General features: G+C 43.5%; 2 protein-coding genes across 4 annotated transcripts; one reads left to right on the top strand and one right to left on the bottom strand.

Moving 5' to 3' along the window:
- Positions 1-12984: 12984 nt before the first annotated feature.
- SRD5A1 (steroid 5 alpha-reductase 1) lies at positions 12985-35098 on the bottom strand. 2 transcript variants are annotated; one of them, XM_037062980.1, is made up of 6 exons: positions 34639-35098; positions 24802-24968; positions 21680-21781; positions 19079-19229; positions 15022-15125; positions 12985-14809 (listed from the first exon to the last, which is right to left on the bottom strand). In XM_037062980.1, the coding sequence occupies exons 1-5, from the start codon at positions 34917-34919 to the stop codon at positions 15059-15061; spliced, it is 768 nt and encodes a 255-aa protein (XP_036918875.1). In that variant the 5' UTR covers positions 34920-35098; the 3' UTR covers positions 12985-14809; positions 15022-15058. The 2 variants fall into 2 exon arrangements, with proteins under 2 accessions (XP_036918875.1, XP_036918874.1); XM_037062979.1 differs by having other exon boundaries at positions 12985-14822; positions 15035-15125; positions 34639-35005.
- Positions 35099-35105: 7 nt separating this feature from the next.
- NSUN2 (NOP2/Sun RNA methyltransferase 2) lies at positions 35106-65663 on the top strand. Of its 2 annotated transcripts, none has more exons than XM_037062977.1 (20): positions 35106-35329; positions 35413-35629; positions 35748-35905; positions 36479-36583; positions 40230-40335; positions 43096-43167; positions 43988-44072; positions 45075-45267; positions 46990-47064; positions 48117-48247; positions 51027-51100; positions 51652-51782; positions 52159-52255; positions 54845-55029; positions 55378-55470; positions 56260-56395; positions 57112-57192; positions 57525-57663; positions 61931-61970; positions 64832-65663. In XM_037062977.1, exons 2-20 carry the CDS (start codon positions 35528-35530, stop codon positions 65190-65192), a joined length of 2364 nt encoding a protein of 787 aa, XP_036918872.1. In that variant the 5' UTR covers positions 35106-35329; positions 35413-35527; the 3' UTR covers positions 65193-65663. The 2 variants fall into 2 exon arrangements, with proteins under 2 accessions (XP_036918872.1, XP_036918871.1); XM_037062976.1 differs by having other exon boundaries at positions 35220-35329; positions 35403-35629.
- The last annotated feature ends 5553 nt before the right edge of the window (positions 65664-71216 follow it).

Below are 71216 nucleotides of genomic sequence, written 5' to 3'. Positions count from 1 at the left end.
AAATGTTTTACATTAATGTAAGACGTTATTTATGCAGGGGACTGTAAGGAGAAAGAGGTATATAGGAACTCTGTACTTTCCACTTAATTTTTACATAAACCTACAGCTTCTCTAAAAAGTGAAGCCTATTAATAAAATAAAAATAGCTGAGTGGAAAGTAAAGGCTTTATACCCATCTGACAGACTGTTCCTTCCTGTGATTAAATCAGTCTGGTGATATAACCTATGGAAGGTGGGAGAGGCCTGGCCCCCACTTCTTAGGTTTTCAAGCCACCAGGTTCTGATGCTCTGAGGTCCACAGGGCTGTGCTCCAACGCCTTCTCCTAAAGGCAGCCATGGGGACAGAGTGAGGGAGGGGGCAACAAACATTTAGCTCAGTGAGCTGCTTCGCAGAGCTGTTGTGCTAAACAGATTCCTCAAAGGCAGGTCACCTGCCCAAAGATTCGACTTCTTAGGGTACTTGTGCTGCCCACTGGCAGAGCTAAATCCCTTCTCCAAACTGGGCCCTGGGGAGAAAGGCGGCAGCACAACCTAGTGCCACCCCAATACCGAATGGCAGATTACTCTCCCAGTACTGAATGGCAACTTCATGCCCAAATTTTATGGGTTTTTCTTCTATTATAAGTGAGAATTTACTTCAGGACGAGGTATGTTATTCAAAGAAATGTAAATAGTAACCTCTATTGAGAAATTTGTTGCATTGAGAATAATCAATTGGAAAATGCAAAGTGACCAAGTCAGTGCCAAGGATGAGGGAACACAATTTTCCCATTTGAATAAATGAAAAAGAGCATATTGTTACTTTCATTTTTGAGAAACATATCTAAAAATAATCTTTAATTTTTCTCTCTGTGTTAGGGAAGCCCCATCGTATTACGCAGAGAGGAAGGATGCTCGGTGTCCACTCTGCACTTGGCCTCTCTCCCACCACAGCATCCTCTCGACAAGCACTCAATCGGCACCTGCCCTGTGCCAGGCAGAGTGCTGGGCTCAGGTGCGGCAGACGTGGACGCAGGGCAGTTCTTAACCCTGAGGCACGCGTTACCTAAGTCAGTACAATAATTTTGAATGCAATGGGGGGGTACTGTGATGAGAACTATGTACAAGACACATATAAGTGGAGGGGGGAAACACCTGATTCTGCGAAGACATCAAGTGACATTTCAAATTGGTCTTCTGGCAGAAACAATTATAATTATTGTCAACCATTTAATTATCTTTCTGGGCACGAAGGATAATGATTTAAGCAACGCCCTGGTACTTGGGTGGGGTCATAAAACTAACCCTGATGAAATGTGGCCAGATGTGATGCATCGACATAATACTTTCAAGCCCATTAAATCATCCTGCGCACCTCATTCTTTGTCTCCATTGTGGCAAATTTGGAGGCCCAGGTTGAAGGGCAAAGCCTTCCAGAATGGAAGGAGTCTCCGAGGTCTTGGACTCACTGCCTGAAAAGCTGTGCTAACCAGAAAATCCTCATCAAACCTTGGGTGGATGAGAAATAAACATATATTTTGTTGAGCCACTGAAACATGGGGGTCATTTGCAACAACTAGAATGATTTGTTTAATACCATGGAAATTGGTACCTTACAGTTACTTGGTGCTGTGGTAAAAAAAAAAAAGTGGCCATTTCCTCAGCAGCTTGGCAAGAGGTGGGTAAAAAACATAACATGATTCTGGATGGCTGGACATCTGTGTTATTCTGTGACAAAAACAGTCACCTACAGAGAAGACTTGGAAGGCAGACCCCATGACTATGTGCTCCTAGCAGGGATCGTTGGAAAACAGAGTGTTAGAAATTTGTCTTAATTGGAATTGGCTCTGTTTGGGAAGGCAACACAAGGAACAGATGAACTCAAGAAATAATTGGCTGTTTCATAAGCAGAAAATGAAAGGTAATAGAGAGTCCAACAAGTCAGGGCCTTGTGGGGTTGTAATAGGTTACTGTTTCTGGTTGTAATAGGTTATGGAGGGAGGCGGAGGAGGAAAAAGTGAGACAACTATAATGGCATAAACAATAAAATAAAAAATTACATTTGTGAAAACTTGATTCCAATGGGTGTTTTAAAGCTGAAAATCCTTTCTCTGACTCCCAACAGTAACTGCAAATCTCAGAACACAGGTGGCAAGCATGCCTGAGAGGTGGGCTTGACCCACAGGAGCCCTGTCCCCTCCGGCCTGGCCAGGGGCGGGAGGCTGCCCCTGGAGATGGCTTCCCCACACGAGCTCGCCCGTCGGGTATCCAGCCTCTCTGGCATTTCTCTTCTTGGAGCTGTAATATCGAGGGGTCCTTCCAACATGACAGGGGGTTCTAGAGATGGAATCAGTGGGGGAGAGTTGTCCGAACTGCAGTGCTTTAGAACCCAAAGCAGAAACCCCTTGGATGCCACAGAGATGGAAGTCGCTGGAGAAGTTTGAGGAAGTCTGTGTATGCTGCCAGTGGGCAAGGGGACAGGGAAGTGGAGGTGGCTTCTGCATTGCCAAGAGGGCCTGGAGTACACTGGTCAGTGTCTGAAGAGGTGTGGGCTGTGTTTGGTCACCACAGTGTCCTGGGACACAGGTTCAGACACCACTGGGGTTCCTTATCTTCTAACTGGGCTTTTGTGTTGATTTTTGTCACGTTTCCCTACCAGCCATCATGTTAGTGATCGTGTCTTGCCTGTCACTGCACCAAGGAAAGGAGTGTTTCGTCTGCCCTCTGCCCCAGCACCTCTGGCTGTGCTCGGCACACACAAAACGCTCAGTAAATAGTGTCGATTGCACTTCTAGCCCTGGAGAAGCGCCCACTGAGGAGCACAGAGGTACAGTACGTTTTCTTTCTTGCTGATTTCAGCTTTGGCCAAGACAGGGGTGGGTATGATTTTCCCTCAGGTATAGGCAAAATGAGCAGATAGCACACAGTAGATGACTGATGTCCTGGTCAGGCCCAGTGTCATCTCTGAAGAGGAGCCTGTAACGCAGGTGCTTTGGATGAGAGGCAGGTAAAAAGTAAGGGAAGTTCCTGCCAGGGAGAGGGCCAAATGCTGTTAGGTCAAGCAGGGAGAAGGCTGGTGTTCTGGGTCAGTAATGGAAAGGGACTGGCGGACTCATGGAATATCACTTGGGGTTAAAAAAAACAAGGCAGCTGGCGACTGTAAGAAGATGACAACTCATGGAACACCAGCTGACTTTGCCCCCTTGGTGCTAAGCCATGTCCTCTGTCTGTCCTGTGCCTTGTGCAACATTAAAGTGTAACCACAGGTTGAGGTTAGAAAGAAGGCCCAGCAGGCAACAGAGGACCTGCACAGAAGCCTGGGGACGATGGAAGGAGGAAGGAGATGATCTCTGGACCTTGACAAAGGGGGCAGGGTGAGGGTCAGATGAACCAGGAGAACATAATGGGAAAGGGCTTTTGGCCACAGCAGAGTAACTCTGGCAAAGGAGGCCAGGTGTGGGGAAGAAGCGGGTTCATAGCAGCCTGCAGACTCTGAGGGTGGCCCGAAAGAAAGCAGGGCTATGAGCAGGGTGGCCAGAGTCTTCGCTGTTGGGTAAAGGGCTGTGGGCTGGGCACATGGATGTACCTGGTGTCCCCAGAATTCTGCACTGCGGAGGGCTATGGATGAGTACAGCAAACCAGAGGCCACTGGTCCCGACCAGATAGAGAGGCTGGACCCAGCGTCCCTCAGAAAGGCTGCAGCCCTGAGCTGCTGCTTTTCCCTGAGGGATATTTCCCTGAGGGGTAGCCTCTTGCCTGGGACTGAGGGGTCACTGCCAGGGTCCCACATTGTATCCTAGCTGAGATCTGATCACAGTACAAATGAGTGTGACACATGTTCAGATGGGAAAAACAGACAGTGGGCCCTCCCCAAGNTCCCCAGAATTCTGCACTGCGGAGGGCTATGGATGAGTACAGCAAACCAGAGGCCACTGGTCCCGACCAGGTAGAGAGGCTGGACCCAGCGTCCCTCAGAAAGGCTGCAGCCCTGAGCTGCTGCTTTTCCCTGAGGGATATTTCCCTGAGGGGTAGCCTCTTGCCTGGGACTGAGGGGTCACTTCCAGGGTCCCACATTATCCTAGCTGAGATCTGATCACAGTACAAATGAGTGACACATGTTCAGAAGGGAAAAACAGACAGTGGGCCCTCCCCAAGGGCATAGAAGAGGCCAGAGGGATCAGGAACCACTGAATCAGCTTAAGAGACAGGTTCTAAAGTCATGATTTATTTGGCAATCTTAGATTTCATCGTAGCCCAAGGATCCCCCCATCTCTTCCTTGGTGAAGCTGGTCAGAACTGAGTCAGCTCTCTGAGAATGAGGTCAAGTAACAGAGTGCAGAGACAAATGTGGGTGGGGGATGCTGGTGGTGGTGGGATGGCAAACTGGCCCAGGCAGGGGCTTTGACTTCTGGCTGCTGCTTTTGCCCAAGCAGGCCCCCGAGGAGACAGTCCTGCAGGTCACTTTGTACACACACTAATTTGCTTCCAAGTAGTCGGGGTTCCAAGACTATTATGGATCTGAAAATACAGAGGCCAGTCATGTTTCGCATTATTGACCTGAATGACCTTTAGCCAAAGGTAGTCGCAGGCACAACACTTGTCCAGACTGCCTTCTCAAAAGCCACCGACTCTTCCCAGGATCCAGTTCAGGATCCAGGCCCTCCAGCTAATTCGCCCCTCCCAGGCTTTCAACAGGCATGGAGCTTCTCTGCTGTGGCTTTGAGTTAGAAGCAGGAATCTTTTTTATTTTCTTAATTGAACAAGTGTGTTTTGAGCCCTAAGTCCCAGGTTCTCTACCAGGTTTCTGGGTGGACTGAGGAGGGCAGCCCAGAGGTGCCTGATGTTCTCCAGCAACCCAGAACCCCAGGGAGCACTGTCCCGTGGGGTGCAACGTGAGCCCTGAAGGCCATGCCGTGCTCACCACTAATCCTTGGCACCCCGCCTCCTGGGCACTGATCAGTCTGGCTGATGGGAAGCTCTGAGGCTAAAGTCTACTGTTGATTACATAGGCTAGCACGCTGTTCAGGCAGTAACTTAGGAAAATGCCTGAGTTTAGTGGCCGTGAGATTTCTGTCTGTAGGAGAACTTGACTGCAGAAAGTGGAAAGAACAGTTAACTCTGCACATTGAATGATGTAGTCTCCTGGCAGCTCTTACTTATTTTTTATGTTAGTGAATCAATGTTCTATGTAAATAAGTAGCATATAACTATTTACTGTCTGAACAATGTAATGTGTTAACAGTAGGCCTCCTGGTTTTGTTGAATAAATGCCTGACAGCCTCATATACTTCCATCTCCACATTCTGGACATGCTGTTCTGATGCATCAGAGTGATTTTGTGAGGAATTCTAAGGCATACAGTAGAAAATAGAAGAGAAAATTACTAACATCTTTTCCTCTGTGGTTTGGAAAAGATACATCTTTATAGGATAAGGCCATTTTTGGACTAGCTTTTTTTTAATGAAAAATTAGGGTTAAAGTTTTGTTAATAAAGATTATGTTATTAGGTTGTTTTTTCTTGTCAAACCAGTTTTCCCTGTGTCCACAGAAACTCCACTGTGTGTAAATCTGTAGTTTTTTAACTATTCAAAATAAATGTAACAATATCTAATGCAAGGAAGTAAATAGCTTATGACTTATGAGTGTAAATGGGACAGTGTTCATATTTGGGGGACTGCCAATTGGAGAATGAATGTCTATAGATTTCAATATTTAATGTGGAAGAGCTGTGAGAAAAGTGGACTGGGGTACGGAGCCTGGGAACTGCTGTGTTATATAAATCGTTAAATGTATTATCATTTCTTGATCAGCCGCAGGTCTCTAGAAAAGCAGGACAACTGTGCAGTAATAATTCTTGTGTGTGCATTCCATTCTTTGTGGTGGCAAGCCTTTGAAAAATGAAAGATTTTTATTTATCCCAATTGAAATTTTGTTTTCTTTTTTAAATACAGCACTTCAAGTCTAAGCTATGTGTGGCCTGCCAACTTGAACTGGAATCTCTTATGGCATCATGGTCTCTATTTAGTGTTGGGATAAACTGTTCCCAAGTCCCCAGTAACACATTGGTAACTCAGTGCGCCATGCGAGACACACCTCTGAGCTTCGACAGTGAGGGAACGCCTTCACTGACCGTAAGTGCAGAAAAGATGAATGTTAGGAACATAATTTCTAAAATTTGCAATGGCACACTTACTTGTTAAATTCACACTGTGAATGGTCTTCAAAGAACAAGCCAGAAGTTGAATTCAGCCATTGTTTATGGTTAAAATTTCCCAAGTTCCAGCAGAAATTCAGATAAATTCACAAACTCAGAGTTAAGAGATTAAGAAAATGTTATGATGTTCTTGTATATAAGTTGTAGACCAACAGTGTTTGCTGTTTATGATCAAAAGGTGGTGAAAATGCAAAAGCATGATTTGGACTTTAATTAGCATTAAATATTTCACAATTCAATAAAAAGAAGGTGAGAGTAAAAATAAGAAAAAATAAAGAAAAATAAGGGAAGGAGAGAGAGAAAATAAGGGAGAGAGAGAAAAATAAGGGAGGAGAGAGAAAGGGAAAGAGAAAGAAAAGAAGGGAAGGAAATTGCCATTTTTCCAAGGTGGCCTTGCATTTTACACTCCTGCCAGTGACGTACGTGTGAGTATTTCAGTTGCTTCACATCCTCACCAACACTTGGGTTTTGTCATTGGAACCATTCCGTCACATGTGTGATGACATACTTATGGTTTTACTTTGCATTTTCCTAATAACTAAAGATGGCAAACACCTTTTCATGTGCTTATTTGCCACTGGTATGTCTTTAATGGAGTGTCTTCAAATCTTTGCTCATTTGAAAGTATAGCCTTCAACTTCCACTCCTAAATAGTTCTCACATCCACCCCTTTTCCCCTCTCTCCCACACTCTTCTAGTTCAGATCCGCCCTTTCTCTGATCTAGAATCTCTGTCTCCCAGCACCTTACCCTGCCACCGCCCCTGCACCGTCCACAGCACTGCCAGAGACATCCTTCCATGTCTAGATAGGCTGGCGTGGTCCTTCTCCTGCACAGGAGAGCGGCCTGAATGGGAGGTTCTTTCCATCCTCTACCAGCGCCACAGGGGGTCTTCTCCATGCACCCCTCAGCTGCCTGGTTCACCCTAGGCTCTCCCACCGCCTCTTTTGTTTCCTTTGTTCTTCAGCAACACGGGACTAAATGCAGAACCAGGGAGCTTCCCTGTTCTTTCACCCCTGTGGCCTTTACAGGCATGAGTGGCCTCTACCCAGGTTGTTATTTCCCAAGTGGACTTGTGGGCCCTCTGTCCTTTTAATTTTCTATAATGTAAACAACATATTGTATTGTCCTTGTTTGTACAGCTGTCCCCACATCAGATCACAGCTCTACCGAGGACAAGACTGTATTTTGCCTTTTATTCTCCTTGTGTCTGGCCACAGGGAACACTCCGGAGACGTGCTGAATGCTCCCTAGCCCAGCTTTCTCCCTCGAGATAAGGCTATTCAGGATTTAGGACTCGTGTATTCTGTTAAACTTCCCCATTCAGTGTGCAAAAACTGTCATCAGACCTCAGCGGGGGTTTGGGAACTCCGTGTGCAGCTCCCCACCCCCCACCAGCCACAAAGCTTCACAGACGTGTGGAAGGCCCTCAGCACTGAGAGCACGGAGGCTGCCTTAGGGGGCCTGCGTGGAGCTCTCCATGGTCCTGCGAGAGGCCCGTGTACAGCGCCGGGATTCCAGAGACAGGCCTTCCTCACTGTCCATTTCCTCTGGTTTGATTTACAACGTCCCGGCTTCACTTGCCTCACAAATCAACCCTCCCTGGCCCATCTCTGTATCCTTTTTTGAAATTAAAAATGAAAAAATACATAAAATCACAGAGTATAACATAATTAGGCAGCAACAGTATTAATATTTGAAAAAAAGATTTGATACATTTGCGTCAAATCTTTCTATATGTATTTTTTGCTTTAGATCATTAAAACAAGCACACGACAGAAAAAAAATACCCATCACTGAACGCTGAAGTTGCCTACATTCACCTCCTCTGTTCCAATCTCCTCTCATCTTCAAAGACAACCACATTCAGGAATGTATGCATATCCCGTTCATCTTTTTATGCTTTTACTTCACATCTCCATAGATAGCATTGTTTTGTTTCCCTCCCAAAATGAAACACTATTATTGTCCAATGACTTGTTCTGCTACTTGCTTCCTTTCTTCATTACACAGAAAAGGCCCTGGCTGGTTGGACTGAGTGCTGGCCTGTGAACCAAAGGGTCGTTGATTCAAATCCCAAGTAGGGCTTATGCCTGAGTTGTGGGCCAGGTCCCCAGTACAGGGTGTGCTAGAGGCAACTACACATTGATGTTTCTCTCCCTTCCTCTCTCTCTAAAAACAAATAAATAAAATAAAATAAAATAAAGACAACAAGGTCTTCCTGTTCTAGCTGGAACCTTGTTTCAAGGATTTCCTTGAAGCGAACTTTTGATCAGCTTTTGTGTAGAATTATTGGAAATCATGCGGGTGAGAGGGGTTGGAGAGAGGGCTTTTCTGTAACTCCCATGAGTCCAACATTGGACCTCCTGGGTGACCCTGTGTTTCTTGATTCTTGGTCTGTTGTTATATTTTCTAGGGTAGCCTTGATTTCACCTTCTACCTCTTATACCAAACCTAGATTCATTGTTCATAGATAAGTTTGTATTGACGGCATCCTGTAGTTCTGTGAATGTAATAACATGCTTTTTAAAATTTAGCTTTATTGCTGTATAATGGACAATGAGCTACATATGTTTGGAGCATATCATTGGATTCATACAACCATTAAAACTTCACGCACAGCCAAGATAATGATCATTAACCCCAAATGTTTTCTCATGTCTTTTTGAAACCTCCCCTTCGTTCCCGCTTCAAGCAAGCACTCATCTGTACACAACATAGCGTGTACTTTGCATGGCTTCTTTCAGTCGGCATGATGGCTTTTGACATAGTCACATTGTTGTTGGTGTTTATAGTACATAGTATTCCACTGTATGAATATACCAGAATGTATATCCATACAGTCATTTACTTGTTGATGGGTAATTGGTTTCTAGTTTTCATTAAAAATAAATCTGCTGTAAACATTTCATGTAGAAGTCTTTGTACAAACATATGCTTTCCTTCCTCTTGGGTAATTACCTAGGTGTGAAATGTTTGGATCATATGGTAAGTGTGTGTTCAAGTTTTTAGGAAAATATCAGTGCTTTCCAAAGTGGTCGGACCATTTCACATTCCCACTAGCAATATGTGAGTTCCAGAACCTCCACATTCTTGCCATGCCTTTGTAATTTAAAAAAAAAATTTTTTAAGAAACCACTGTAATTTGCCAGTCTTGTATTTTTTACTTTTTAAAAATATTTTACTTATTTATCTTTAGAGGGGAAGGGAAGGAGAGAAATATCAATGTATGGTTGCCTCTTGTGAGTCCCCTACTGGAAACTGGCCTGCAACCCAGGCATGTGCCCTGACTGGGAATTGAACTGCGATTGTGTGATTTGTAGGCCCACGCTCAACCCACTGAGCTACACCAGCCAGGGCAGTCTTTTACTTTTTCCCCTGGAGTTTTTCCAGAAAAGATTCCACCAATTTCCTGTCTGTGTGCATGTGTTGTGCTGGCTACTTGAATTTGGGGGTAGTGGATTGGGTGAAGAAGGCTACGTACATTCAGTGTGCAGATTGTCAATGACCCTGACTTTACACCTGTGGCTATCCTCCAGCTCAGGGTCATGTGAAGTTCTGTGTCAATTCATGCCTGGCACCTGGGCACCCATTTCCCAGTGAGTGCTGTGTAGTTTGAGGGGAGAGTGTCTCCATAACTTCTGGCTGGTAGGCCCTCTGCACACTTGCGCTTACTGCTTTTTCTCCAATCCCCCATGCACTTTGTACCGAAATGACCACGTGTTGTGGGCAGCCCCACACAAGGAATTAATCATGAACGTAAAAGCACAATCCAGTGTTGGTCATTCTCTTTAGTCATTCTAAGAGATGGGTAATGGTATCTCATTGTAATTTGATTGGCAGTTCCGATGACAAAGATGTGAGCATCTTTGCATGTGCTTATTTGCCATTTGTATGTATTCTTTGGTGACACGTCTTAAATCTTTTGCTTATTAAAATTGTCTTAAAATATTTTATCACTGAAATGTGAGTTCCTTACATATTTGGACATAAAACCTTAATCAGATATAATGTTTATAAATCTACATCACTAGTCCAAGCCTTCACTGCTGTTATATTCCAATGCACAATGTCCCATAATTTGTCCACTCATCTGGGACAAAAAAATCTCAAGGAGAGACAATTTTTTAAAATATTTCCCTTTGCTCCTGGAATGTTTTTTTTTAAATAGTCAATTTTTAAACATGTAGACTTTTCTAAGTGTCCAGTTATTCTTGGTTGTCATTTCACATTAAAACAAAACACAAGAACACCAGCAATGATTAAGTAGGAGGAGCCTGTAACTGCAGGGTCCATTCCTCAGGCAGGTGACAAACCACCACGCTGGACAACCTTTAAAGACCAAAATAGGTAGAACTGTTCTTTTCTGGCACGCCAATTATCTAGGTGCTCTGGTCTTCCCAACACACCTCATCTCTTAATTTTATGAGGCCCCTGCTGCCCCTTCCCCCACCCACCTTGCTTTTCCCTGGGAATGGGTATATAGCTCATTTCTGGGCTTCATGTGCCGTTTGCAGCAGCAGGAATGGAGGGGACCATGCCGTCTGCCCCACGCACAGACTCCAGTTGGATGTCACCATGTCACTTCCCCCTGCCAGAAGCCCTAGCATTTAGGATTTACCATGGAACAGGGCACACTATGGGCACACTTACCATCGGAGCAGCACCTCTTGTCCCCACTCCCACCTGTGCTGTGGTTTGATGCCATAACTCGCTCCCACTCTCTCAATGGGGCCATTCCCTCCCACACCAGAGCTATGGCAAGAGGGGTCACGAGGAGAAGTAAAAACATATGTTTAACTGTGAACTTTTTAAGTGTACTCCTTAAAAAACACAAAAACTACTCCTAATGTTTTAAAAAAAAGTAAATGTCCTTTCCAAATCACTACAGTCAATAAACAAAGGAAGCTGCAAATGAACAAAAACAGAAAACATAATACAGAACATTTCAGTATAGCAATTAGTAAGATAATTTGAGCTAACTTATTAAATGGCAAAGTCCATTTATTATGTTGCTCAAGACAATTAAAACAAGTAACGTTTAGCCCTGACTGGTGTGGCTTGGTTAGTGCTGACCTACAAAGCGAAGGGTTGCCAGTTTGGCTTGGGGCACATGCCTGGGTTGTGGGTTCGGTTCCTGGTTGGGGAGCATTCGGGAGGCAGCTGATTGATGTTTTTCTCTCACATCAATGTTTCTTTCCCTCTCTTTCTCCCTCCCTTCCCCTCTTTAAAAAGAAATAAAATCTTTTTAAAAAAAACAAAACAAGTAACACTTAAAAACTTGGAATGAGAGGATAAGTAAAGAAATACCAGATGAATTTATCAACAAAAAATGCAGTGGCAATATTCTTATCAAAGGAGAATTCAAAGCCAGAAGTAGCGAGATTATCTCAATATTGGTAACACGTACAGAATGTAAGGTGGAAAGTTCTGCAAAAACATTAAAACATAAAGTAAACAGAAGCAGAAATACAAGGAAAATTTGAAAGAATAAGCTTGCAGAGAATTTCAACAATGTAATTAGTATGTCTGAATAACAAACAGCATAAACTATAAAAATGTTAATATTATTATAAAAAGCTTGAGGCTACATAGGAAAACTCTATATCCACAAAGGAAAATTCTGCATAAATAATCTCTCTCCACACATGCAAAAATGAACCAAAAAATCCTGTAAATAAAATCTCCAAGTGTTTGAAAAGTAAAAAGCATTACTTTAAATACATATTAGTTTCCTAAAAATATTTAGGTCAAAACAAACCTATACCGCTGGAGACCACCTGAGTTACAATGATAGAAACATTAAACTGAAGGAAATGTGGTCAGTATTACTTAGCAGAAAAAAAGTCTTACAAGCTAAAGAAATACTTGCTGAGAAAATCAATGCATGAAGCATTCCTTCTAGGCAGTAATGAACATGTTCCCCCTGAATTACGCAGTGAGAATGAGAGAAAGCAGATAATAATAAATTAGGAAATACAGAGGAAATTACCATAATAAAAGTTGAGAGTAAAACAACAGAAAAGCCTGAGCATCTAATGAATAACCCATGAGATGAGAATGTCAGTGAGGACATGCCTCCAGTTTGCCATCTCCACTCCGCCTGTTGGCAAACACGCTCATATTCTGATCTGTATTAAGTACGTTTGAAAATCTCAAGAGAAAAACAGAATTAAAAAAAAAGTGAAGAAATAAACCCAGTGTCTAAAGTAAAAAACAGACCAATAGCCATGTAACAAAAATAAAAGGATGCTCAACAATCATCTCAAAAAAAAGGCATTCCTGTTAAAGTCACACAAGAATCCTGATGACTACTTTGATTACTCAAAGTGTACTTCAATTTCTTCCTCATATAAGGAGCAAATGAAAGGATCAGCTTCAAATGTTGCGAAACAAGAACTTGAGATATTTGCATATGACATGACTGTGAAGTTACAGAACCTAGGAATAACAAGAAAAGTTGGAATTTATCGAGTAATTTCAGGACCATGGCTAGATATGACAAACATACCAACCTCATTAGCTTTAATTTATCCTAGTTAGAAAAAACATTTGGAGACACATTGTCATTCACAGCAAATAAAATGTCAAATATCTAAAAATAATCTTAACAGAAGTGCGTAAGATGTATAGAAAGAATGTTACACAGTTCCACTGAGACAGGTGAGAATATCTGATATTACGACGTTAACTTAATGTAGGTGGGAAGTTTTCAGGGCAAAAATGTGACTATCTGAACCAGAGTGAAGAATTGTCAGTGCAGGAGAGTGACAATGAAGACTACAGTAAAAATGAGTGGACTTGTGACAGTTTTTATTAATCTCCTTAGTACAATTAACACAACTGAAGACAATTTACTAAGCTATAAGGAAACAAAGGGTAGAGACCAGACAGAAGAGGATTCCTTCCCACATTAGTAATCCACCCACTGTGCGGGGAAAGCTGAGACCCTGCACCAAATCTCGGGTTAACTTCTGTACACGTGGGCCATTCCAAACAGCAGCCGCTTCTAGAAGGAACATTCAACAGCGAGCTTCTGGCTTCAGACACATCCTTCTGGCCAGGTGCACCACCCAGAACTCAGGGAGGAGCCCTAACCCATCAAGGCTGTCTCAGTCATTGGAGTTTTCCTGAGATCCCATTTATTGCTTTAAGGTTTCAAGTAACTGTTTGGTCAGAAAAAGGCAAAGTTCATTTAATAACAAAGTTTCTCCACAAAAGCATTTTCAGTTAAAATGAAGCACAGCGGCATCCCGTGTGACTCTCCCCCCTAAGGATCCCACGAAGAGCAGAATTTCTGTGACAGCTCCCGAGGGAGGCAGGCTCGAGAAGGGTGGGGGGCAGCTGATGGGATGGGCGCTGGGGGTCTGGAGAGCTGGGGGGCCCAGGGCCTGCTGCCAGCCCAAAGGTGGCTGTGAGTACACCGACGGGACACCACCTCAGGTGTGTGGTGGAGGACTCCTGCAACCTAGGTACTGTCAGTGGATCGGAAGTGAACAGTTTCTTAAACTTCTCTTCCAGTTTCCATGTCAGCAAAGGTGGCAGCGACTGTGGAGGCAGCACTGTCCCAAGAGGGAGGGGACCTTTACCATGAAGTCATTAGATTTTCACGGAGAGCCTGGAGTCAACAGCCTTCTCACTGGAGATTTCTTTTAAATATCAGGCCATGGGTAGTAAATTTTATCACTGCCATTTATCTTAGAGGCCCTTTCAAGTACATCTAAAGCAAGAAATTCTGCTTCAAGGTATCATTTTGAAATGCTTGAGAGGTACTTAAAAAAAGTGCCTTCAAAATTTCTAGTTCTACCTAGAAGTTAGAAGAAAAGGAAGAAGAGCATCTCAGATCAGAGAACAGTGACGGCTTACAGTGAGTGGCCTGAGACTGGGGGTTCACAGGTAGCTGGAGGGGGTGCAGTCTGCCGTGCTCCACCTACCTGCTCCCACCCTCTGGCTCCCTCAAAATCCCTTTTGTGAGGGACAGAACAGCTTGCTCCTTGTAAATGCCGGCCCTGTGTCCGGCCCTGCCCTGCCTGTATCCTCACTTGGTGGGCCAGGCTGGAGCAGGCCTTTTGTCCAGGCCTCACCTGGGCCTCCTGCATCTCCTTTCTCCATCCCGAAAATCTCTGCCTGCACAGCACTCCACAGAGAGAGCCCACATGTTTCCCTGAGTCCCTGACTACACTGTGGGTACCCCAGGCCTCTCTGACCCAGTGGAACGAGAGGGACCTAGAAGACAGATCATGCCTCTGTGGTGGGAAGAGACGACATTGACTTTCACCTTGAAAGAACTGTTCTAGGGGTAGTGGAAGGTTTTGATCCACAGAAGCCTTCAAATTCGGCACGTACATTCTGGTCTTGCTCACACTTCACTGGACATAACCAACAGAGGTAAGTCCAAAATCAGAGACATGCTCAGCAGCAATTGCCCAAAGCTCCAGATCCCCGCCCTGGTTTGCTGTACAATACTTCGACCTATATTTCAGTTTGATCAGTTTGTTGTTAGGTTGCTTACAAATTTACTAGAAAAACAATTCTTAGGGCCAATCTTGAAAAAGACGAAGTAGCAGGAAAATTACAAAGAATTCATTTATACAATCCCTAGAGAAATATCATCAAAATGCTTCAAGTAGCCCTGGCTGGTGTAGCTCAGTGGATTGAGCGTGGGCCTGCAAAACAGAGGATTGCGGTTCAATTCCCAGTCAGGGCACATGCCTGGGTTGCAGGCCAGTTCCCAGCAGGGGACACACGAGAGGCAACCATACACTGATATTTCTCTCCCTCTCTCCTTCCTCTTCCCCCTCTGAAGATAAATAAACAAAATTTTAAAAAATGCTTCAAGTAGAAGGCAGTTCCACTGATAATAGACTTAAAACAAAAATGGAATTAGAATTTTTCTGAATTTCGGATAATCTTCAAATTTCTGAAGGTACCACCTACAATAAGAAAAAAGGACATTACAAAAAAGAAAATAATTTTGTGACTTAAACATGTAACAAACAAAACACTAACAAAAGGAACAACATTTTTTATCATAATGGCATAGAGAGTTTTAAAAAGTAGTAATTATAAAAACTTTGGCATTTCAGATACATAGGTTGATTTTGTCTATATCATGAGTAAATAATTAGGGATTATAAAGTGTGATTCACAAGAAGGGGCCCATATAGTTCGCTCCTTGTCGGCAAGAATAATTACTGATGTGTGACAAAGATGCTGATTAGCATATGGCGGAGCCATTTCCCAGACCCGGGGAGCAAGCAGACAGGGGGGAGGAGGAATCCGTAGGTGCATCTTAATTATCTTCTGCTGACTCTGACAGTTCTCTCCAGAGCCCAAGAGAGAACTATTGCCTCAGACCCATGGTCTGTGGAAAGGGTACCCAACCAAGTGACAGTCAAACAGCCCTGAGAAAATGCAACATGGGGTCATCCACAATTGGGCCCTGTACTCAGAACAAACAGGTATTTTTCATTTTGATATAAATTATGTCAACAAAGGCATATTCATTTGTTTTGGGATAACAGCTATTTGGGAAGGGTGGAAACTAAGTGGATAGAGTAAAAATTTTAAATATTTTGACACGATGAAGAAATAGAAAAATGGAGTTTCCATAAGCACAAAAGAAGGTTAAACAGAATAAAAACCATGACAGAAAATGATTAGCTATTTGTTAACATGCAGCAATATCTGACAACAGCACACACAGTGAGTGAACAAAGTCCTGTCGATCTTAGATTTTGGAGAGGCTTATTAATGCTACAATCCAAAACAGAGGACTATGAGAGACTACCGTGTTTGCGTTCAGATGCTGTCTGTGCACCCAAAAGGATGAGGAAAGTCCTGAGAAACTGGGTAGTGGACCTGCGGGTCAGCCATAGCAACAATGGCCTTTTCTAACAGCGTGACACGCTGCAGACTAGAGTGCCGTGGCAGATGTGGCCACAGACAACAGTGCGAAGTACGCAAACATGCAATAATACACATACTGACTCATTAGCCACCGAGTTTTCATAGGTCTGTGAACTGTAGAATGTGCACTCCCCCCAAATCTATAAGTTAAAAAAGCCCAACCCCCAGGTGATGGGTATTAGGTGAGGATTTGGGGTGTGATTAGGTCCTGTGGCTGGAGTTACATGATGGGATTAGCGCACTGATAAGAGGCCCAAAAGAGCTCCTCGCTCCTGCCATCTAAGGACACAAGAAGGTACTGCCGGCAACCCAGAAGAGGGGCTTAAGGCACCTACTTTATGGTGCTTTTCGTTACAGCAGCCTGAATGGACTAAGATGGCCTGCTGCAGACCTAGGACAGGGACCATGAGCAAGTTCCTAAGAGCTTCCCCATGAGTCACCCACACTGGGCACTGTGTCCAGCGAGGCAGGAGGCAAGCTCCTCTCTCCTAGAAACTCCCCATTGAAAAGGAACACATTAGCCTCTAAAGGGCAAGAGTGGTACCAAAGGACAGCTTAAAATTCAAGAAAGCAGGACAGCCACAGCCACACGCACTGGCAGGGTGCCAGAGGACCCGAGACAGCGCTGGGCGGCGTGCTCCCTGGGCAGCGGGCTGGGTGCCCTGTGCTGCTTCGAAGAGCCTTTCCTGGAGCAGCACTTTCTCACTAGCAGGGCTATGCTTGTCAAATACGTTAAACTTATTGCACAGGAATTATCTTCTAGGAATAAAATATACTTTGCTATATGATTAAATTTCCTCAATTATTTAATCACTGAGATCAATAAATTATATTTGAAGATTTATAATTGTAGGCAGAGGCATAAGTATTTTTTAAATGGGATTAAGCAGCATGATATCTATTATTTTTCTCACTCATTTTTCTATGTCTAGAATCAAATGCTGTCACTTATGTGACAAAGACCACGGCTGGGTATCAATTTTTGTCTTTTTCACTGTGGGGCCTGACCTAAAGCCCCCTTGCCTTCCGGGTGAAAGTGAAATGACCCCTAGCCAAGGACTGCACATTTCATCACATTCAGGTTATGCTGAATCTGAGATAATTCTTCAAAGCAGTTCCTGCTTTTCTGGCTCACCAGCTTCATGTTCCCAAACCTCTCCCATGGAAGTCTTGCTCTAGTGGAGACAGGTCAGTGACAGCTGAATACACATTTGCAAGTGCTCACAAGTCATGCTCTTTGCGTGTGATGATGAATGGGCTGATGAATGGGGCTGTGAAACCAAGGCAGCACTTCATATTCTTGTGTGTCCTTATTCTTTAAATCATTACACTATCCATCAGAGTGCCTTAAAGACACTTTGAATTCATTTTTAAGTGACATTAAACTTAACAAATAGGTAAGCATGTGATCATTATTGCAACAGAGGCCCCTCTGAGGCTGTCCTCGCTGGCTGGGATCCAGGGTGCAGCTTTGGGACGTGACAAGCCCACATCTGTGCTCGGCCTGTCACCTAACAGCTGCAGAAGCGTATGTGGCCGTGCTCTGCCTGGTCCAGTGCCTAAGTGTGCTGCCCAAGGCTGGCGGGAAGGAAGCCATGTGAAAAAAGGCCTCCTCACAACTCCCTGAAGCGTTGCCCTCCCCCTAGAATATCTGTCAGCACTCAGCACAGCTGACCCACTGTGTCTGGCTTGGGGCTTAACGATCAAGACAATCGTTTGTGAATTAAACACTTTGTGTCAGGCAGTTACAGACAAATCTGTTGTAACAAAATGCTGCTGTGCTGCAGGCTGAGCCCCATGGACTGTTTTCTCTCAGAACTAGTGTATCTGATGGGCTCATTAAATGGCTTCACTGGTTTATTTTAAAAAATAGCTTTCATTTTGTCTTCAGCTTACAAAACCAGCATTTGTAAACATACTTCCACTAAACTGAATTGACCCAGTATTCAGCAATTAAAATTGGTTTTACAAAAACATTAATTTAAGTACCAAATAACAGCCCTTTCAATTCATGAATCTTTATGCAAAGAATACCTCAAAAATGGAATTATATATTTCCTAGTTTCAGATGTTTCACATTCAGATGTTGGGAGGGATTTTCCTGTTCCACTTTCAAAGATCTTTACAAGTGACCTTGCATGTTCTTGTTCTATCTTCCCCTGATCCAGTTTCTTAAAATATCAGCATCAACTCATTTGTTTTTATTACTAGAAACTAGCCAATATTTGCTTCTTAAACTGTAACACAACAAAAGTCCAGGAGGAGCATCTTCCCCCAGAGGCGATGGCAGCCGTGGAAGGTGGTCAAGGAGGAGGTGGGGGAGCAGATTCTCAGGCCCATGGGGACTCCTGCTGGGCTGAGATCAGCAGGCTGTCATTGTCACTGTTGATGCCCAAAATGTGGCTTCGGTTTTTATTCATTTTCTAAGACTTTGTAATGTATTTACAGTCTGAAGTGCTGATATGTTATTTCAGCCAAGCCTGCTTAGAGTATGAACCTTCCTGCTTCTAAGGAAGGCATTTGAATGTCATGTGGGGAGTGCACTGACCCCAGGTCAGCACAGTGGGGAGCGCCTGTGTGAAGGGGCTCCGTGAGGGCTGATATACTGGCCCTTCCCTCCAGCTGTGGGCCTTCTGCACTCCCATTACTGTGCAGTCAGCATTCCTCCTTGTAAGTAGCACGTTGCCAGTCAGATTCCCTGCTTGACATTGAACTTAACTATTGAGTCCAGTGTCCAGCACATAAATTCAAGGAGGCTCAGAATAGGGTGAATAAAATAAGCTGACGTGTATCTGATGATTCCTTGTTGCTGAGTTATTCTTCAGATATTTGTGTGATTTTGAGCTTTTTAGCCAAAGCATGACATAGAATGAGATTCTGCAATTCAAATTAATACATTTCAAAAATCTAACCTTAACACAGGTATAATAAGGTCAGAGAACAAATTTAAAATGTTGAAAAGTGTTTTGAAACTTACTGGTGGTGCTCTTGTGCTCTGGGGAGCAAAACACAAAAGGTAAACAGAGCAAAAGCCCCGCCTTGCACAGACCAGCTGGCCAGGCCATAGCCACACCACTCAACCAATTCCCCAAAGTAGTTGGCTGCGCTCACGTATCCAAACAAGCCTCCTGGAAGAAAGCACAGACCCAGAGGTGCAATGACTACACAGTGATGCCCAGAAAACACCTGACTTAAGAGATAAGGGTGAATACTTGCTTGGAGAAGATAAATTCAATTATGGAAAAATACAACTTTTATAGAATATTAATCAATGAAGCATATCCAACATTACTGGTTTTACTATTTCATATCACAATTTCTGGTAGTAACTACCTACCTGTACTAATATCTACCTATTTATCTGAATAGAAAATGCTACAGTTTTCATACACTTCAATATATATCACTTCATTAGCTAATGTATCAAACTGAGAAAATCTGAGCAAGGACAGAGAATGCGGAATAACAGTTAATGGACTAGCTTAATAAAATGGATGTGTATAAAACTCTAGACCAAGATTGAAGACAATATTAATTTCCAAAGACAGATCCATTTACTCATTCATTCACTCATTCACTCACCACTCATCAAATCTATACCAATTCGTCGAGTCTACATTATAGGACAGACCGTGGTCAAGGCACTTGGGTTGTACAATGCTGTGGACTAGATTTCCCCTGCCCCCCACATCTGGAACATTAGACCTTGGTGTACTAAACAAGGAAAGCACAGAGTATGGCAGAGGGTGTGGAGTCCTGTGGGGAGCAGAGCAGGGTGGGAGGGCCCAGAAGTTGAGCTGGGAGTAGAGGGAGGTCATGGTCACAAACAGTGCCTAGAACAGGCCTCCCCCAGCAGGTGAGGTTGATCCCAGACGTCCTGGGAGGGTCGGGCTACAGTTGTGGGGGTGGGAGCCCTCCAGGCAGGAAAAGCAAAGGCCCAGAGGCCAGAGGGCAGAGGTGCACATTTTGCCTGGTGGTCACCCTCAGGGCCTCAGTTTAAGGAATTTGAGATTCATAAAAAATTTTTGTCATTTGTTCCTTAGGTTGCTATTCTCCTTGTATAGTTTCTGGATAGGTAAGTAGAAGGGTTCCAACCTAAGTATGGCTGTGTACTTCCCAGCTCCATCGAAGTTTTAGTCTAACCTACTTGGTTTCTTTTTTAGAAGCTTTACTGGTTTCTAACTACTGCTTAGTCCTTTTAATAGTATATACTCTTTTTACTCATAACTTCAATCCCTTTTAATTTTCTTAAACATTAAGTATTCACTGTATGATCTATTCCTATTCCCACTAAGGCCTGAGGTCTCTCACATTTAATCGTGCTACCACTCTCAGTGCTGGATTTCTTCAATGGTCCGCAGCCTTTGAGTATGGCTCTTATTCCTTGGCACGTGCTCTGTGGGGCCTTCTTAGGCCTTAGTAGACGGCAGGTCCCTTTGGGGAGCTGGGTGTGCCCTGGCCCACGCATGAGGGCACCACTCACCAGGACTGTGTGGATCGTAATTCATGGCTGGAGGTGTTTCCAGCCCCGAGTGGTGTGGACTGGGCTGCAGAGCACCATGAGCACAGCGGGGGGCCACCGATTCTCACAGGTGTGCTCTGGAGGCCAGGACCCGGGCTTTGCCCTTTGACCTTGACTTCCTTCTCTGACACTACACTGATGAGTTTAAAAAGACCTTTTAAAAATTCAACCAGTGACAGCAAAGCATGAAGCCAAGAACTACAAAGCCAATTTAAAGATAATATGGACTAAGAAACTTGATATACTGAAAATGTGCCAAGAAATAGCTGAAAATAAGATGAAAAGGGCAGACAGGTTTTTACTGATATCGAGCATCTACTGGTTTGCTTGCCTTTTTCTTATTGATTTAATTTAACCCTTTATATATTATGAACAATAATAGCTCTCAACTAACCTAAGAAAGTAGATTTTATTATCTCCATTTTATATGTAAAGAAACTCGAGCCACCCCACTCCCAAATTTCATCCAACATTTTTAATTGTTTTCAGAGGGAGGGTCAGTCGAGGTATCTATCCTATAATACTTTTAAAAACAAAGTATAAAATATCCCTTGTAAACCATAAATTCTTCCTTATACTCACTCTTTCCAGAGGTACGTAGTTTCCTTTTGGTTAATGAGCATTTAGTTAGCCAAACTTTATCACTTTAATGAAGCAACAATCATAATGATTGCAATTAATAATAGTCACTCATATTAAAAACTAGGCCCTGGCCAGTGTGGCTCTGTTGGTTAGAGCATTGTCCCATGCAACAAAATGTTGTGAGTTCAATTCTCGGTCAGGGTACATGCCTGGGTTGGGGGTTTAGTCCCTGGTGGGGACGTGTATGAGAGGCAACCAATCAATGTTTCTCTCTCATATTCATGTTTCTCTTCCTCCATTCCCCTCTCTCTAAAAATCAATGAGCATGTCCTTGGGTGTGGATTAAAAAACAAACAAACAAAATGATGGCTAATACACACTACATTTCAGTTATCAGATCTGGCAAAACTAAAATAGCAAGGCACCACGCAAAGCAATTTTAGAATGAATTTCATCTCCATTTTCAGTACATACCCCTTGGAATTTTGTATCCAGTCTCCCCTGGCTGCCTGAGATTCCTTAGGATGTGATCTGAGTGAATGTTTATCAGCATGCCTACTAACCACAGGGCAAAACCTGAAGAAAAAAATACACAAGAGTATTGACTGAGAGAGTACAAAATTTACAAACCCATACTTGAATAAACAGTATCACTAATTCTTTTATTGTATTAGTATGACATATAAGCTATAATTGATAGTAAAAACCAATATAATAAATATTGACCTTTATTTACAAGGATAACTACTACTCTCAGGTATGCTCAAAAGGGCTTTATTTTTCTGACAATATTAATGATCTGATCTAGTCAAAATACGTTGACCTGATGGCACCATCTGTTTTCCAGAATGACTGGTATGGCTAAGAAACACGACCGGTCACACCAACTCTGTGAGCCGTGCTGCCCCCCCTTTCGGCAGAGGAGAGGGCCACCTCAGGGCATGCTCCGGCACAATGCACGTAGGGCTCTGAGGGGGGCTGGTTCCCGGGAGCTGATCTCTGGTCCTTCCCTTCTCTCTTTACAACCCTGTTTGAGTATTTTCACGCACATCCATGGCCCTCCCCACTGCGGGTTCCCTGTCACTCATCCACCAGCATTCCTAGGTCTGGTCGCCTGCCTCAGCTCCCAACATCCTCCACAGCCACCGCATGTCCTTCCAGAGACTTCACAGCTTCCTGAAAGCCTCCCCTCCCATTCTGAAAGTCTCCAACGGGCGCCATCTCTTACAGGAGACTTACTGGTACTACATCAACCAGTGCCAACAAGAAAAGGCAAGATGCCCAAATAGTGTTTTATGAAATAACTTTTGATAAAAAAAAGAGGTGATTCTTCTGAGATATTTAAAAAATGTATAAGGCAGATGCAGCTTTATGGTGGCATTTCATTCAATAAGAAAGAAATGTATACTTGGAATAACATTATTAATTACTTGTCAGTCATCCTGCTGGCATTAAGTAGTGTCTCCACGACACGCCCTAGTCTCTGGTAAGGGTCTCAAGAGTTCCTCCTTCTGATCCTACCACTGTAGGCTGCTTTCCTTCTAAACAGGTCGCACCAAATTCTTTAATGTTTTATGTCACTTATCGAATCCATCAATTTATTGCCGATTCACCACCTTTTTTGCATGTCAGTTGTCTCCTCTAAGTGATGTGGTCCCCAGTGCGAGGTTCCAGAAAGAAATGTTCTCAGAATTCCACGCTTTACTTTATTCCTCTTCTGGGAGACAAGCTCCCTTTGCTGCCTAGACTGGCAGGAAAACGAGTATTTGTGCTCATCTGAGCTAAGCATTTAATTCCATTTCTGGGGATCTTAAAATTTTTGTATAAAATCTTCTAGACTAACAAGTTTTACTGCTCTGGAAAACTTTTTGTTATGATATCATCATCATTATATGCTTAACTCTTAAGTATTATAAATGTAATCAATTAATTATTCATGTAATTTCATGTTTGTCTTCTTACAAAAACTATAGACTCTGTGAAATAAACATAATACAAAAAGAGTAACCTAGTTTGTTTCCCAATTGGCATTTTATTTTCATTTTTGATTCCTCCTGTTCAACTGCAAAGAACCAAGAGGTTTATACACAATTTATTGGTGTCTTAAATTTTACACCAGCTTCCAAGCATCTGCAGGTGATGTGGTCTGTCTGTAGAGCTACTTTAAGTGGCATTCACATTCACAGACCAAGAGGATTCTTTTGTTTTATTGTTCATCAAAATTATTCACACAGTTCATCACAGAAATGACTCCTGTGAGAATCACAGTAAACATCAAAACCCTGACTTTTTAGATTAAAACATCTCTTCCCTCTTGTCCCTCCGTCTACTTTCAGTGTGGCGAGCAGGTTCAAACCCCTGCTCTGCGTGTTACTCAGTTTAGATGAACCAGCCGCTTAGCCCTCTGCGCCTCCCTTTCTCCTGGGAAAGGACCTAACTTCTACCCTTCTTAGGGCACCGGGGAAACACAGGCATGCACGTGTGCAGCACCTGGCTGAGGGCCAGGCCGTTCCTTCCGATGGGTGAGGCAGAAGAAAATCAGGCAAACCAAGAAGCTCTGTGGGGCTAGTATACAAACAACATAGTTTAGTCTCGTGTTTCACGGAGGCACGGATTTGTGGAACTGGAAAAGGATCTTGAAAACCCTCCTCGTCCACCCTCCTCTGACAGGTGAAGCAGCAGACGCCTCCTGATAAGGATTCTCTGGCATGACAGGGCACTGCCCTGGGAATAAAACTTTAATTTATAGAAAAAAATACCATGACAGAGAAATGGAAGAGTACTTTGTCAACAACAAAGTACTAGTAAATATTAGTTTTTACTGTTATTATGAATTTATTCAGAGAAAAAGACAAATGAAAATATAAGGTAGAACTCTTTATGGAGTTCAGGGTAAAAGGCTGTGGGGCAGCTTAAAAATTTGAGGGATAATTTCATACCTCTCAGTATGTAGCCACAGGGGCCAGTTCCATCCTAACGTGTTAGAATTACTAAATGCCAGGAGGATAAACTACAGAAACATGTACAAAAATCTCCTTAAAAACAAGAGCCCTAAGATCATGTTTGTTTAACACTCTTGCAAATATTTTTGATGGCTAAGGTTTTATTTTCATTTTTGCTCAGAACTTAGTTATAATCAGAACTTGAAAAGGTACATTATTTATAGTAATTGATATAAATTTTAAAATTTCAAAACTTCCCGAAGGTAAAAGTTCAACTTCATATAATTGTAAATATCTAATTGCTTTGTTGGAAGATGACCAGTCTGATTTTTTTCTCAGGACCCAGAAAAAACTGCAGGAGGTACATGGCCGACTCAGATAACAGGGCCAATTTGTGCCCGAGTCTCTACAAGTCTTCCAGTCGCTCAAGCTGCTGGAGCTTGTTGCTATACTTAGGTTCACCTTAAGAACAGGTGTTTGTGCTTTCAGTGTCTGAGTGGGCGCAGGTGCGGTGGGAGAGCAGGACTCTACCCTCAGCACTCCAGTCCCAGTCCCCTGGCAGCTGGGTCACAAATCATCACAGACTTTTTCCTTTTTCAGAGAAGTGCAGGCTTTCTAACTGGAAATGACTGAAACAGCACTGGGGTTATTCACCTGTTAGGAACCGGGGGTCAGTGACCCAGTCATCAGCATACTCTGCATACTGGCTTAAGTATCTGCCTTGCAAGTAGCCATTGTAGGTACAGAACACGAATGCAATCACACATGAGTACAACGGTGTAGGCTTCCCTCCTCGGATCAGAAACGGAAAAATCAAGGACCTTAGGAAACAAGAAATAGAATTAAATTAAAACAACAACAATCAAGAATGTATTCCTACAGTTCTATTTTAAGTTTCTTGGGGTTAAAATCTTGCTTCCTTGCACAAAAAATCATTCTCAGTAACACTCAAATTGATTTACTCTCTCTGTTAAAGATACACTTTCTAGATTAAAAAATTAACCATGTTTCAACAACATACATTGTGGTGCACAAACTCAGGATTCTCATTACACAGAATGTGAAAGACACATCGAATGAGAAAAAACAGTGTTTCAAGAAACTCTCAAGATCGTCACTATCCTAAAACCCGAAGCTCCTTCTAGTATGAGCAATACAATTTGGGGGACACCACTTTATCACCCACCACTGTCACAAATGGCTCTCAGTTACTAAGCACCTATAAGGCCTTACAGCTACCTGCACAGCAGACACTTCACACACACTACAGAGAGGATGAGATTAAGACTCTGAGCAGTTAAGTAATCTGGTCAAGGTCACAGGGTTAGTGTGTGGCCACATCTAAGTGTTGACCCGGGTAATTCAAAGATTATGTTCTTCTGCTATACAACACTGGCTTAGGTGCACACTACTAAAAGTTTAAAGAGAGAAAATAGAAGAACAATAAATGACAAACTTATGAAGAAAAGAGGATGCACATGTTTCTAAATTACAAGTGTTAAAGAAGTGACTTTGAGGACACATTCTGCAAAAGTAGCATTTCCCTCCAGGATATGAGAATCTTACAGGGTGGCTAACGTTTGGCAGTTCTCCCAGTTCGGTTTCAAGTCCAGGGCTGAATTCTGCACGCCGGTAAACATTTGCTGGCAGCTTTTAAAGGTGAAACCCAAACCTCTCTTGTTTTTCCCTCACACTCCTTTCCTCCTCTGTCACAAATGTCCAGTGCTGTGTAGTGACCAGAGTCCAGATCAGCTATCAGCAAATCCAGTTTACCACCTGTTTTTGTACAGCATATGAGCTAGGAGTGGTTTTTACATTTTTTAAATAGTAGAGGAAAAATCAAAGGACTATTTTATGTCACGCGAAAATCATATGAAATTCAGTTTTGGTGTCCGTAAATAAAGTGGTATTGGAACATGGCCCAGTCACCTGTCTACATACTGCCTGTAGCCGCACCTGCAGACCTGAGTGGCCATGACAGAGCCTGCAGCAAATTCATCCCCCTGCACATGGCTGCTCGCTGCGAATCGCCGTGACACAGTGTCTTGGGTGCCAGGCATATCCTTGGAGCACACATTTAATTCATTCTAGTGTCACTGACACCCATCATGTCAAAACACGTGAGCTAACTCTTCGTGGCCTGATGGCGCAGTGGAGTGTGGCAGTCACTGCAGGAGACAGAGCACTCTGGTCCGCAACGGGATGGCAGCTGTGCCGGAAGCACACACGAGAGGCTGGCATTGCCAGACTCCGCGCTCACCACACACAGTACCCCCGACTCAGGAAGGGTCAAAAGAATTGACAATCTAAAACAGAATTTCACCGCAGAATTTCTTTACACAAAAAGAATGAAAATGAGGCCACAACCACAGGCAGTGAGCAGTGGCTCATTAGATAAGCAAGGGGAGCCGGACACCAATGGGGAACTGAGTAGCTGCAGCAGCCAGCACAGGAACACGTCCAGATGACACAAACTTGTTTGGCACGGCCAGCCTTTCCGTGAGAGCAGCCACGGGAGTCAGAACACCAGAAGCAATGCCGACAGTCAGTTAAAAAATGAGGCACAAGATGGAGCATGCAGTCTTCCTTGGCTCGTTGGGTCCACGGATGTCACTGACACTGCTTAGTTGTTTATTCAAGGACTCGATGCCAAGGTTGATGTGGCTGAGAAATGAGGCTCAAAATAGTCTGCGTGGAACAACTGAAGGTGACAGTATTTCCAAAGAAGTTGAAAAACACAAATTGTATACAACTCTAAGTGGAATCTGCTAAGATGTTACAACTGATGGTAAAAATGTATGGAAGAGAAAAATAGACCCATTATAAATTTACAAAACTTGTAAAGATGTAAGGTGTTTAATGCTACTCCCTGTATCATTTGGTACTTTCCAGAACAATCTATTGCATGTGACTGAACCAACAGGGTTAACAGAGAATTTGACATTCCCTCTAGACTTCACCCTACTTTGAGCTCAGAACTGAAACAAAAACTTTTAACGAGAAAAATTATCCTCATCCACTATTACTGTTTCGAAGGGCTTTGGAAATTAGCTTTTACTATGGACTCAATAATGTTTCTTAGTGAATTCAACCCAAAATTATAAGGTAAAAAAACACTTATGTGCAAAACTTATACTGTATTAAAGGCATTTCAATGGCAACTGACATTGTTTGAATCACAAGTCATGTCCAAAAGCTTTATTTCCTTTCTATGCTGTTCAAGTTAAAAGAAGGGGTGAGGTCTCCATTCTCACAGAAATTAGCAGTGGATATAATTTCTAAGCTCAAGCTAGTTTTTTTTACCGTGATTTCCATATTTCAAAAATCATTTAACTGTATAATTGGGAAGCTGCCACCTAATATTCAATTGGAAGACATTAATCTAAAAAACAATGACACCTAAAAGGAAAATATCAAGAGAAGCATCGAATGGAATTTGATAAATGTCTCTGGAGCAATGAACGAGCTCAATTAAAGTCGTAAACTCACGACTGACGTCCGTATCAGCAATGCCTACCTGTGGGAAAAGACGTTCTCTAAGATAAAACCTCCCTGCAGATCAGCACTAACGAGGAACGCTTCTTACAGATTCAGGGAATAGGGAACACTAACCCTGACGCCCAATGAAGTGACATGTCATCACCCACCAAAAGGAGAATTCCATCCTTCACGTCACACTTGCAGGACAAAACTGCCTGAGATACCGTATTTTGAATTTTGTCAATAAAAATTTTGTGAACATTTGCTTTCTCTTTGGTTATAAATATCTATGCAATAGCCCCTATTTTGCCTGTTGACCCACAAGGCTTATATTATGCACTGTCTGGCCGCTTTCTTTAAAAAGTTTGCCATTGTCACCCTAGAATAAAACAGTTATGTTCTGGAAACATCACTTCGACTTTCTTAGGAAAATACTCTGGCTCAAACCCCTGCACCTGGGTTTCAGGCAGATGCTGCAGCCTGGGACTTGTTTGTGCCTGTGGCGGGGACCACGCACCCATGTGCGTCCACGTCCTCAGTTACGCAGAGTGGCCCTGCCTTCTGCCCCAGCCTGCATCCTAGGGGAACCTGGAAAAGACATTCATGAAGAGCCAGGAGAGAAGATTCCGCTCTCTTTGGTCTCACGTAAATGCCAGAAAAGTGACCATGAACTGAAATGGCCTTATAAAGGATGCCACAGGTGTCATGTACTTCTCTCTAACCTCTGACTTTGAAGAGGATAGCGGTGACCCTGATGCCACAGTCAAGGTCAGGCAGAGAAAAGGCAGGCTCCAGGAGGGAGAGAAGGTACTCGTCCCATCCTGTCCTCCAAGCGTGAGCACCCCCAGGTGGACCAAGTACTACTGGCTCTGATGACACACGAGGTCAGGTCTTTGAGGAGCCAGACGTCCAGGTGCAGTGCACCTTCCAGAGGGGAGCCCTCTGCTTACTCCCTGCGGCTTTCGGACTGGTTTTTCTCCTTTGGGGGTCAGTTCCTTTGATTTTACTGCTTTTCCCTGGGAGTCCATGCAGCTGTTATCAGAAAGGTTCTCCTCTGACTTGGGCCAATTAGGAGCCAGAATGGAGGGAGAGGGTGGCTTCCAGACATGGCTTTTATCTGAGACTTCAGCTAGACAGAGGGACAGCAGCAGCTCAAGGATCAAAGTGGATGCCAGGCAGGATCACATGGTGAAGAGTCACTTGGGGATGCAGGATCAGGCTTAGGCAGTAAAAAAGGTGGCACACCTGCTAGACTAACATACCTGTCACAGTGCATGTGCAGGGTCCAGGTGTCTCAGTTACAGCAGGTCTGGATATTCACAAGCCTTTTTTCACAAACTGTCTCAGCTGCACTCACAGTCACCCTTTCATGTAGGAACTGTGGGAAATGAGCATGTCCCCTCTTTCAGAAAAGGAGTTAAGTCAGAAGTTGAAAGTCCCTTAACATGGAAACCATCTTTAAAAGTAACTATGAAGCACTTGGATTTGAAAGCAGTTTTAACGTGTTATAAATCCATTTTCATTGCTGACAGTGAGCTGAAGACTACACAGTGTTAGCCAGGCCCCAGGGCACTACTCATCAGTCCGGGTGTTGGATAGATATCAGCACTTGTTCTCCACCGTGCTACAATTTTCCCATTTTATTTTCCTTCTGTTCCACATAAACAAACAGATTTACTTTTCATCAAATTATTTTTAACTACTTGTGCAAACGTGCATGTCTTTATATCTGGAAGGTAATGGGGAATGTGGAACACGTTTGATGAAAGGGTGGGCCAAGAGCTTCCAGAAGCCCGAATCTCTGTGGAGCTTCAATGGCCCGGGCAGTCTGCTGCGTGTCTCCTTTGGGGCGAGTTTACAAGGTTAGGCCTATGGAGAAAGTGCTTCTCATGGTTCCTGACTACAATGTCTCCAGTAATTCCTAAGCCCACACGGCATGCCCTTTAGGCAGATCACCTTTTTTGACACTTGAAAACTATTACTACTTACTCTATTTAACAGACCAGGACCTGGAGGTTCTGAGGAACATGGAGGCGCTGGCAATGGAGACAGATGCGGCAGGCTTGAACGCAAGGCCACCTTCCCAGGTATCCACCACATCACGAGAACCCAGAAGTAGGGTGGGGGCAGAGCTGGCACTGTCTATCCACACCATGACACACTAAGTAGTTGTTAGAAGTCACTTTTAGTAAGTGTCTCTGCTAGGCCAGAAAAATACTAATTATATTAAATGACAAAAGTGGGATAGGAGATTTCATATATTTTTATGTTTGTGTATCTTTACTGCTTAGAAAAAATAATAAACAATTTATTAAGAACAATGAGAGATGGGAATGAGATACACGCAAAACACTGTCATTGTTATCTTTCAGTAATGGAATTATAGGTGGTTTTCATTTTCTTTCCTGAATTACTCTGCATTTTCTAAGTTTTCTACAGTGAGCATGTATTTCAACCATAGGTTTGCCTGTACACAACACTGACCAATCCTTTAAGTCAGTGCTGACCTATTACATTCAGAACAGATCAGGTGGACAAGAGGGAGGAACAGGATTCCCTGGGCTGAAGACCTGCAGTTGTTTAGTGGAAGGCTTGGAGAGAATCCGGCAAAATTAATCAGTAAGCAAACACAGAGAATATCTGTGGGGACATTTGTGAATTTTAAGAGGAGAAAAGTATCCTTCTATAAGCGCCCAGGAAGGACAACGAATCACCAAAAGAACGAAAGTCACCAGAGCTAGGCTGTGTCCGTTCTCCCTGTGGAGTGAGGCCTGGAGGTCTCTGCCTCCCTCTCGCCCTCCTGAGCAGTACTGAGTGGTTTCTTCCACTTTTCAAGGAACCAGGCGTAATGCCTACAGGAAACCACCTAGCTGGCAAACAAACACTGTGCCCGCCTTCTAGAGGTGGTCTGCTTAAAGGGAAGAGACTTGAGGGAAAGCATTCCTTTCAGAGGTCGAATGCAGCCAACCACTTGGAATAACTGTTCCTTAAACATTTCAAGTTAGATTTCATAATCCCAGAAATAAGTTTCATGCCTGCTTAAATCACAGAGTAAACTATAAGAATTTCTCTTGAAATGTTTCCCCAACAAACTGGAATAACACCCCCGTTTTCTGCCAGCGAGAAAATAGGGCATTCATTCAGCAAATGAGTAATTCTCAAAATAAAAGAAACTGGACATCACCTCCCACGACTGGGCCCCCAAATTTGGGAAACAAGGAAATACCTAATTTGATGATTTGGAAGTAATTTGGGTAATAGCAGATGCAATCATTTGCTATTTTTAAATTTTTACAACCGAAAATAATTTTAATAAATGACTTTGACTTTTTACTCAACAATTTGAGGTCATTGAAACAGACACCACTTCCTAGATTTCAGTCAGCTCCTTTTTGTCGTCTTTCCTTCCGTAAAAAAACTCTTTTGCGATGATGACCACATTACACAGTTCCCAATAATGCTACATAGGTAAATAAGTACTTCATATTTTCAAGGCAAGGTTAGGATCTCAATGGATATTTCACTGCCATTTTATACTTTTGCATAAAAGTTTTTCCTTCCTCAAATAATTTGAATCCACAAAGCATGGGCCACGGATTCAGTGTGCCCTTCACTCACTCCAGGTCTCTGTTTTTTAACTTTATACCTGCCATATGACATTTAAAAGTGAGGCTGGACCAGGCTCTCCCCAAGGGGCCATTAACAGAATTGAGCAGGAGAAACACACATTTGAAGTAGGTGAAGTTCACTGAGGCATCATAATGAGGAATCCTGCCAGGCCACGGGTCTGCTGAGCACACACCTCAGAGTAGCTATCAGAAAGAGCAGGCCTTGTGGGTTTCTGAAAGTCTGCAATCTGGCAGCCATTCAGTACTCTCCCTCTGTAGATCCCAACTGGCATGGTAAAGACAGTGACAGCGTGTGCTTAAGTGGGACATCGTTGTTTGTCATGGATCAAAACATTCGCACAGATGTGCTTCCCCATCCACCAGGAAACTGGTCAGTTGTAGCGCGTTCTTTCCCACAACTGTCTCCTATTCTCCTTCTAGTCAGGACTCTTCTTCCCTCCCTGGCTCTTTTGCTGAAAAGATCCCACATATTCTCTGCAGTTTGTCTCCCACTCGACTCCCTAAGGACAAGTACCTTCATATCCCCGATAACGTCCACAGTGCCAGGTGCATGAATCAACCCTCAGCAAATGTTTTCTGGATGAATACATAAAGACATCCAGGTTTCCCCTGTCCTTTAGGCAAATACCCCTTCCACTGACTGTGAGAAGCCCCCACCTGGCTTCTGTCCTCCCCAACTCTCTCAAGAAGCTAAAACTCATCTAGAGCAGGGCCTGGCCACCCTCCTCAGAGCTCAGCACCTGGGCCCTCACAGACATTTGCCAAACTCTGTTCAGTTGCCACCACTCGGTCCCAGTCAGAGTCTCTCTCTGGAAAACACCACCTGGTTCATGCTTCTCCTGCCGCCAGCCCGATTCCAGCTTCATTCCTACAGTCTCCTCTCTTATTGAGGCCTGTAACACCTGCACTGTCTCATATACACGAGGGTCTCCATTAATTGTTCCCCAGTTCGGCTGTATGGTTTGTAACAAGTACTAAATGCAGCTAGTGCTTCTGTTCTCTTCCAAGTGCTCACCGACTCAGGTCAGATGACTGTTTAATAAATTAGTTGCTTGGGTAGAATGGAAAATGTTTATCTTTTCTCTGTGGAAATCTTCAATGTCCCCAAATTGGACAGGCTATGTGTACAGTAACACCTGCGACTTAAAATATAAAAAACAACCCAGCAGTTTAAAAACTGTCCCTGACTGGGCATATTTTCAAGGGCAGAGTTTCTAAAGCCACTGGTCCAGGCGCCAGGGGTTGTAGTCCCTGCAGTCTCTAGAGCAAGGGCCTTGCGTGGAACCCCGCAAGTGACTCTGGCCCTTTGGAAGGCTGTGTTTGTTCTTTCACTAGAGTGAGCCCAGAGAGGCTTTAACATCGTGCCTTAAGTTCAAAATCTTCTGTTCCAGGCTTTCAAGCAAAACTCTCTAAAGTGCTCTCTTCATTTCCAATGCCATTTCTTCAGAAGTTCTTTATTGGCACTCAGAGCTGGCAGCAGTATGTGTGAAAGATACACAGAGTACGGACGTGGATCTGTCCACTTGCGTGGCAATCTAAAATGGTATTATTTATCATGTATTACTCATTGAGGTTTGCCAACACCTTCAAAGCATTTAATGGAGCTGCCTTTAATGCCAGTCCCACAGGCTGGTATAGACATTTGGCTGGTTCATAGATAGGGAAACATGATGGAAAGAAGCTTAGTAAATTATCTTAAGTTCTAGGGGTCAGGGTTAGGTAACACCTGGCAACACAACTCCTAAGCTTGCTTTTAGCCACTAAAGAAACAGACAGATGGTCAGACACAAGTTCTGGTATATGCATGAGTAAGTGTATATAGACATGAGAGAGCTACCGATATTCAAACTGCATCCACAAATTTGGTGATGCTCAACCTCATTACCAAAATATCCAGCATAATGACAGAACTTTGCTTAATGAAATATTCTTGGAGTGTCAGATGCACTGGTCTCAGAAATGTTTTGTTGAACATGGACTCTGCCTAAAGTACCTGCATAAAAGCAGGTGAGGACCCATTGAACCAGGCAGGACTCCTGTGTCCTAATAATCACACCAGAGAGAGCCTCACAGACAGACAAACACACACATATGTAGGTATGCTTATTTCTTTCTACCACTTTAAGCAGTGCGTGTGGTAAGGCGCAACCCAAAATCAGAGAGGTTCAGTAACCTGCCCACATTCATAGAATAATTGAGACCAGCTCTCCTGATGCAGAGCATGTTCTTCTTAACTATACAGCCTTCTGAAATCTGAATCAAAAATTTTAAATGTTTATTTCTGGCTTTTATTCAGCCATTTGGTTTAACTGTAAAAACCAAAGCCTAAGAAGTAGAGAGAGCCCAACTTATCAGAAGAACCTGAAAATCTCCGACACAGCCACTGAAAAATTCTTCTCCAGCCCTGGCTGGTGTGGCTCAGTGTGGGCAGGAGAACCAAAGGGTCGCCAGTTCAATTCCCAACCTACAGCCCATGCCTAAAGTCTAGTCTTCAGCTGGGGGCAAGGGGGCATGTGACAGGCAACCACACATCGATGTTTCTCTCCCTCTCTTTCCCTCTCCCTTCCCCTCTCTAAAAGTAAATAAAATATTTAACAAAACAAAATTCTTCTCAAAGGCAAACAATCTGGGAGTCATCTTTAAGATTTTATCTATGTTTAATATCACTGGTTGGAAAGCCACTCCCAGTCATTGGCACCATGCATAATGTGGAGGTGAAAGTCTGAAAAGTGACCACTTTCTGCCCATGAATATTATGCAGGAGAATTCACAAAGTCCTTTCGGAAAAAGGAGCTTTCCAGGCGATCTCCTAGCCAGGAGAAAACAACCCGACTGACAAGAACACCGAAAGGAAAAGGTAGAAAAGGAGTCGGACGCATATTGTGTAGGAGTTTCACCTTTGGCCAGACACTCTTGTCTTGATCAAAGTCCAGTATTATTGTATAGCTAATACTTTCTAGGCCGAAATTTTACAAAAAACTTTCTTCTATTACCCCCACCTTTTAGGTCCTCTATATCTCCTCTACTTTTCCAGACTAATTCTTATTTCCAAGCTAATTCCCTGAGCCAGGGGACGCGGCGGGGCGGAGGGGGGGGGCAGGATGTGTAGTGAGAGGACAACAGGGAATGAGGAGTGGGGATCCCTCAGGGAGAGGAAACTAGGAAAGGGTGAACAGGGAGAGGGTGCCTGGGGTGGAGGGGGCGGGGGAGAGAGCAGAGTAGAGGTGCCCTAGACGAACGGGTGGGGAGGAACTAGCAAGGAAGGAGGGAACTCTCGTAGCCGCAGCCAGAGGCACTGGAAAAGAGAAGCAAGCCGACGGGACGCAGGCAAAGAGAGCCAGACCCCGGGCGCAGAGAGGGGCGCGGGTCCGCGGCTCATTACCGTTGCACGTAGTGAACGATGAACATAGCCAGGAGGATGCGGTTGGGCCACCAGCGTAGGCGCTCGGCAGGTGTGCAAGCGCACAGGAAGAGCGGCACGGCCAACGAGGGCAGCTCCTGCAACGCCCAGGCGGTGGGCGCCGCCAGTTGCCAGCCTAAGTGCTGCGACGCGTAGCGCCCGTAGGGCGAGCCCACCAACTTGAGCAACACGAAGGTCAGGATGCCTAGGGCGCACTCCAAGTAGGAGAGCGCGTCCAACAGGGACTGCTCCGCCAGCTCCATTGCAGAGGACCGCAGGCGCGCCCCATCGCCCAGCGGCCCTGGCGTGCCAGACACAGGCAGAGGTGAGAGGGAGCGAGGCGCGGTTCCCAGAGTCAGGCGAGGGCAGCCGGCGCCCCTGTCCGGATGCGTCCTTTTGGTGCGGTTCTGAAACAGCAAGTAAACCTCTCGGACTAGTTGAACCAGTCACTAGCGCCCGCGACTCAGCCTACCGCGCGACGGGAGGCGGGTCTGCAGTTCTTCTACCCCACCCACGCAGCGGAACCCCACCCCCGAGCCTGCCGCGCCCTCCCCGTTCTGCGCGTGCGCGATTGCGGGTTGTCCCTAGAGCTGCCTGAAGCCGCGCGAGGAACCCGGACAGTCCATGCGGAGACGCCTCTGCGACTGCTTTCTGTTGCCACTTGTCCACTCAGGTTGTCAGCGGATCCCGTTGGTCGTTGTTTTCTGGGAGTATCGGTCGCGGTGCTTTTGACTTACCTCTTGCAGGTCCTTACAGGCCCGGGAGAGGCGGAGGCGCGGACCTACGGGGGCCTCGAGCAGCAGCTCGGAAGTGCGCGCAGGCGGAGGTGGCGAGTCGGTGGTGGCGGGCGGCGTGCGCAACCGCGTGGAACATGGGGCGGCGGTCTCGGGGCCGGCGGCTCCAGCAGCAGCAACAGCGGCGGCCCGAGGACTCGGAGGACGGAGCCGAGGGCTGCGGGAAGCGTAGTGATACGGTAGGAGCTGGAGCGAGGGCAGGTCGGTTGCCCGAGAGGGCCTCCCGGACCCCGAGACCTGCGGGGCGGCAAGGAGCTGCTCCTTGAGTCCTGAGCAGATTCCCCTTTTGTTCCTCAGGGCTGGGAAGGCGGGTACCCGGAGATCGTCAAGGAGAACAAGCTCTTTGAGCACTACTATCAGGAGCTCAAGATTGTACCGGAGGGCGAGTGGGACCAATTCATGGATGCGCTCAGGGAGCCCCTCCCGGCCACTTTAAGAATTACTGGTTATAAAAGGTAAGGCCTTGTATATATTTTCTTTAGAGTTGAGAGTAACGAGTGTGTTTTGCCTGAGAGGTGTTAACAGTGCTAGAGAACCGCTGCAGGTCAGCGGTGTGCATCCGAGAGCCTGGAAATATATAGGAGGGAGCACAGGGTCCAGTGGAATAGGTCAGTGGGAAGCTAAAATAAATGAAAACACAGTCTGAGAAAGGGTGGATGGGTCCTCGAGGACGCCTACCCTTTGGAACACATGAACATTTGTGACATTACTGAGTTTGGGTAAAGTTTCTGGTTCTCCCTTTTTGTGCATTTGTAGTTATGTCTTTCCAAGATGAGTTGTAAGTACAAATGGAACTGTAGGAATATTTAGAAGGGAAGAATGCATGTTGCATTAGTTTAGCATCCTGTAGTGATTAAACAGAATTGTTTAAATTTTGAAAGAAGAGTGAAAAGGCAGTGATTAAAGAATGTTTTCTCTCCATATAAATATGGTTTTAGTTTTAAATCACTTAAATCTTAACTTCGCAAAAAAATAAGCTATTTGTAGCCTTTCAGATTGTTTTGAAACTTACTCATTTTTTCTAATAGCCATGCAAAAGAAATTTTACATTGCTTAAAGAACAAGTATTTCAAGGAATTGGAGAACCTGGAGGTGGATGGTCAGAAAGTCGAAGTTCCACAACCCCTGAGCTGGTAAGTACAAGGCATCATGTTGTTGGATGCGTCTCTGGGATTTTAAGTTTTGTCACTTGAATGTACCCCTTAGTAATGCATCTGTTATTAGCACAAAAGAACCTGAACATACTGCTGAGACATCTTCATGTTTTTTTACCCAATGATTACACTGGTGTGCAAGTTATCATGTATGATTTACAGCTCTGTCTGGCTGAGTCATTGAGTTTAATTAATGTTTCCCAGTCAATTCAACCCCTTTGCTTCCTTGACGTTACCACTTCTACCATTTCCATTTAAGCCCCCTATTTTCTCATGTCAAAACTTGTTGAGTGGCTTCGCTACTTTCAGAAAAATGGCTTAACCTGGTAAATGTGCAGCAGACAGCTCCAGCTGATTTTGTCTTTACGGTTTCTGGTGCCCCAGCACACTCCTGCCCTACTTGCTAAGCACCCCCCCCTTTTTTTTTAACTGTTCTGTAGGTTACTTGTTTCACCGCCTAGTTCAACTCTTACTTGTGTAAAGATGATCCCCTATGTTGACAACCTAATTTTTAGTCTTGTCTTGTAAATGCCTTGAGTACTCAAGCACAAACCATTGAGCCAAACCCTGGGGAGTCATTAAAATAAATTGTTATAGTTCTACATTTTAGACTATCAACTTTGAGGCACTTAAAATTCTCACAAAACAAAACAAAACAAAACAAAAAACTTAAGTGATTGCTATAAAAAGGTGACCTTAACTGACATTATCTGACAACTTTGGAGGTTTTGACTGTTCAAGTGTCTGATGTTATTTTTCCTTTTTAGATACCTTTTGGGGTCAGGTTTTCATTAGTCATGAGCTGTCGATACACTGGCTTTTCTTTCTTTCGTTGCCGTTTGGAGTGTCAGTGTCCACGTCATAGATATGCAGAGCATACACATTTTGAGTGAATGATGAATGGCCACTGCTAAAGTCAGTATAAAGCTGAGGTTGATTGGCGAGTAAAAGCGAATCACTGTCTAATAATAGCCAGCCATTCTCTTCACATTATTGTTTGCTTTAATGTTCTGAACACACCAACTGAAGTGTGTGAACAACATATTGTATAACGTTTGAGTTCCTAATACTTAGTTTTTTTCATTACTAGTGATAACTGCATGATAGTTTCACTGGGTAAATATTTATTTAACCAAATTCTGTGATCAGATGTAGGATACCATATATCTCAGCAAGTAAAGCAGAAACTTACCAAGATGTTTAATGGTTTTCTGTATTGCTCATAATGCAGAAATATAATGTTCTTAATCTTTTGGTACCTAGTGGAATAAAATGTGTTAGTTTGTGGGAACCCTGCTTTCTAGAAGGAATTTTAAATATAGGACTTACATCTTGTGCGGATTTCTTTTTTTTTTTCATAGTCTCAGGGCTGTAAGAAATTTTCCTAAAGAGTTTCTATGAAAGTTACTTAGACAGTTGTAGAGAACACACCTATTATTCGTTTTGTTCTTTTTAATGTGTGGATTGAAGATGATTTTTCCTTGGATATTGTATGTACTTAGATTTTTTCCCCTTAAGAAGTTTTGAGGCATAAAGGTGACAGTGGTGCTTTAAATTTATCCTCAACGTCAAAACAGGCTTTTAGATTGGACTTCAGAGTCTCGTGAACTAAATTTGAATTATGTAACTAAAAATTAAATATAGTTTTTTGTGACTTTTGTTGTTAAAATCTAAGACTTTAATAAATATTTGTTGGCTCAAAAATGTTGTTTCTAAAGCTGTATTGGAGACATTTTTTAAAATTTAACAGCCTGTTTTTGTATTTAATTATTTGTACATTTTAAAATATACTGTTTCATAAGATTAACAGCTTTCACAGTCATAATTACTTAGAGTAGAATTTTGGTCTTTTATAGTAAATTTACATTTTTACTTATTAGAAATTCTATCTATAAGGCACACAGGAAATACTTGCTGAAGTTATATCTAAACTGCTTATTATATTTGAAAATAAGCAGTGGTGTGCAGAATTCAAATTCATGGTGTTGGCAGTTTGGTTATTTGGTATGGTGGTAACACGTCTGTCATTGGTCACAGATATTTTAGCCTTGCCAGAAGTTATACAGAAGTAACATTTTAGGTGTTCACTGTGGTGAGGGTTGCAAGGGAGTGGCAGGTTCTGTGGAATAGTACCCAGCTAACGCCAAATCTGAATGTTTCCCTGCCGTTTCACCTCTAATGAGACCAAAGGGAATATTTAAAATTAAAAAAAAAGGGAATATTTAAAAAAAATTGCCTCATAAGTATGATTGTACTTTGATTTTATATTTTTGAAGCAGGTTGAGTGTTAAAGAAGGAAACGGGCATAGAACCAAAGTGCTGGGGGCATTTTGAGGTGGCTGTGAACAGATTTAGCCAGTGTAATTTTTAACTTCTTTCTTTGGTAGAGAGAACTCTTAGTATCTTAATGCGTGAGGATGTTTCTGTCAAATAATCACTCAATATTTCAAAGCAGTTGAATGTATTCTTTTTCAGACTTTCTGGTTTCATTTTCATGGCTGTTACCTGAGCTGTATTTGACACATGGAAACATTGCAACCTTGCATTGTTAAATGGAGCCCATTATTGCACCTGAGACTTAATAAAAGTAGTAAAATGAGAGTAAGATTTTATCACTGAATGCCATGTTATGTTCAGGATGGCATTGGGTGAATTGAACATGGTACAAGCAGTGTGTCGGCAGAGTTCTGACTTACGCAATTGGTCATCAGTGGACAGGTACAGGCTGAGTTAAAAAATAACAATTCCTGATCAGTGATGTTATCATTTATAGAAAGTTCAAATACACATATTTATGGAGATGTTTTGTTCTTAGCTCTGAATAAGTAACGAGATAGGAGTTCAAATGAATGCATTGGTAATTTCCAAGGATTTTTGATATATAAAACATTTCAGGGCATTATTAGACTGGCTTGTTTTAGAAATAGGGAAAAATGTAGTAACAAAATTGTAATAAACTGTTTGTCAAACATTTTGATACCTGCCCTACTACATTATTTTGATTTCTGTGTGACACGTACTTTTTTTTTTTTAATTTTATTTATTTATTTATCTTTAGAGGGGAAGGAGAGAGGGAGGGAAACATCAATGTATGGTTGCCTTTTGTGAGTCCCCTGCTGGGAGTTGGCCTGCAGGGAACTGGACTACAACCCAGGCATGTGCCCTGACTGGGAATCGAACCGCGATCCTCTGGTTCGCAGGCCCGCGCTCAATCCACTGAGCTACACCAGCCAGGGCTGTACTTCTTTAAATATAAGAAATTTGTTATGTCTTTTTTCTGATGATCTTTACACCATTAATTTAGCATACAGGGTGAAGAGCAGAGAACTCCACTTTTTCATCAGATCTTAAACATGCGTTGTCATGGTTTTACTGTGTTGTCACATGCACGCGTGTCCTGTGACCCCCCCAAGGCTCTCCGGTTTCTGCCTGGGCCATGATCCAGTCACTTAGAACCATGTTCCTGTGTCTTGGGGGATGTCATGCAGTGTTGGCTGAATGTGCTGGAGAGGATTATGGATGAACAAGCAAAAAAAAAAACTGGGTGTTTTCGTTTGCTGTATGATCTGGAGCACTTTAATGTATGCAGTCCATAAATGTTTTGCTTTTTTTTTTTTTTGGTCAGGTATCCTGAGGAACTTGCCTGGCACACAAATTTGAGCCGAAAAATCTTGAGAAAGTCTCCACAATTGGAAAAGTTTCACCAGTTTCTGGTTAGCGAAACAGAATCTGTGAGTAGAGTTCTTTAGACAAATTTATCTAGAGGATAAATTTAAGACAGGTTTTGTTAAAGCTTTAAATATACATTAGTGTTATATTTTTAACCATGCTTGTCACTGGGAACAATCAAGTAGGTAAAGCTTGTAAGAAAGACTCGTTTAACTGTGTATTCCACATGTAATTTGTGATTATATAGCTATTGTTTGGTTGTACTAACCATGGATCTTAATAGCAATATTATCACAGCTGTCAGTTCGATTGTGTCTTGCTCTACTCCTGGGTTCGGTGGCTGCGGAACTGAGGGGCACACGGCGTTCTGCCAGGCAGCATGCTATTCGGGAGACAGCCACTCAGCCCACCCCCTCCTCTTTCTCAGGTGCGTGTGCCAGGTGCTTGTACCGAGAAAGTCTCGTGTTTTTATGGCTGTGTTGCTTATTTTACTAAAGCCCAGACTTTTAAACTCACTTTTTCTCATTTCTGTTTCTTTCTTGGTCCTGTCTGTACTCCACCTTTGCCATAACAAAGGTGTATACATGGCAACAGTAACCAAAAACACAACCTAAGTAGGACAACTTTGGTTCTCTAGAATGACACTGTCTTCACCCTCTTGGTTTCTGTGCCATCCCAGATTCCTGATGACAGAGAATGTTTGTCATTATGGTCACTGACCTTTAAACCTTTAGCATCAAATTTTTCCTAACAAAATAGCTATTTTTCTTACACAATACATGATTAAATAAATTCCCATGAACTTTGGATATTGTAAGCTTTGCTGTTCCTTTTTATTCTGGAATTCTTAGCAGTCTCACATTTTCAATCAGAAGTTCTCCCTTCCTGTTTTCTAATCTAGCCAAGGAAGCATCTGTGTGTCAACAGACGATATTATTTCTTTTTCCCCCTCCTGTATTCTCTCAACAGAGTTAACATGGTTTTCATATTTTTTGCCCCTGAAGCCACAGCCAATGTAGAAAAACCCTTCACTTCACGCAGTTCTAACCTTGCCTTGACTCGCAGCTATTTCCTACCATTGCAGCTTGGTGCTCACTTAGGTAACCTGGTAAACTGGGCTCCTGTTTGCCTGGCTTTCCACCCCACCTCCTATTATTAGGAATATACAGAACTGAGTGCTGCCTCATTTGTGATTCTGTACTTGGGCCCAAACTAAAGAAGGGTTCTCTGACTCAGCTTCCATTGAGAAGCAAGGTCAGATAAAGATCAACAAACTGCCAAAGGCAGGTTACAACTTGTTACAAGCAGAGGGTTTGTGGAGAATGGAGTGATAATGGGTGGATAGGTTGTAATGAGCCCAATTTTAGCAGCTTAGAAAGGTGGAGGTTATGGGAGTTTAATGTCGGTAGCATGTATTACAGGGAAACAGTCCAGTTTTTGATCAGAAGTCAGCAGGATGAGATACTCTCTTTATTTAAGGCTGACTGTCAAACCTCTTTAGGATGTGTTTAGGAAACAAGATTAATTGCCAGGATGTCTGTAGTCAAGGGCCACTCTAATTAGAGTTTCCCACTCTAATGCTTTAATTGAAAACTAGGGTGAAAACAGAAGGCAAGCTTGTCAGAATCACAAAGCTTGGAGTTAGTGTGCCTAGTGAGTTGGTCAAGGTTCAGTCTTCAGACTCATTGCTGGCCTGAAACCCGTAAGATGAAAATTAGCAGGTATGAACGTACGAGTCCTTGTTTAGATTCTGACAGGCAAATGCATAAGGTGAGTGCTGGTCGTTCAAGTACAAAGGGCCCTTGTTGCAATGGGGCCAAAGCCTCCTGGTAGCCAGCGTTTTATAGCCAGCCCCCTCCTTTGTAACTGTTCATTCTTCGGGCTGTTAAAATAGAGTTTTGATTGAGACAAGAGCTGGATTTCATCAAGAAACTTTTTGAGTAAAGTATAACCAAAAACACTGAAGTAGAGAGCAGGCTGACAGTGATCAGAGGAGAGAGGGGAGGGAATTTCAGGGGAAAGGGGAAAGGGTTTGTAGGAACAAGTATAAAGGACACATGGACAAAAACTGGGGGTGGGGTGGAGGTGGGAGGGAGGTGGGGAGAGCTGGGGGGTGGGCTGAGATGGGAGTAAAAGGCAGAAAACTGTACTTGAACAACAATTAAAATAAAAAAAAAATAAAATGAAAACTTTCGTTTGAATCTGAACAGGTGTGCATCTTAACAGATGCCCTGGCCCACTAGTGGAGATCTTGAGGACGATTTAGTGAGGAAGTTTAGATGGTTTATCTCGGGGAAGGAAAGAGGGGAGCGGTGGTTGAAGTCTGCGTCTTTGTTAGAGGCAGTTCTCCGGAATAGAAAGCAGGCATGGGCTGTACCTGAAAACGAGAACTGAGAAATAGAAGTGACAGTTTGAGCTGAGAGGGAGAAGCTTACTGAGTTTCTCCTGTGCTCCCTTTGATTGCGCCCGTTGCTGAAGGTATTTAAGTGGCATTGTCTGCCTTTGAGACATGCCATCCAGTTTCTGGATGTTCTGAGGGCGGGGAGTAGGGGCTATGTCAGCTTACAACCCCTTTTATAAAAGTTTAAAATTCAGTGCTTTTCTAACAGTGGGTTTTAGTGTGAGTGCTCATCCTCATCCTCACGTAGCCTTCAAGTAGCAACCATTTATCCAGTAGTATGAAAATCTGTCCTATTGTGTTTGGGTGATAGTGCCAACTCTCATTCTGTGTGTGGTTGATTATATGACATTTTTCTGTTGCATTTGAAATTTTCTGCCTTTTCAGCGTCATCCTTGACATTTTTTAAATTTTATTTTCCAAGGGAAATATCAGTCGGCAAGAAGCTGTTAGTATGATTCCACCATTGTTGCTTAATGCTCAACCTCACCATAAGGTATTGTGTATTGTACAGAACATTTTGGTGGGCAGGGTGCTGCCTGTGTGTGTTGGCTGTGTCGTTGCGACCTTTTTTCCTTAATATAATGAGTTTTTGTTTTCTGTCACTTTGGATAAGGAGAAAGGGATATATTTCCCTCTAGGTTCTTTTCTGCATTTTTGTCCTATTTAATTTTTATAAATCACTTAACTGTTTCCTTTCCTTTTAAAGTTTGTTTCTGAATTTGTTTACTTATTATACAGATTATCTTCAGTAGTCTCAGTCGACTAAATCAGATTGAAAATTATAGTGAACATGTACTGAGAGGTGGTTACATGCCAAGCATTGTTCTGCACTGTTTTCATGAATTAATTCATTTTCTTGTCCACCCATCTCTGGAGGCAGGGCGGATGCTGCCACTGCCCCCAGATGAGGAAAGGAGACGGGGAAAAGTTGAAGTAGCTGGCCCAAGGTCACAGGGACTAGTCAGTCATTGCCAAGCTGAGATTTTAGTTCATGTAGCTCTCTCCTTAGCAGAATGTTACAGCGCTCTTGCATGGAGTATCGTTACTCATTCAGTTCTAAGTGTATTGCCCTTACTGGTTTCTAGTGCCACCTGTTCCTGTTCCCTGTGGAGAGAGTATCTTTGTCACTGTGATTTGGGGGCATTCTCTGTTATGAGCTCCCCATCAGTTACATACATCTAGAATCATTCTATAAGGAAATATATTTAGATCTTTGAATAGAAATCAAAATGCTAGAAGGACTTGAACTTTTAAATTAAATGTAGATTGTTTGATTTCTTAAAAGTCTCAAACATTTTCTTGCTTTTTAATAGATCTTAGATATGTGTGCAGCGCCTGGATCGAAGACCACACAGTTAATTGAAATGCTGCATGCCGACATGAACGTCCCTTTCCCAGGTGTGCGTTGGACTGGGGGTTCGGAGGCAGAGATGCTGCCTTGGTGGGTTGTAGGCAGGAAAAGAACAGAACAGTGCCTGGAGCCTCCCTGAAAGAACAGGACATTCTCACACCACCACCGGTGATTCATTTTCCAACCAGCCTTTAGTTTGGAATCAGGTTAAGAGCTACTGTCCAACTCCCCAGGTTCATAGCCTACCACCATATTTATGGAGTGAGTTAGGTGACGTTACTAGTCTCCATGTATGGAATGAGCCATCAGTCCTGAACTGGAGGATGTGATACGAGATTGCAAAGTACTCAGAAAATGGAAACTGTTACAATATCACTGATGTTCCTTTGTAGGGACTTTATAAAGATACAAAAATGCTATTCATAGCATTTGTTAGTTTTACTATTTTTATGTACCTTTATCTCCTTTACTTCCATTAAAAGAGTGATACTGATTATAAAATGTTACCAGGCATATTTACCATTTTGCTGGAGATGAGAGAGGAAGCATAGTGAGAGCAGGTGGCTCCCAGGAACGTTTCCAGCAGGTTCTTAGCTGAGATTCAGCTCAGCTCCTCCCAAGGAATATTCAGGAGCATTAGGCCCCGCCCCAGCCGTCTGACTCACAGAGCCTAGGATGGCGCTCCAGCACGGGTGCACCGTTTTTAAACATTTGCCAGGTGACTCTGTTGTTTTCTACACCTTTCACTCTGCCCTCATCCTCCTGTTTTAGTTAATAGTTACTAATAGGAAAGACATTTTTGGCATAATAATTGATACAAAGTGAATAATTGTTGAACAAATGAATCCTGAAGTTTCAGAATTTTTAGTGACCGTGAAATCATGCTGAGCCTCACACTAGGTTTCTTTTTTGGATCACTTATGTAGTCCTAGCTAGTCTTACACTCAGAAGTTTGGTGGGGCCACTTCGCTCATGCCAACCTACAGGTCATGTATTTCAGGAGTTACTTGTGCTGTTTGTCACCCCACACTGCAATTTTATGTTCCCAGAGGGATTTGTCATTGCGAATGATGTGGACAACAAGCGCTGCTATCTGCTTGTTCATCAGGCGAAGAGGTTGAGCAGTCCTTGCATCATGGTGGTCAACCATGATGCATCCAGCATACCGAGACTCATGATAGATGTGAATGGAAGGAAAGAGGTTCTCTTCTACGATCGCATCTTATGTGATGTCCCTTGCAGGTATTTTATCAAGAAGCCAGAAAGCCCAGAATGCACTGAGGAATTAAGTCACATACAGACTACAATGAAGGTGCACATGAACACACAGTGGTACATATGACTTGTGTGAACTGATGTGAAGAGAGACATTGTGACGTAAGGCAGAAGGTAGACACAGAGTTTTAGTGGTTCAGCAGACTGAGCATGTGGAGCACAGGTAAAGGGGTGCTTTGCTAGTCTAAAAAGAGATGAAGAAAATCCCTGAGAGGAAAGAAGCATCGTAAACACACACATGATTTGCTCATCAGTGTGTCCTATGCTTGTACTTCAGTGAGTATGTACTTCAAGTGAGTCATCAAATAATCACATCAGGTTTTCATTTTGAGTCTTACATTGTTTAGCACAGTGTAGGAGTTCAGACTTTAGAGAAATTCATTTTAGAGTTTGCCTTTAAGAGAATTTCATGACACAACTGAGTGAGTTTTTCCAAAAAGATATGAATCAAACTAAAGGTGGTCATTAAGTTCCTGGAGGCAGTGACATAGGTAATGGTTACAAGGGTGTATTTAATTAATACCTTTTCAACACATGTGTTTAGTGAGACTAGAATACAGAAACTTCCACAAAATCTTGTTAGCACTGAACAGTGCTTAACCAGGATACATCCATATTAAATTCTCCGTGTTTAAACAAGTGGCAGATTAACCACTAGGAGCAGGACTTGGCTTGTAGCCGGTAGCACTGGATATGGCTGAGTTTTTAAGTACCTGGAAAAATTCCCTTTCAAAGTAAAATTTAAAATTGATCATGAAGTGCATTTCTTTTTTTCTGGATTACAATTTTCTAATTTTCCTTTGGAGCAGATGTTTTCCTACCCTTGATCTTTTGATGAGAAGTGTAACATATTTTTTTGTTTCAATATTGTGAGAATAAAGTGACCTTATGAGCACTAAGTTGTAAGCTGAAAAAAAAATTCCTAAAATTATGGTAGACTTTTAAGTCACCACCATACATACAAGTGAGGGACGTCATTTGATAGCCGTTATATGTCATAGGACATTTCCATCCTGCAGACCCTGCGTCTCAAGGACATGTGATGAGACCACAAGAAGAATTAAACTTTACAGAGGCAGGAATTAATGCAGAAAAATTGGGAGGATAAAATTAGACATGGACAGAAAGATTAATGAATCAAGCCCGCATTATAAAATTTGTGAAATAATTTTCATTGAATAAAGTAGGGAATCAAAAATGTTTAACTGATACATGGAAAAACCTTGGTAAAGAAATTAAATTAATTAGCTATGGAAAGTCCTTTATGAGTGTAAGTTTACATATGCATGTAATTCTGATGAGAATACCAGTCTTGATTCACCAAATTCCTAAGTAACAAGACCAAAATATCTTGTGTGTATTCCTGGTTCTCTCCTAGGACTGAAAATGAGTTTTGCTAGTAGGTCTGTCAAATGGAAGCAAATTACTGTCTCTGTGAGTGTTGAAAGAGGTTTTTATTTTCCTACTGACTTGAAAATTTAAGTATAATTAAAGAGCTTAATGTGCTAGAGTGTCCCCCAAAACAAATAGGAAGGTGATTGTAGTTTGTAAGAATGTAGATTGTTTTCCTAGTGGGTATGTATGATAATAACAATAGCTGTTTTATAATTTAGCTTGAATGTGACATATTTGTTAAACTCTGATTCGACCTGTAGAGAGTTTTAAATTTTTAAATATCTTTCTTTTCAGTGGAGATGGCACTATGAGAAAAAACATTGATGTTTGGAAAAAGTGGACCACCCTAAATAGCTTGCAGCTGCATGGGTAGGTAAAACTTTGTAGCTGACAACACTGTTTGACAAGTAGATTGGTCAAGATTTATTGTTGAATGACCCAAATGGGCACCCAGGTCTTTGACCCTTAAGCATCAATGAGGGCCACCTTCATGGAAGCTTACTCAAACGTCAGATGTAGTTGTTTTTAGAACTGAAGATTGTACACATATTAGATACATACTGATTTAAAATGCCTTTTGTAAGAGTTTCCTGTCACTTCACACTTTTTTATGAAATGCCCATTTACCTACTGTCTTTTTCCTGGCTGTTTTGTTCTTTTGTGTTGAATTATTTTGTTCAGTATTTTGATCTCAGAAATATTTTTTTACTGTCTTTAAATTCTTTTTTGAGAATTCTTAAAAGGAGAAAGAATCTCATACCTCAAAGGTAACTTCTTTCATGTCTAATGTATTATAGTAGTTTTCAGTGCCTGTGGATTTCTTGAGTGCCTGTTTTGTACAATTCCAATTGTATGATCTATAGAACTTTGTGTTTTTTTAATTTAAAATTATATAGTCTTATAAGAGCAATGCATGATTAAGTATAAGTGTATTAATGAATATTCACCATTAATAACTTCATGAGATTTTACTTCTCTGTTAAATACCACTGTTTTTGTGAAATAGGCATTTGGATTGGAATGTATTAAAGGATACAAGTTGTTTATGGAAAGGAATATCAAGTATTTGTATAAGTATGGAGGCTTTTCAATAATGAAATTTGATGTTGAATTCAGTTGTTAATGAGTTTATGCTTTCTTGATGAGATGCTGGGAAAGGTACACAGAACATCCAAACCAGTTTTATATAACTGGTTTGACACATTAAAATGACACATCTTTTGTAGGCTTATCCTAACTTCACTTAGAACCGTAAGGGGTTTTGTTTGTTTGTTTGTTTGTGTTTTGATGGGAATTACGTATTTTACTTAGGGTCGTTTAAGCCTGTCCTAAAAACTTGTAATAAATATGTGACATGGTGCATCTGAAGTGCATGCCGTCCAGCCGTGTTGGGTCCCCGACTGAGTATGTTCAACCCTTAGCTTACAGCTGCGGATTGCTACACGGGGTGCTGAGCAGCTGGTGGAGGGCGGCAGGATGGTGTATTCTACATGTTCACTGAACCCTATTGAAGATGAAGCAGTCATAGCGTCTTTACTGGAAAAAAGTGAAGGTAAGCGTGCTGGGTTGGCCTTTTAATAAAAGTGTGTACTTTTCAAAATCTTCATTGCTGTAGTGCAGTGACTTTCAGCTGTCATGCCCAACTAGTTCGGTCGGGGACACGGACCCTTTTTCTCTTAGATTGTCCCAAAAATGAAAACAGCCAACACAACAATAGTCATCTGGTGAGAATGAGTCAAAATTACACCTTTCTTTGTCAGAGCCAAAAAATGTAATTTTGGGTGTGGCACATAATTGTAGTAATTAATTTATGTGGGTCATGAGATGAAAAAGGTTGAAAATTGCTCCTTTAGACTTTTTCCTGGGTATTTGCTTATAGTTTTAGTCTGTAAACCCTAAAATGAGATATCTTTAGTGGGAAACAAGCTTATGCAATGGATCTGTTGTTCTTACATGAATTGCAAACTTTTTGCCCACTTTATTAAGTGTGAACAATTAGAACCTATCACAATTTTTTAAATGTAAATGTGGTAAAACACACATAACTTAATATTTACTGTTTAACTGTATTTAAATACACAGTTCAGTAGTGTTAAGTACATTCACATTGTTGTGTAGCCAGTCTCCAGAGTTCTTGAAAACTGAAATTCTGAACCCATTAAATGACTCCCCATTGTCCTCTCCCCCTACTGTGTTTCTGTCTCTGTAGTTTGACCGGTCTAGGTGTCTCATGTGAGTGGAATCACAGTATTTTTTCTTTTTGTTAACAGCTTACTTCACTTAGCATAATGGCTTCAGGGTGTATCCATGTCGTAGCAGGTGTCAGTTTCCTTCCTGTTTCAGGCTGAATGGTATTCCATTGCGCATGCAGACCATGTCTAGTCATCGGTTGGTGGAAACTTGGGTGGCTTCTTCATTGTAATGCTGCTGCCGTGTGTGCAGTAACTTTGAAGCCCTGCTTTCAGGTCTTTGGGGTGACGTGATCATTCTGTCTCAGGACCTCCCGTGCTGTTTTCCATAGTGGCTGTTCCATTTCACTGTTCCACCAGCAGTGCACATGGGTTCCAGCTGTCTGTGTCCTTGCTAGTACTTGTCATTTTCTGTGTTTCTGGTAGTATCCATTTGAAAGGGCGTGCCATCTTATAGCGCTGTTCAATGAAATGTTTTGAAACAGCAGTTTCCATAATATTTTTATGTAGAGTATTATTTTTTCTTTCATGTTTTCACTGAAATGATAACCTTTCCCGTCATAGTCTCCTTAAGACAAATCATGAGAAATTTCAAACTTCCAGAATAAAACACTACCAGACTTACCATGTGAGTGCGAAGTAAGTGAAGGAGACAGATGCACATGTCCTGAGGTGGTATCCACAGCCATGTGGGCTTCCAGTGGCTTTCTCAGTGGTTGGCTGGTCCGTACTGTGTGGTCAGTCCTCATTGCTGTCCTTTAGGTCTGAATTTGATGGATTTATTTTACTTTTTCTGCACTCATGGCAGTCTACAGAAAGAGTGCTTTCTGGATGATTTTTTTGCATGGTCATAATGTTCACAGTTTTGGTGGTACTTTATCTCAGAAGGCATGTGAAAAGAAGGATTATGGGTGATGTAATTGAGTAGTAAATGAACTGGGCGTCCTACTGGGTGATTATTTCCCGCTGGGCAGGTGGGTTTCCGGTCTCGATTTTGCTTTCACAGGCACCATTCTGCATGCAGTTGTTTGAGACCCCTGTAGACCCTTCGTCTCAGTGTGCGGTCACGGGCTCCCTGTGCAGACATGGCTTCACAGGAGCACAGACTTCTGCTGAGCTTTATGCTCGACAGTTGCTGGGGATTGTGCCTGCACGGGGTGTGATCCCCACCTGGAAGTGCCCGGAGACGTAGCTGAAAGAATGGCGACTGGTGATGAAGATTCAGTCTGTGAACACTAGGCCATTGTTGGCAGCTTCTGGTCCACATGCTGGCAGGAAGGCATGCTGAGCGGTATTTGACAAAACCAGGTTCTGGAAACACTACTTGGTGTTCACTTTTGAAAGTGGGATTGCTCAGATATGCTAGTGGAGGTCAGTTTTTGCCAAAGGTGTCACACTGCTAGGTCCCCTCTTGTGGAGTCTCTTACTTTGATTTTGTCATTGTCTGTGGGGTTTCGTGGCTTCCCTGGGGTTTTGTTGGTGTTTCCTGGCCCATCCCACAGCTTTGGATAATACTGCCGCTGTCAACATGTTGTTTTAAAAACCAGACTGTTCTCCTGATGGGCAGTATTAGAAACTAACTTGGGCCTAAAACAGAATGTTTAAAAATTCCCATAGTTTGCTTTAAAATGTTACTTTTTAGTTCTGGGATGTTTGTTAGCCATAAAGGCATGGAAAAGACTGGCATGTTTCAAAAACCAGGAGCAGACTTCTGAGTTCCAGCCTGGTGTTGCCTTCGAGGTGATTTTGGTCGTGGCGTCAGACTTGACTCATCCCAGGACTCTGCAAGTCCTCCTGCTCCGGAAGCTTGAGTGAGCTCCGGGCAGCACTGTGACATTCACTTGTTTAGGTGTGCAGTTCAGTGATTTCTTTGTAGACTTACCAAACTGCGCAGAGCCCTTACCACAGTCCAATGTTAGACCATTCTCTTCACCCCAAGCAGAACCCTCTGCCCTTTGGCAGTTATTCCTTGTTCCTACCCTCACCGGGAGCCAGGAGTGTGCCTTCTGTTTGTATGGTTCTTCCCTCCTCAGACATTTCCGGTATATAGAATAGCGTAGTATGGGATCTTTGGCACCTTACTTCTTTCTTAGGCATGTTGTGGAAAAAGATTTTTATTTTATTTTAATTTTTGGTGCACAGGGGCTTTGGAGCTTGCTGATGTGTCTTCTGAATTGCCAGGCCTGAAGTGGATGCCTGGACTCACACAGTGGAAGGTAAGATTTCTGTGAGGACCCTGGCTCGAAAGAGCAGGAACAACTTCTTACCTGGCTGTTGTGAAGGTTTTAAAGCATCCACATTTGGGTAACTTGACTACTACTGCATTTGGTTATGAAGTTTAAAATCAGTGTCAAAATTATACACATTAAATGGTATGATTATACAAGTGTTTTTCTCTGGCAGTGAAACACTTTTTCCTCACTTTGTTGTCCAATTAGACATCAGCTTTGCTTATTCTCATCTATATAACTACAGCTTTGCTTTATTTTTTTTATTGGCTGGGATTCAATCTCCATTTCTAATATGAAAGAAGTAATTTTTTAGTTTTAAACTAGAAACAATCTGAGGCTTTTTTTAAAATTCCCAAGTGGAAAATGCTTTATAAAATAACTGTTCTGTTTTATGGAATTTTTGTCTTTGCAAATAGTTGTCCTCCCTTTGGAGAGAAATGAGAATCGCCATTGATCGTGTTTAGGACCCTATACGCTGGCACCCTGTGATCTTTCTTATTAGTAGTGATTTAGAATCTTCTCCTCTTGCCTGGCAGGTGATGACGAAAGATGGACAGTGGTTTGCAGAGTGGGACGAGGTTCCTCGCAGCAGGCACACCCAGATTCGGCCGACCATGTTCCCACCGAAGGACCCGGAGAAGTTACAGGCGCTGCGTCTAGAGCGGTGGTGAGTGTAGGAACTCTCCCAGTTAGGGGATGGTGGGGAGGTTGGGCCCTGGGGCACTCCTGCGAGGCCTGGGCTGTGCCCGTGGCTGACCTCAGGTATGTGAACTTTTCAGCACGTGAGAACTTCTTACTTGCTAGCTGCTGGCGTCAAGCCTTTGTGAATAATGAAGGTGGTTAGAACCTAATGTTAATACACTGGATACTGCATTAACTTTCTACACATCACACATTGGCCATTTCCTGAATGAGGGCTGTGTGAATACTTACAAGACATGACTTCTCTGTCACAGGTCGGCTTTGTAGTATTTGTCTTAATATTTAATACTAAAAGAATGTATTTTGGATCAGTTAAAAAGTGAGAATTGTGTTTTTTTTAGTCTTAGAATATTACCACATCATCAAAATACTGGAGGGTTCTTTGTGGCAGTATTAGTGAAAAAGTCTTCAATGCCATGGAATAAGCGTCCACCAAAGGTAAACATCTTCCAAAACACCACAGCATAACATGTGATCTCTTTGTGCATTAAAAGCAGAAGCTGACAGAGGTCAGTGGAACTTTTTGGCGGGGTGGAGGGTGGCTGAGCCTGCTGGTATGTGTAGGGATTCATTTAAATTTTTGTTTTCCAAACAAAAATCAATTTCTTAGATAGGTGATTGGAAAAGGTAGACTTGGGAGAATGCATTTCTTCCACATCTCATCCCTAGTTTATTGATAAGAGTTGAAAAGACATAAAGACTGTTCTGTGGCTCAAAATAAGAACCTCCCCTGACCTCCCGCACTGGCTCTGGATGCCAGTTCTCTGTGGGTTGGTTCAGTTTAGCCTACTCCAGGGTGATGGAACTCTGCTAATGTCAAACCTGTCTTCACCTTGGCCGTGAGGGACAATTGCAGAATTTGTCCAAATCCAGCTGAAAGGAAACGAATAAACCCTGATCTGTTGTGATGAATCTAAGCTCCCTCCTGGGTCACTATAAGGCGGCCGTGGAGCACAGCAGTTGAGAAAAGGGCTGCTTTTCAAAACTCGACACAAAGTTGTGCTTTAACGTGTGCTGTCCTCTCGTCAACGTGGTGTCGTTTTGTTAGTGTGTACATCAGCCTTCCGTAATCATAGAACGTGGCCCAGAGTCACAGTCTGAAGGTCTGTGTTTCTTTCAGATGCATGCTTAAAAATTAGGACAAATAATGCTTCGACTTTGGAAAAATAGTAAGTAAACATTTTCTGGGATATAACTAATTGAGCTATACATACGAGTGCACAGCCTCAAACTGGCCCAGAATTGGCACTGGCTTTTCTGGGCAGTCACCATGGTGTTGGTGTTAGGCTGGAGAGTGCTTCCCTTAGAGAGGGAAAGTCTCTACGTGGTATTCTTGACTATAGTCGATCCCTGACTTCCCTGGTCAGGGGCAGAGCTGTGGCTGCTCAGAGCACTGCCGGCAAATGAAGCCGCAGACATGGGTGATTTGAGGTTATTTGCAGCCATATTTACAAAGTAAAAGAAGAACAGTAAAAGGTTTTTTTTACCCCAGTATACTTTAAATGTTATTTCCATGTAATCAGAATAAGTTACTGAGATATTTTATATGCTTCCATACTGTTTTTAAAAATTAGCATCAATTTTACACTCTAGGATACACCTTCACATACCTAGTCACCTTTGCAGGGTCAGAAAGCACGTGGCTGGTGGCTACTGTACCATACTGCGCAGGCTGCGAGCCAGTTATATACAAGCATACTTGAGATTCACTTGGCTTTGGGGTTATGTTGATACTTTGTCACATGAGCACCTATGTAAGTGGGTTTTGAACTTTTCCTTAATTTGCCTCCTTTGATGTGGCAAATCATGCTTTTTAGAACAACTACATGTTATTTAAATATTACTGTTCTACTTTTCTATCATTATATCAGTTTGTTACTCTTTTTGTTGAGTAAGTATAACTTGGTTGCCTGTTCTGCTAGGCCCATTCTGAGATTCTTCGTCTTCAGGATGCTGGAATCTAGTGGAGGTAAAGGCATGTAGACTCTGATCCAGAATTTGAGTCAGGGAACAGCCACATTGAGACAGTGCTGCTGGTATTTTGCAGGAGGCAAGATTAAATTATTGTGATGGAAAAAAGAAAGCTTCCTGGAGAAAGGGACATTTGAGATGGACTCTGAAAAAGAGGGCAGCATTTCAGGAAGCAGAGAAGGGGACAGGAAAAGACAAATTCCATTGCTGGCCTTGTCAAGAGGTTTTAGATGGTGGTTTTTAGTTTTTGCTATTTTGTACATTTAAATAAATTATTCTTTAGGAGGTAGTGTTGGATATTGTTGATAGCTTTAGAATCTCACAAGCACATCCCCTTGACAGCTTTGTGAACTGGGAGACACGCTTAACTTCTCTGTGCTCAGTTGTCCAATTTGTAAACTCACTTCATAGGATCTGGGAATTACTGCTCTTACTGGTCTTGGAAGTTCATTAGAAAGGACATGTAATTTAAAATAATTTTTATATAAGATTTTATATCATAAAAAGTATATAAAATTTTGCTCCTCAAAACCACATTTGTACCATTGCCCCAGTTTATTATTCGACTGGTATTTTCTTGGTTCCTGGAGGCACAGTCCTCTAATCTCCACAGCAGTTTTTCTGGGTCCCCTGGAACTGTGTTACTACTGTCTTTTCCTATGTTGTGCTTATTCCCGTACTTGTCTTTTCAGCCCTTCTTACAATTTTAGGGATGGTGTTGACTCATTTGCATGCCTCATTGTGCAAGAGTGGATGCCAATAGCATTCAAAGACAAGCTGGCATTGTCCGCCAGCTGTCTATGCGTTTTATAGGGTTACAGTAGAATTGATTTTAACTTCAAAGAAACAGTGTCCATGAATTCTATATATAGTAGCAAGAATATTTAAAATACTGCTTTTGAAAAGTTCTGTTGTCTTTTATATATTAAGTGCTATAGAAAATTTGTTAAGATTGATTTTGTGAGCTCAGTGTTCTCATTTTTTTTCTTATTGTTGGTAGCAATGCAAAGCAGCTTATGCTTTGAGTGTAAATGGACTTGTTATTCCCTCTGGCAGCTGCAGGGGGAGTCTGCAAAGCCGAGAGACCCGGTGCAGTCCAGCCCTGCAGGTCCCACGGGAGAGAAAGCTGCAAGTCCCTCAGAACTAGAAAGGAAGCTGGTTACTGGAATTGGCGACGCAGAATCAGCAGAAAGGACTGAGGATTTAGAGAAAAATGGAAATAAGAAAGATGGCGTGTGTGGGTAAGAAGCACAGTTATATCTTGAGCATAACAACATTCTATGTCTTTCCGGCAGTGCAGATGGCCTGGGACCCCAGAGCCTTGCCTGCAGTGGTTTTCCATCAGGCAGTGTGAAAACACCTTTCGCGGGCAAAGTACTCGGTTCAGTGTTAATGAACTTGTGGTGTGAGTGCTGCAGTCTGTTGTCTGAAGAGAAAGGTTTAAGGCCTGAAGAGGCTACATATATTAAAAACCCCGTGATGCGCAGAGTTGGGGTGAGGGATGAATGGGTAGGGAAGAGTGTGCTGTGGGTAATTAGCAATATTCCTCAGATTCCAGACTGATTGATTCCATCCCAATTCCTTCTTAGTCCTCCTCCATCGAAGAAAATGAAGTTATTTGGATTTAAAGAAGATCCATTTGTGTTTATTCCTGAAGATGACCCTTTATTTCCACCTATTCAGTAAGGATTAATTCAGCCTTTTTAATTCTTTGAAGGAATTTCCTGTAGGATTATAAAAGCATAACTGGTCACATTTAACCATCGTTTTTTATTTAGCTCTGTATAGCATTTTTCCTCTTTAACTGAATGTTAGAGCTGGGTGAAACTTTGGAGTGTGTTTTCTGAACCCTTCAATTTAAAGTGAGCAGTGATCAGACAGAATAAGCTGCACAAAGATAAAGACGTTGGTAAAGAGGTGGAACAGCTCTGGACTCTGATCCTGAGTATCACTTACTTAGTTGAGTATAAGATAAATGGACAGAGCTGTGTTACTCGGTTCTGGTTTAGGAAATGAGAAGTAAGGGGTCTGGGTGGGACCTTAATTGGGAATCTCCAGGCAGAACAGGGAGAGAGTCCAGTCTCATGTTCTCTTCCTTATTCATTAAATCTTTGTATGTATTCATCACAGTGGGCACTTAACATTGTCTTGTGGATAACTAGCTCTTTTAATACGTTTGTAAACCTGCCTCTTCAAACATCTCCAAGGCAGTGTTCTCAAGTCCTTGTCCACGGAGTCGCCATTGGCGGGGAGAAGTTGCCCACGTTAGTGTAGGGCCCTGATCTGGCTGTGCCTTCAGTAAACATTGCTGGAGGTTTCATGTGAAATAGACTGAGCTTAGAGGTCGAGTGCCCTTAAACCATCCTGAGTTTGAGAAACGTGGTTCTGTAGGAAAGAATGGGGTGCTTAAAGACAGTCTGTTAAGTTTTGAACTGTATGTACTCTTACAAACACCTTGGTCCTATTTATAGGAAATTCTATGCTCTAGCTCCTTCATTCCCAAGGATGAATTTATTAACTCGAACTACAGAAGGGAAGAAAAGGCAACTCTACATGGTTTCCAAGGAGCTGAGAAACGTGCTGCTGAACAATAGTGAGAGGATGAAGGTATAGGTCATAGCTGGGGACTAATGCATAATACAGGGCCCCTGCTCAGGTTTCCCTGGAAGAAACAGATCCTGGCGTGGTGTCTGGTGTGGGCTGTGAGGTCCCTGAGCCTGCTGTGTGCTGTCAGAACCCTTAGCAGGCCCATGCTGTGTGGCCTGTGTCCCTTCTGTCCCACTGTCCCTCCCACTGTTTGTATCATAGGAGGAAGGTGCTGTGGGTTTGCAGGCGTTGGGTGCTGCTGCTGCGGCTCCGTGTTGTTTGTCATTTCCATTCGCTATACAGTTTTCCTATTTTAAGGCCCTGTTTTCATTTGCTTTATTGTTTTCCCTTTTGCCTGTGTTACCTGGAGGTCCATGAGGTCAGAGTATTTTCGTGACCGTACTAGAACATTATCTCTATATTGGGTGTCCACAGTGGTTTCCTGGGCGACAGCGTCCTTGCTCCTGACAGTCTGTGGAATGTGCTGGCATATTCTTGTATTTTCAAAGATGGCTGGTTTCACGTTATTAGTCAGTATAAGCCACATCAACCAAAGCCATTTGAAAAGAGGATCAGTTGGGCTTTGAGAACTGCTGTTAACCCCAGTTTTAGTCAGATGACTTTTCAGAGGTTTTCCATTTCTCTTTTCCTTCTTTTCATCAGTTACAACTCAGCCTCCTCAAAGTAGAAGGGATTATTTTAATTGTTTATCCTGACTTTATTTTTTTCCCTTGTAGGTTATTAACACCGGGATAAAAGTCTGGTGTCGAAACAACAGCGGAGAAGAGTTTGACTGTGCTTTCCGGTTAGCACAAGAGGTAATTTGGGGAACAGACGTGGATCGCACCAGCCACAAATAAATGGGCAGTAGCTGGGCGCACGTAGGAGCGTCCGAGCCAGCCCGACACGTCTGGACAGCTCAGAGCTGGCCTGGCACCTGCCAGCCCTTTGGCCCTCTCCATTGTTGAGTACTCCAAGGCTGATTTTCTGCTCGGGGAGTATTTGCTTGCAGATTATTATAGGTTCCAGGCGGGGTGCTGCACCTGCCTGGGGGCTGTGTTTGGGTGAGGGCTGGACATGGGGATTGGAAAGGCCCCAAGGGCAGGGGCACTTTACAATTCCTAACTGTGACCTTTCTTTGTTCCCACAGGGAATCTATACATTGTATCCATTTATTAACTCAAGAATTATCAATGTATCACTGGAAGATGTTAAAATTCTGTTAACCCAGGAAAATCCATTTTTTAGGAAACTTAGTAATGAGACTTATAGCCAAGCCAAGGACCTGGGTAAGCAGTTTGACTCGCCCAGAGGCATGGCTCGTTCTTACAGAGAGTGCAGCTGTGGGTGTTCCCTCTTAGGGGACCTTCCTCAACCTTGTGTTCAGTACCTCGTGGCTTTCGTTTATTGACTGTCAGTTTCCAGAGGGTTTGCGGAGGCATAAATTATCTTTCAGTGTTCTGAGGGTCGGAGGCACTCCTAGGGTTGCCCTACTACCCAGGCCCTGGTAGAGACCCTGTGTCTCCCAGCTGCCACCAGTGGTCAGCAGGTGTTAGGGCCTGGCCAGCCATCCCGTCAAGAGCTCCATTTCCTCTGTCCACCACTGAGCAGCCAGCCAGGGAAGGGACGTGCGTGGACGTAAAGAAAGCAAGGGGCTTGAGTTTGCTTGCATTATGAGGTGCAGGACCCCAGCTAGCAGAGGTGGTTGGGTGGTTTGGCATTTTAATCAATCCTGCTAAAGCAGAAGGTGCAGCACCTATGCGGCCTTGCCAGCAGTTGCAATGGATTTGCCAGCCAGCAAAGAGAGAGTCTAATCCAGATAGATTCTTGGTCATATTGTTGATTTTATATTTCATAAATCTCCACTTCAAATTATTCTAGTGATGTTTTCATCTAAGAACAAAATAATTCTACCAAGAATGCTGGTTTTCTTACTTTTGGTCAAGATGGTGGCATAGGCAGACATAGCTTGCCTCCTTGCACAACCACATCAAAATTAAAACTAAAATACAGAATAATCATCACTCAGAGCCATCAAAAGTTCAAGTTGAATGGAAGTCTGACAGCTACAGAATTAAAAAACCACATCCATTGAGACTGGTAGGAGGGGCGCAGATGGGGAACAGGCTGGTCCCTCACCCATGTGTGGTGGATAAAAATTTGGAAGAGTTATCTAAGGAGTGAGGGGTCCCAGCCCCGCAGCAGGCCCCACAGCCCAAGGTTCCAGTGCCAGGAAGATAAGTCCCCAAAACTTCTGGCTGCAAACACTAGTGAGGGTTGTCAGTAGAAGAAACTTCTGGAGTCCCAAGCAGTTCCTTTTAAAGAACCCATACATGGACTCATCTACTCAGACTCACATGCTCTGAGCTGCAGCACTAGGGTAGCGGCTGGAAAGGCGCAGGTGCCCTACAAGGAGAAACTGAAGTGTCTGGTATCAAGGCAAGCAGAGGCTATTGTGCCTTTCTAAACCCTCTCCCAACAGATTGGCAAGCTGGTGCCGTATCTGAGACTCCATCAACCTGACTAACGCTGACCTACCTTGGAGTTCCCCAGAGACTCTGCCCCACACAACTTGCAGGCCTGTCCCTAAACAGCTATTCCATGGACCAGGAGTTGAGAACACTGCTTTAGAGATGTTTGAAGAGGCAGTTTTACAAATGTATTTAAAGGGGTAGTTATCCACAAGACAGTGTTAAGTGCCCACTCTGATGAATTTATACAAAGATTTAGTGAATAAGGAAGAGAACATGAGACTGGACTCTCTCTCTGTTCTGCTTGGAGATTCCCAATTAAGGTCCCACCCAGACCCCTCATTTCTCATTTCCTAAACCACTGAAAGAGTTTTTCCATATGAATGACTGGCCTTGGGTCATGCTTCCCAACTTCTTAAGTCCTTTCGAATAAGCAACATCTTGGCCTCAGCGAGACCCAGGCACTGCACTGGTTCACAGCTTGGCTTGCCTGCTAAGTTATAAGCCCAGCACAAGCAGCAGCCATCCCAGAATGCCTTATCGTTCAGGAAGGGTGGCTGTAGGCAAAACAGGTCAGGGCTGACCTTGGCCTCCGTCATCCAGGAAACCCCAGGGCCAGCACAACCAGTAGACAGCCACAGACGGTGTCAAAGCACCGCCATTTCACACCTGCACAGCTGATCCTCCAAGGAGGGTGGAGGTTGGTGGTAAACAGCCAATGCTTGCAGCTGACTGGCCCCGGTAAATCCCTCCCGTTGATCTGTGGACAGCAACCAAGGCTCACTAGAGGAGGGTATACTTAGTCCACACAAAATACCTAGTTTGGGTGATAGGGGAGGCTATGCAACAGAGCATTATAGGCACCTACTAAATTATAAATAAGGCTGCACTACCAAGCCATGGTGTCAAAGCAGCTCTACCTAATAGACAGAAATAGAGAAGCTGCCAAAATGAGACAAAAGAGTGGCCCAAATGAAAAAACACATCAAAACGGCAGGGAAAGAGCTAAGTAAAACGGAGATGAACAGTCTATCAGATGCAGAGTTGGAAACATTGGCTATAAGGGTGCTCAAGGAACTTAGTAAGGACCTCAGCAACATAAAAAAGATTCAGTCAGAAACAGGATATACTAATTGAAATTATTTATAGGGAATCAACAGTGGGGTGGTTGAAGCCAAGGTTCAAAAGGTGATTTGGAACATAAGGAAAGGAAAAAATCAGAACAAGGAAAAAAAACCAAAAAATGAGAATAGTATAAGCAGCCTGCCTCTAGGACACCCTCCAGAGGTCCAACATTCGCATCACGGGGGTGCCCGAAGGAGAAGAAAAAGAGCAAGAAATTGGAAATCTGTTAGAAAAAATAATGAAACTTTCGTAATTTGGTGAAGGGTCCTAAACAATATGAATGCAAAGAGACCCACACCAAGACACATCATAATTAAAAGCTCAAAGGTTAAAGGTAAAGAGGATCTTAAAAGCAGCAAGAGAAAATTTAGTTATCTACAGGGGAGTTTCCATAAGACTCTGCTGATTCTCAAACTTTGCAGGCCAGAAGGGATTAGCAAGAAACACTCAAAGTCTTGAAAAGCAGGGACCTAGAGCCAAGATTTCTCTACTCAACAAAGCTATCATTTAGAATTGAAGGGCAGATATGAAGCTCCCTAGACCAGCAAAAACTAAAGGAGTTCATTGTCAAAATACCATTATTACATGAAGTATTAAAGGAATTTATTTTTTAAAAAAGACTAGCTCTGGCTGCTGTAGCTCAGATTGAACACAGCCCAGTGAAGCAAAAGGTTGCCAGGTCGATTCCCAGTCAGGGCGTATGCCTGGGTTGCTGGCCAGGTTCCCAGTTGGGAGCACCTGTGAGAGGGAACCACACATTGATGCTTCTCTCCCTCTCCCTATAAATAATAAAATGGCAAAAAGTAAAAATCTATCAACAATTGAGTCTAAAAAGCAAACTAACCAAACAAGACCAAAGACAGAATCATGGACACAGAGAGCATTTTGTTGGTGGCCAGATGGGAGGTAGGTATCAGGGAATTAGTGAAGAGGTGAGGGGATTAAGAAGTACAATAGATAGTTGCAGAATAGCCGTGGGGATGTAAAGATCTGTATAGGAAATAAGGAAGAACTTACACACATGACCCGTGGACATGAACATTGGTGGGGGGTTGCCTCAGGGAGTGAGGAGTGCTAGGTGGAGGCCAGCAAAGGGGGAAAGTCAGGACAATGACTAGTAGCATCATCAACAAAATAAAGTTTTAAAAACTTTTTTACCCAATTATTTATTGAGTTTATTTGGGCGGTGTTGGTTAATAAAATTACATAGGTTTTTAGGTGTACAGCTCTGTAATCATCTGTATATTGTGCATTAACCACTGCAAGTCAGATTCCCTCGTTACCATTGATCTCTTTGCCCCTCACCCACCCCTTTTTCCTGTAGTAATCCCCATACTGTTGCCTATCTGGGAGTTTTTTTTTAATTTGCCTAATCTCTTTACCTTCATTCTTACCAGTTTTTACATCATTGTTTGATATTTCTGGCTCACTTTGATGAAGACAACAAATTAGCTATTGTGGTTGTTTAATGTCTGGAGACCCAGGGAACGTGACACATACTGTTTTGGGTCCATCTCCTCTTTTCTCAGGCATAACCTCAGTTTAAAGTAGAGATTATTCTAAGGGATAAAGGAACTGATTATTCTTGTTTCTGTTTTTTTTAACCTACATGTAGGCAATTGTGGTGTAATTTTTGACATTTTTTATGTGCTATTTCTGGCTAGTTCCCACCTCCCTGTGCTGAGAGAGACTGGTTGAGTAGCTTTGCCTAAATCCCTGATGTTCTGACCCGGTCCTCTCCCATGTAGTCCTGAACCACGCTGTCCCGATGGCCCTGCTTGGTGCTTGCCTGGCTGGTGGCTTCATGTTTTTAGAAAGGTCTTTCTCCATCAAGATCCTTGAATCAAAGAGTATAGATTATGTGTTGCTCTCTTGCCACAGTTCTGGGCAAATAAATTTGTTCAACGGAGGTGTTCACTGACCAGAAAGCTTGGCCAATGCTTATCTGTTTTTCTTCTAGCCAAGGGGAGCGTCGTCCTGAAGTATGAGCCAGACCCTACGTAAGTGAGGGTGCTCTTGCCATTGGGCCATAGCGTTCTTGCCGGGGAGGGGAGGGCATGGGGCGCAGGGGTGGTGGTGACCTTAGGAGCCTTATTATTTTATTAATGCTCCCTGAAAACAGTTTTGGGGAAATTTAGAACTGAAATACCAGTCTTGTGTATCACCATGAAGATAATTTTTTAGTAGGACATTCAGCTCAGGCCAAATTTAGTTTTATTAAAAATAAAATGCATAGTATGTTTTTTCTGTGCTTTAGAATCTAATTCTAATGTCTGTCTTAAACAGAATAAATGTAAAGATTGAACAGTTAAGAGAGGTTGAGAACTGTCTCTGTTGGTTCACTGTGAATTACAGGTTAGGCATCAGGCAGTCTTCTAGGGTGGGGTGTGGGGGTCCCTGTGGCTCACACTGACAGCCACCGATTGACCAGCCCTGTTTTCATGTAACCACCAGTCTCTGACAGGAATACTGCAAGGAGTAGGTCCCCGACTGTCAGTACTTTGCAGAAATGGGACAGATAACTCCGGTGGGTGCCCACAATGCCTCAGCTAGTGCATGGCAGAATCGGCATTTGCTCCCAGGAGTCTGGTCTTTGTGAGATTAAACACTTTCTGGGAGGAGGAAGTAAAATGCAGTAGTACAGACTACAGAAGAATTTGGGGAAGGGTTTAGGTGGAGCCATGGCAGGTTGTCTGGGAAGGTAGCATTAAACCTAAGTCTGAAAGGTGAGACTGAAGCTGAGAAGCACAGACTTGAGGCAGAAAGAGCTGGGAGGCAGTCTGTGGAGCCTGGAGGAGAGCAGGCCAAGCACCCTGCACAGTCTGACAGGCCGACGCAACTTCAGATTTCACACAGTCTCTGGGTGCGGTGAAGAGCAGTCTGTGTTTGGGTGGGTGGGAGGCAAGGGGTGTGGGGCAAGAGGAGGACGGCGGGGAAACGGGCAGAGTGGTGTTCGGGGGTCCTTTCTGGAGAAGATGCAATGAAACGGGTTGTGGGCAGGGAAGGGACAGGAGCGCTCAGTGTTGCCTTTTGGGTGTTTGTGTTGAGTAGTTGCCATCTAAAGAGGGAAGTGAGGGAAGCAGGAACTTAGGAATTTGAATTGCTGGCATGGACATCAGAGAGACTTGAGTAGGCCGCCTGATGGCAGTTTCTGGAGTTGAGGGGAGAGGACGTTCTGATACAGGCCTTTGGGATTCATGAGTGGGTGGGTCCTGTGTGAAGCCATGCGCCTTGGTGGGGTAACTGAGGAAGCTGTTACAGGTGGAGAAGGGAAGGGTCTGTAGGATGTCGCCCTGGAATGTGTCAGCCCTAGAGGAGCAGTACATGGGAGCTGCCGGGGAGGTGGGAGGTGAAGCAGGAGAGAGAACACTGCAGAAGCCAGGGGAAAGGGGGCCGTGGGAGCTCCGCTGGGAGGGAAGAGGGTGTTCCTGGTGAAGGCTCTTGGCATTGGCTGGGTGATGGCAGTGGGAGTGGGCGTGGCGCCCGGGACAGCACAGCGGAGAGCTCATTTTGAGATCCTTGCTGTGAAGCATAGTGCGTGGGGCTTCCTGGGGGAGTGCCCGGGTCCAGAGAAGCTTTAAAGTGGGAGGTGTTGGGCGTGCTTCCTGCTGACCGGAAAGCAAGGAAGGACTGCCAGTGTCTCAGGAATGTGAGGGTTTCCAAAACCACTGGGGCAGTGACCTAGAAATGGTCATTTGAAAATCGTGGTACTATGCGGCTCACACAGAAAACCTTAGGATATTTTGTGCTGGTTTCTAGTAGTTAAAGTGGATGATGGGAAACTTGTGTTTTTCTCTCATTTTTTGTCAATTTACTGTCCATGCTTTGCCCTAGGGAAAATGAAAAGGTGCTAATGTGTTTCCTTTTTTTTTATGTTCAGGCCCTTCTCTTTTTCTTTTTTTTTTTTTAAGACATAATTGAGGCACTNTTTGAGGGCCCCCCCCCCCCCCCCCGATTTCTATGTTTGTTCTCAGCCTGCGTCATTGATTTCTGGCATCAAGTAGGTTTGGGACATACGTTTAATTATATGGAGTCTTTAGGAGCCTAAAAAGTATACCAGAGTCACATCTGAAGGGAATTATACGTATAGTAAGTAATGTACAGAGTACTTGGTAAGTGGTGCACGAGTAATGCAAACAGTAACTACCCTCTCTGTTCAGGAGAGGAGAGTTGATGCTGCCTGGCGAGCAGGGGCCGTGTCTGTAAAGGATTGAGCCGGCTGGGGGAGACGGGAATGCTTTGCACCTAGGCAGTGCTGCCTGCTGGGAACAGGCCTGCTGGGAACAGGCCTGTTCCCCGGGGAGTCGTACTGTTATGTGGGTGTGTAACCAAGAAGAGTTAGGTCACTGAGACCAAATTATGTGAAGCACTGAGTCTCAAAACCCATGGACCGACCGTCCTGGGTCGCAGTCTTGGTTCCCTGGTCTGCTGGCACTGTTACTTTGGGTGAAGTTATCCAGCCTCAGGGAGCCTCAGTTTGTTCATCTGTGAAAATGGAGGGCGATGTGTGAGGGGCCATGAAGTACGGGGGTGGAAATGTCCGGTGATGGATAGGATGAGGCTTCACAGATAGGCCTTCAAGTTTGAGAAGAGTAGATATGTATAAAAATTGTAACACTGAAAATGTGAAATCTGCAGATTTGGGGGGCATTGTACTGTGAGCATTTAGAAGGAAAAACTGGCCAAGCTGAGGGTGTTGATAATACTCAGGGCATGAAGGAGGAAGCTGATCTTCCTTTGAGAAATCCCTTCATAGGATCACAGACTTGATCGCACTATGCCTTCCCAGTGGGTCAGTGGTATAATTTTAGGGGCAATTATGAGGACTTCTGATATTCACACAAAGCCATTTCATTTGTAGGAAACCAGATGCCCTGCGGTGTCCCATTGTGTTATGCGGGTGGCGGGGAAAGGCCTCAATTCGAACTTTCGTGCCCAAGAACGAAAGGCTGCATTATCTCAGGATGATGGGGCTGGAGGTGTTGGCAGAAAAGAGGAAAGAGAGGACTGCTGTGACAGATGAGAGCGATGAGAGTGCAGCCAGCTCTGGGCCGCCAGAAGACGAGGTGAATGCTGACCAGGGAGCAGAACAGGCTGCCAGTCCAGATGCCGCCAACACAGGCAGTGACTCGGCTGGGGCCCCTCTGCCCGGCAAGGAGACCCAGGGAGACTCCGGTGTCGACACCTTGGTGTCTACCACCGAATCCAGAACTGACCTGTAAGGTACATGTGTTTAAAGACCGGCCACTGACGGATGATAGGAGCATCTATGAATGGTCTCAGTACTGCTTTCATATGAGCTTATGAAGAGTATTTTTTTAGCTTGTTAGAAGTTGCTCATTTTACTTTGCTCTTTGGCACAGCTGGGTCCAAGGTGCCTCTTGCAGGTAGTAGACTTTCACGGTTAAAGTCTTCACTTCGATCAGGAAATACAACTGCCCTTGCAGAAGTTTCTGCATCCCTTTTGTTACGCCTATATTGCTCTTAAAGTCCACTGTTTCTTTTAATTATTTATGGAAAGAGTCTTTATCTCCTGATGAGACATTGGAAAACTGTGCCCTGAGCTTTAATAATTGTTAAGTTGCACAATAGCAGTGTGGCATTAATGTGCAGCAGAGTAAATATCTGAGGTCTCAGATGATTTCTGTGCCTTTGTAATAAAGGGTAAAATAAATTTTGTCAGAGTAAAAGCTGTATCATGAATTGTGATACTCATTATGAGGGTATTATGTGCTTTTATTGAATGGAATGCTTTGCAATTTTAATTTTAAATGGTGTTTGGGATCCCTGAAACATTCAAATAAAGAATTATTCATGATACACGTGTATGTGTGTTTGACTTACCCTATCCTTCATGAGGCAGAGTGAACAGACTTATTTCGGGGTGAAGTCGAAATGTTAGAATCACAGCATTCGTACCTTTGCCGGTGGAAGGGGTTTCACGGGAAGACTGCCCTGAGTCGAGTGAGTAGTTCCGGGTGAAAGTTCCTGGAGGTCTTCCTGTGTGTTTGCCTTGTATCCTCTAGGCAGTGGTGTCCACCTTCTGGTGTCTTGGGCTACACATTAAACACGTCGTGACACGTAATCACACAAAAAAACCTTTTAATGTTTTAAGTAAATTTATGATTTTGTGTGGGGCTGCATTCACAGCTGTCCTGGGCTGCATGTGGCCTGTGGACACCCCTGCGGGAGGTGGTATCGGTTCAGCAGCTAAGCTATAGTGAGACAGGTCTGGGTAGGTCAGGGGTCACTTAGCAATTTGAATGGGGTCCCTTGACACTGCTGGAGGACCTGCAGGTGGTGGTAATCAGGCACAAGCTGCATGACCATTTCAGTTCATCACTGATTCAGTTCCTGCTGTGTGCCAGGGTTCTGGGCAGCTGATTGGTACAGACCATTTCAAAGTTTCAAAAAAGAAGACTCTAGTATGGTGGACCTTCATGTCCCTTTTATTTTGCTTTCACACTCATTAACAGAATCTTGTTTTTTTAAATTCTGCTCCTTATTTCTCCACCCCACTCACCTATTTGTACTGTTTTATAGTGTATTGTATCTAATAAACATTTCAAAAGATAATGACAACTTAAAAAAATAACCTCAATAGCTTTACGCCAAATAGCAGTTCCTTGATATTAAATAGCTTACATGAAGTATCTGTACGACAGGTGGCAAACACAAGGCCCACGGGCCAAATCTGGCCCTCCGTCTTGTTTTGTCCGGCCTGGCATCTTGTTTCTACCCAGCGGCAGCACCGAGCTCCTTGCCCCTGGTGAAGGAGTAGGTACATTTATACAGTCTTAAAATTACATTCAGCCCTTTGAAGCCAACTGCATGAGGCTGATGTGTCCCCTGGTGAAAATGAGTTTGACACCCCTGACCTGTCCACTGAAAATTATGAGACATGGATGAAAATGGTGAGGACAAGTAGATGGAAGGTATTCTCTGCTCATAGGTTGGGAGAGTTAATTTTGTTGTAATGTCCGTGCTCCCCAATGCGATCCACAGAGTCAATGCAGTACCGATAATTCCAGGGGCAGTTTTCAAGGAAATAGAAAAAAGAACCTTAAAATGTGTATGAAACCACAGACACCTAATAGCCGAAGTAATCTTGAAAAAAGAATAAAGCTAGAGGCATATTTCCTGTTTCAAACTATGTTTTCTTTGAAAGCTGGGGCGAACAGAGCAGTATGCTGCTGGCGTAAACCCAGACACAGAGCCGTGGTAGAGAACGGGTTGTTCAGACAAACCCGTGCCTGTGTGGTCAGTTTTCGACAAACGAGCCGAGAATATACGATGGAAAACGGAGAATCTCCTCAATAGTATTGGGAAAGCTGGACAGCCACGTGCAAAAGACCAGAACGATCTCTGACTTAACAGTATGCAAAAAAACCCAAACTGCAGTCAAGACTAAGGTGTAAGACCTGATACCAAACTCGAAGGAAACTGGGTAAGCGCCTTGGCAGTGACTTTTTTGGATTTCACACACGCAAGCAAATTAAGTGGGACTCTATGAACTTAAAAAGCTGCTCAGCAAAGGGTGGGAGGAATGGGGACATCTGCAATGGTGTCAACAATAAAAATTAAAAGCTGCTTAGCAGAGGGAACCAACAAAATGAAAGGGCAGCTTAAGAGATGGGAGAAAATATCTGCAAACCACATACTGTATTTTTTGGACTATAAGGCGCACTTTCCCCCCAAAATTTGGGAGGAATAATGGTTAATAATACTGCTGTTGACTTCTGTTTACATTTACATTGGTGAAATGTTGTTATTAAATATTTTACCACATTTTTTGCTTCAGTTTTTTTTCTATTTTCCTCTAAAACCTAGGTGCATCTTATGGTTCAAAAAATACAGTATCTGATAAGGGACTGATGCCCAATATAATGCAGGGAACTAATACAATACAGAGAAAAGCAAAACAAGGCAGTTAGAAGTGAGCAGAGGATGTGAATAGGCATTTTCCCAAAGAAGACAGATGGCCAACAGATACAACGTGACAAGATGCTCAACATCACTGATGAGGGAAATGCAAATCGAAACCACAGTGAGATACCACCTGGCACCCGACAGAATGGCTAACACCAATAAACGAAGGTTGGTGAGTGTGGGAGAAGAGAACCCTCGTGCACTGTTGGTGGGGTTGTAAATCAGTGCAGCATGGAAGGACTTTGAGGGTGTTAGTGCTGAGTGATGTAAGCCAGAGAGAGAGAGGACTGCATGGTATCACATGTGGAATCTAAAAAAAAAAAGTTCTTAGTTCAAGTTTCCTCTCCAGGGCATCGTTAAAATGGGATCTCTGGCCCTACTTCCTGGAGGTTCTATTTTGTATGGCTGGGCCGGAGTGTACACCCCACGTGTTTCTGATGTGTATCCAGGTTGGGGGACCTTTGATAACTAGCTCGTCTGTAACGCCAAATTATGACCCTTGGTGCTTAGTTTGTAGTAAGGATGGCTAATACTTGGCTGAGGTGCCTTACAACCATTGTTTTGTGTCATTAAAATCTAAGGGTAGCTGTGGTCAGATTGTCAAGACCAAATGCCTCAGGACAGAGCCAAGATTCAAATCCAGGAATATCCACACTGCATCCTAATTACCGTGGGCTCATTTGGGTAACAAAACACCCTGTGTATTCAGACAGATCCCATCCCAATTTGACATATAAGCAAACCAGGCCTAGATAATAACAGACATCTAACAGGACAATACCTGCCATTGCAAAGGGTATTTAATTAAGTGATTTACTTATATTGACTCATATCAGGGTCTGATGAGGAGAAACCACACAACAATTTGAACAGGGAAAATTTAATAGAATTACTAGTTTGAGTGGGGTTAGGGTAACAAGGGGTTGGCCAGTAAAAAAGTCTAGAATGCTGGAGAATGTAGGCATGACAAGATAGAAAACCAGCCATGCCCCCAGGGTTGTAATAGAGCACCTTGGGAAGAACTTGCCACCCCCCCACCCCCTGAGACGTGTTGGGGTGGGCGTGACCACCACTCAGTGAATGACAGAGATGTTACTGTGGTGCTGCACGGGCTGAACTTGCCAGAAACCCGCTCTCCAGGGTGCTGGGGGAGTGTTTTTATGGAGAGGTATCTCAGCAGAGGCACTGCCGTGAGAACATTAAGGGGCCATGCGGGTGGCCGCTGGCCACTGGCTGTAGTGCTTGCTGCAGGGGCCCAGCAACGGGAAGCCGCCATGCAGTGAAATAGCCTGGGGAACGTGCACCAAGAACGGAGAAGAAAGACCGCGTCTTCCTGCGATGACGCTCTAGTGCCCTCCTCCCACATAAGCATAGCCTGGTACCAGCTGGCAAAAGATTGTCCAAGGGCCCAGATCCATTTAGGCCGAGAGGGTAATGACAGATGAATTCGGACCCATGAGACAGTAAATTGGTAACTGACAGGTGACTCGTTTGATCCGAAAACCTAATGGAGGGGAGTCATTACTACCCACTTAAAGATAAGAAAAGCGAAGCCAGCAGGAAGTACCTGGACATCACAGAGGAAGTGACGAAGCCAGGATTCCCATGTTAAGGAGTCTTGGCCCACAGGAGCAGACCCTGGAGTTCACGGGCACGTGGGAGGCTCGGCCCTGGGACACGGTCCCTCCAACTGGCACTGGCAGTGGGGCAGCGGCTTTTCAATGACTCATTACTGTGATTTTAGCTGCTTTTCCTAATTTCAGGAAATGAGTGAGACTCCAGAGGAACAAATATGATATTTGAGCGGATGTTTTCTTGCTTCTTTTAAAATTAAGGGCACTTAAAGCCTCTAAGCTTTTTTCCCCTCCCCAAATGTGCACTTAGGAACTTTTCTTAAAGGAGGGCCTGTGTGGATTGAGACATGGATTGAATCCATACACCTAACTTCACAGTGTCCCAGCCCCTAGTAAAGCTACACCAACCGTTTCAACGGACAAAACAGAAGGCAGGGGAGTATGGAGGCAACGTGATTTGAGAGCTGGAAGGCCAATAGGCAGGTGGTAACGACAGAACCAGGAGAGCAAAACCCTAAATCAGTGGTGAGAACAGCCGACAAGCAGCCCATTGTGCTCCACAGAATTCTTACAAGGCGCAGTCCCGGCTGAACCAGGATTGTTGGAGTGGTTTGAGAAGCTGCTAAATCCCAGGTTTCCCTCATCCGAGCTGCCAGAACAGGGGTGCTGAGCACGGTGGGACGTTTGGATGCCGCACAGGTGGTTAACTTGTTTAAGGTGGATTGCACTGCCCACGCCCTGCCCTTTCCCGGAATGTTTGGGGCAGCCGGACCTTGGTCTCCAAAAGGAGTTCATCAGAAGACGCTTCACTGGGGAACCTGTGCAGGTCCAGAAAAAAAGATCTAAATAAAGCTCACGGCCTCAGGGCTCTCAAGAAATGGCCCACTCCCAACCCCTTCAGAGATGATGGTCCGGCCAACATGCCTTGTAGCCCTGGCTTAAGAGAAGAAAAGCTAGGATTGCCAGGCATCTGAAAGCAGCCTCTGGCATTGAACACAGGGGTCAGAGCAGACAGGAAAAAGCAGCTAGGAGGAAGGACAGGCGCACAGGGAAGAAACTTGAAAATCCCTTTTATTAAACGTAAGCTGGATGACAAGGGTGCGTAGCCAAGCCTGATGAGACAGCTTTTAAAAACCAAAAAGAAAAAAAGTTCCAAACATGAACAATTACACTGGAAGTTCTTTTCTCCAGTTTTAATCAACATTTTGACAAGGGGTCTCTGCTCTAAAATGAAGCGATTGGGCAAGAAAAGAGCCCAATCGCAGGCCATCTCTGAAGTAGACCCACTGATTGGTTACCTCGAGGTGGCTAAGCCATAAGGGTGACATGTTTTCATTTAAAACCCTCTGCTTCCTTTGGACTTTGAAACACCTATTGAGAAGCTGAGTGAGATACATTTTCTGAAAAAGAATGACAAATATACACCACTTTGCCCCTGCGAGTCCACTTCCTAGAGTTGCTGAGGTATATAATGTATGTCTACAACATCTTCTGATGCAGCACTGTTTAAATACCAGAGCACTGGAAAGACCCTCGGTGTCCACACCCATGAAATCGTTGACAGGACCATTCAGACTCTATACCCAGATTCTACAGCAGCACAGAAAAAATTGGGTATTTGCTCAGGGTGGGGATAAACCCAGTGAGCCTGGAAGACCTAATAGCACCATATTTTAAGAGCTTTCAGTCCTACATGATATGCCTCTTGAATCCCGGGTGTCCGTCAATCTTGGAGGAGAGATT

Source organism: Sturnira hondurensis, unplaced genomic scaffold (assembly GCF_014824575.4).
Source record: "Sturnira hondurensis isolate 20B ecotype Veracruz unplaced genomic scaffold, ASM1482457v3 Scaffold0014384, whole genome shotgun sequence".
NCBI classification, from domain to species: domain Eukaryota; kingdom Metazoa; phylum Chordata; class Mammalia; order Chiroptera; family Phyllostomidae; genus Sturnira; species Sturnira hondurensis.
This window is presented reverse-complemented; position numbering and strand designations above follow the sequence as displayed.

Coding starts and splice junctions, on each gene's coding strand:
- SRD5A1 (XM_037062980.1), bottom strand. CDS start 34,919: ATGGAGCTGGCGGAGCAGTCCCTGTTGGACGCGCTCTCCTACTTGGAG. Junction 24,969..34,638: donor ATCGTTCACTACGTGCAACG/GTAATGAGCCGC, acceptor TTGTTTCCTAAG/GTCCTTGATTTTTCCGTTTC. Junction 15,126..19,078: donor AGAGCACAAGAGCACCACCA/GTAAGTTTCAAA, acceptor TTCTTATTGTAG/GTGGTACCTTCAGAAATTTG.
- NSUN2 (XM_037062976.1), top strand. CDS start 35,281: ATGCGGAGACGCCTCTGCGACTGCTTTCTGTTGCCACTTGTCCACTCA. Junction 36,584..40,229: donor GTTCCACAACCCCTGAGCTG/GTAAGTACAAGG, acceptor TTTTTTGGTCAG/GTATCCTGAGGAACTTGCCT. Junction 44,073..45,074: donor CATGAACGTCCCTTTCCCAG/GTGTGCGTTGGA, acceptor TTATGTTCCCAG/AGGGATTTGTCATTGCGAAT.